At 47.1% G+C, this 70,438-nt stretch overlaps 2 protein-coding genes and 1 long non-coding RNA gene across 4 annotated transcripts in view; 2 read left to right on the top strand and 1 right to left on the bottom strand.

Annotated features, from left to right (window-relative positions):
• The window catches only part of LASP1 (LIM and SH3 protein 1), a 40,153-nt gene extending 16,125 nt beyond the window's left edge, over nt 1-24,028 (top strand). Inside the window, exons 3-8 of one of the 2 annotated variants that reach the window (XR_014591705.1) lie at nt 12,569-12,653; nt 16,879-16,986; nt 20,648-20,807; nt 21,519-21,619; nt 22,496-22,947; nt 23,123-24,028. Coding sequence is in view for 1 of the 2 variants with exons in the window: in XM_083877585.1 (XP_083733711.1) it covers nt 12,569-12,653; nt 16,879-16,986; nt 20,648-20,807; nt 21,519-21,619; nt 22,496-22,669 (628 nt within the window). In the remaining variant the exon portion in view is untranslated. Of the gene's footprint in view, nt 1-12,568; nt 12,654-16,878; nt 16,987-20,647; nt 20,808-21,518; nt 21,620-22,495; nt 22,974-23,122 lie in introns of those variants that run through there. The other variant, XM_083877585.1, reaches the window with a different exon arrangement.
• A 176-nt stretch (nt 24,029-24,204) lies between these two features.
• Nucleotides 24,205-24,695, top strand: LOC310918656. The gene is made up of 3 exons (XR_014591706.1): nt 24,205-24,414; nt 24,452-24,488; nt 24,605-24,695. It is a non-coding gene; the product is annotated as an uncharacterized lncRNA (long non-coding RNA).
• A 13,095-nt stretch (nt 24,696-37,790) lies between these two features.
• Nucleotides 37,791-65,090, bottom strand: FBXO47 (F-box protein 47; the record flags this gene model as incomplete). Its single annotated transcript, XM_083877820.1, has 10 exons — nt 37,791-37,906; nt 40,609-40,768; nt 41,272-41,414; nt 41,785-41,931; nt 43,227-43,403; nt 47,709-47,817; nt 49,590-49,667; nt 53,029-53,105; nt 62,267-62,428; nt 64,898-65,090. The coding sequence occupies 10 exons, from the start codon at nt 65,088-65,090 to the stop codon at nt 37,791-37,793; spliced, it is 1,362 nt and encodes a 453-aa protein (XP_083733946.1).
• Nucleotides 65,091-70,438: the final 5,348 nt, after the last annotated feature.

The raw sequence follows: 70,438 nt of genomic DNA, 5'->3' as shown, positions 1-70,438 counted from the left end.
GGCAAAAAACTGAAAATAAATTGAGGTTTTTGGGGGAAAACAGCAAATAATTTTTAAAAATTGGGAAATTTTTTTTAGGGGGAAAGCAGCAAAAACCTGAAAGTAAATCAGGTTTTTGGCAGGAAAACAGCAAATAATTGAAAAAAAATCATGTTTTTTGGGTGGGGGGAACCGGCACCATCAGAGCTGCAGCTTTTGGGGGAACAACAGGAAATTTGGGGTTTGGGGGGGATTTTTTTCCCAAATTTGGGGGTTTTAGGGACATTTTAGCTCCAAATTCAAGGGTTTTAGGGAGTTTTACTCCAAATTTGATGGTTTTGGGGACATTTTGACTCCAAAATTGGGGGGTTTGGTGTTTGGGGGGATTTTCCCCCAAATTTGGGGGTTTGGGGACATTTTAGCTGCAAATTTGGGGGTTTTAGGGAGGTTTTGGGGACATTTTAACTCAAAATTTTGGGGTGTTTTGGTGTTATTTGGGGGGATTTTTCCCCAAATTTGGGGATTTTAGGGAGGTTTTGGGGTGTTTCATCCCGAATTTGGGGATTTTGGGGGCGTTTTAGCTCCAAAATTGGGGGTTTGGTTTTGTTTGGGGGGATTTTCCCCAAAATTTGGGGGTTTTAGGGACATTTAAACCCCAAATTCAGGGGTTTTAGGGAGTTTCACTCCAAAATTGATGGTTTTGGGGACATTTTGACTCCAAAATTGGGGGGGTTGATGTTGTTTGGGGGGATTTTCCCCAAAATTTGGGGGTTTGGGAACATTTTAGCTGCAAATTTGGGGATTTTAGGGAGGTTTTGGGGCATTTCACCCCAAATTTGGGGGTTTTGATGTTTGGGGGGGATTTTACCCCAAATTTGGGGGTTTTAGGGAGGTTTTGGGGTGTTTCACCCCAAATTTGGTGGTTTTGGGGGCATTTTAACTCCAATTTTGGGGGTTTTGATGTTTGGGGAGGATTTTTCTCCAGATTTGGGGATTTCAGGGAGTTTCATCCCAAATATGGGGGGTTGGGGGACATTTTTACTGCAAAATTTGGAGTTTTAGGGACGTTTTGGGCAATTTCATCCCAAATTTTGGGGGTTTTATGGAGGTTTTGGGCAGTTTCACCCCAAATTTCAGGGGTTTAGGGAGGTTTTGGGGACATTTTAACCCCAAATTTGGGGGTTTGGGGAGATTTTGGGGACATTTTAACTCCAATTTTTGGGGTTTTGATGTTTGGGGAGGATTTTACCCCAGATTTGGGGATTTCATGGAGTTTCATCCCAAATTTGGGGGTTTGGGGAACATTATAATCCCAAATTTTGGGGGTTTTATGGAGGTTTTGGAGAGTTTCACCCCAAATTTCAGGGTTTTAGGGAGAGTTTGGGGCATTTTAACCCCAAGTTTGAGGCTTTTAGGGACATTTTAGCCCCAAATTTGAGGGTGTTGCTGGAGGGGAAGGTGAATGTGCTGAGGCAGCTTTTGGGGATGATGATTTTGGGGTTTTCAGGGACCTCACCCTGGCAGAACCCACAGCCCTGATCCCAATTCCTGAGGATGGGAAATTCCTGAGGATGGGAAATTCCTGACATTCCTCAGAGTCTGCTCAGCCTCTCCCGGGGCTCCCTTTGATGCTGCTGCTGCTTTAACCCTTCCCAACCCAAAAAACTCCCCAAAATCCTTTTCTCCTTTGCCTTAAAGCCCAGGGAAAAATTTAAAGGATTTTTTTTTCCAGGGGAAAACTCCATCATTTGAATTTTTGAGGTTTTTTTCCTTCCCAGCTGCTCCCAGCAAACCAAAAAAACTCCAAGACACCCCTTGGGAAAAACCCAAATTCCCAAATTTTCTGGAATTGGAGTGGAGAAAGGAGAGAAAAAAAAAAAAGGAGGGTGGAAAAGCAACGTTTATCCTGGCAGGGAAAAATCTGCTTTTCCAGCACAGGCTCCTCTCTGTTCCCAGCGTGGCCTCCTGCCAAATTCCTGAGTTTTCTTTTTTCCTTGGGGAGAGGAGGAGGAGGAGGAGGAGGAAGAGGGCTGGGCTTCCTCCAGCCCTGACATTCCCCATTCCTGCCCAGAAATCCAGATTTGGGGTGGCTGGGCTTGATCCCGGTGTGGGAATGGTTTGGTGGCAGGTGGGGACAGTCCCCAACCCTGTCCCTGGACACTGGGAGGGACATTTGGGGCTGGAATTTGGACTAAAAGGGGAAAAATCCAGGGAAATCTGAGATTTTTTTTTCCAATGAAAAGTGGGGAAATCTGGATAAAAGGCTGGAGTTCTGGGCTCCAGCTGCTCCCAGACAGGTTTATAGGGGATTTGGGATTGGGGTTGTTTCCAGGCTGGATCACAGGGATCTGCTATTCCTGGAGCTGGGATTGGGATCAAGGGGATCTGTTGCTGTTCCCAGATTTGGGATTGGGGTTGTTTCCAGGCTGGATCACGGGGATCTGCTGTTCCTGCCATCAGAGCTGGGATTGGGATTCCTTCTGTGCTCATCAGAGGGATCTGTTGCTCTTCCCAGATTTGGGGTCGGGGCTGTTTCCTTGTGGCTGTTCCCAGATTTGGGGTCGGGGCTGTTTCCCTGTGGCTGTTCCCAGATTCGGGGTCGGGGTTGTTTCCCTGTGGCTGTTCCCAGATTTGGGGTCGGGGCTGTTTCCCTGTGGCTGTTCCCAGATTTGGGGTCGGGGCTGTTTCCCTGTGGCTGTTCCCAGATTTGGGGTCGGGGCTGTTTCCCTGCTGCAATTCCCAGATTTGGGATTGGGGCTGTTTCCCTGTGGCTGTTCCCAGATTTGGGGTCGGGGCTGTTTCCCTGTGGCTGTTCCTGGATTTGGGGTCGGGGTTGTTTCCCTGTGGCTGTTCCCAGATTTGGGATCGGGGCTGTTTCCCTGTGGCTGTTCCCAGATTTGGGGTCGGGGCTGTTTCCCTGTGGCTGTTCCTGGATTTGGGGTCGGGGTTGTTTCCCTGTGGCTGTTCCCAGATTTGGGATCGGGGCTGTTTCCCTGTGGCTGTTCCCAGATTTGGGATCGGGGCTGTTTCCCTGTGGCTGTTCCCAGATTTGGGGTCGGGGCTGTTTCCCTGCTGCAATTCCCAGATTTGGGATCGGGGCTGTTTCCCTGCTGCAATTCCCAGATTTGGGATTGGGGCTGTTTCCCTGTGGCTGTTCCCAGATTTGGGGTCGGGGTTGTTTCCCTGTGGCTGTTCCCAGATTTGGGGTCGGGGCTGTTTCCCTGTGGCTGTTCCCAGATTTGGGGTCGGGGCTGTTTCCCTGTGGCTGTTCCCACATTTGGGATCGGGGCTGTTTCCCTGCTGCAATTCCCAGATTTGGGGTCGGGGCTGTTTCCCTGCTGCAATTCCCAGATTTGGGATCGGGGCTGTTTCCCTGCTGCAATTCCCAGATTTGGGATCGGGGCTGTTTCCCTGCTGCAATTCCCAGATTTGGGGTCGGGGCTGTTTCCCTGCTGCAATTCCCAGATTTGGGATCGGGGCTGTTTCCCTGTGGCTGTTCCTGGATTTGGGATGGGGGCTGTTTCCCTGCTGCAATTCCCAGATTTGGGATCAGAGGAACCAGCAGAAGCTGCAGCAGTTCCTCTGGAGCAGAGGCAGCCTGGGCTGACACCTCCTCCTCTGCTGGGATGTGCTGCCCACCCAAAATCCCTGGAGCCACATCCCAGAGCCCTGGGAAAGAAATCCCCAAAAATTCAGTTTTTTCCCCCAAAAAAAAGGGGCTGAAAAGCTGCCAAAAATCCCTCTGGAGGGGCGTGTCAGCAGCTCCCTGTGCTCCCTCTGCCCCGAGTTCAGCTTTCCCTCCTGGAGCTGCTTCCCAACAGGGAAACCACACCTGGAATGTCCTGGGAAATGCAGATTTGGGGCTGGGGTTTGGGGTTTACCTGACACCAAACCTTCAATCCTCAAAAAAAACCCTCCCTGGCTGTGAAAATCCTGGGATCCAGGAGCTCCAGGCCAACTCCTTGCTTGGAAAAACAGAATAAATCCATGGCACCTGATTAGCTGCAGGTAAAATAAGTGACAGCCCAGCTCTGAGTGCTCCCGCTCCTGAGTCCAGACCAGTCACCCCCAGCTGCAGGAAGGCATTTCCCACATTTCTGTGCCAGGGGAAAAGTTCCAACCTGATCCCTCCCCATGGGATGGGCCTGGCCCTGGGGTTGGCTTCTCCTGCCCCCTCCAGCCCTGGCACTGGGACGCTGGGACAAATCCCATCCCAAACCCTGTCCCAGTCCTGTCCCATCCCAGTCTCCATCCTGTCCCAATCCTGTCCCAGTCCTCGTTCCAATCCCCAGTCCCAGCCCCATCCCCTGTCCCAGTCCTGTCCCAATCTTATCCCAGTCCCTGTTCCAATCCCGTCCTTGTCCCAGTCTTGTCCCCAGCCCCATCCCAATCTTGTCCCATCCCAATCCTGTCCTGCCCCAATCCCCATCCCAATCCCATCTCTGTACTGCCCCATCCCCATCTTGCCCCAATCCTGTCCCTATCCCAGTCCCATCCCAATCCCATCCCGCCCCAATCCTATCCCAGTCCCATCCCCACCCTGTCCCAGATCCAATCCCATCCAATCCCAATCCCCATCCCAGTCCTGTCCCAGTCTTATCCTATCCCAATCCTATCCGTCTCCATTCCCGTCCCAGCCCCGTTGCAGTCCCCATCCCAATCCTGTCCCATCTCAGTCCCATCCCAATCCTGTCCTGTCCCAATCCATGTCCCAATCCCATTTTACCTCTGTCCAATCCCTGTCCCTGTCCCATCCCAGCCCCACCCCACAGAGCCGTGCAGGTCTCAGGGTTGGGTTCCCTGGGCTGGGAGCAGCTGCTCAAGTGCCCAGACACGGTGACAGCTTTGCCCTGGAAACCCTGGGAGGGTCCAAACCCCTCCCTGTGCCATTCCCTGTGGGATCCAAACCCTTCCCTGCCCCCTGCACCATTCCCGGTGGGATCCAAACCCCTCCCTGCTCCATTCCTTGTGGGATTTTTGTGGGATCCAAACCCTTCTCTGCTCCATTCCCTGTGGAATCTCTATGGGATCCAAACCCTTCCCTGCTCCCTGCACCATTCCCTGTAGGATTTCTGTGGGATCCAAACCCTTCCCTGCTCCATTCCCTGTTGGATCTAAACCCTTCCCTGCCCCCTGCACCATTCCCTATGGGATTTTTGTGGGATCCAAACCCTTCCCTGTCCCTGCACCATTCCCAGTGGGATCCAAACCCTTCCCTGCTCCCTGCACTGTTCCCAGTGGGATCCAAACCCTTCCCTGCTCCCTGCACCATTCCCTGTGGGATTTTTGTGGGATCCAAACCCTTCCCTGCTCCCTGCACCATTCCCAGTGGGATCCAAACCCTTCCCTGCTCTATTCCCAGTGGGATTTCTATGGGATCCAAACCCTTCCCTGCTCCATCCCCAGTGGGATCCAAACCCTTCCCTGTCCCTGCACCATTCCCAGTGGGATCCAAACCCTTCCCTGCTCCCTGCACCATTCCCTGTGGGATTCCTGTAGGATCCAAACCCTTCCCTGCACCATTCCCTGTGGGATTTTTGTGGGATCCAAACCCTTCCCTGCTCCATTCCCTGTGGAATTTTGTGGGATCCAAACCCTTCCTTGCTCCCTGCACCATTCCCAGTGGGATCCAAACCCTTCCCTGCTCTATTCCCAGTGGGATTTCTATGGGATCCAAACCCTTCCCTGCTCCATCCCCAGTGGGATCCAAACCCTTCCCTACCCCATTCCCTGTGGGATTTTTTGTGGGATCCAAACCCTTCCCTGCTCCATCCCCTGTGGGATCCCTGTGGCTTGGGGCTGCTCTGGGCTCTGACAAAGGCTCCGTTTATTTTTTGAGCTCAGACAGGCAGGATGTGACCTCGGAGCCTCCTGGCAGAGCACAGCCCGATTGCTTCCTTTCTTTAACTCTTCCCTGCCCGATCTTTCCCAGATTTTTTTCCCTAAAATCCCCAACTGTGAGCCCTGGGAGCTGCAGGGACAGGGAAAGTTTTGCATCCAGGAAAAGCAGAATTTCCTTTCAGGAAAGGGAATGAAATGTATTTTCAATGAGGATTAATTGGCCAAGTTTTTGTCCCTTTCTCTGCACTTCTTGTCATCCCATTCACTTCTCTTGGTTTCTTTTGGTTTCAGAATTTCTCCTTTTTTTAATCTTTAAGATTTCATTCCTGTAGTTTCTCCTCCTCTCGCTTTCTTTACATTTCTTCCCTGATTCAGAATTTTTCCTCTTTTTCATCTTTAATATTTACTTTCTGTAGTTTCTTCTCCTCCTCTCCCTTTCTTTACATTTCTTCCCTGATTTCCTGATTTAATTGGAGTCACTTTGGGGCAAGTTTTGGGTCTTTTTCCTGATTTCATCTCAGTCCATTTGGTTGCAATCCCCCCATTTCCAAATCTTCTTGTTTTTTTTTTTACAGTTTCACTGTTTTTCCCCCATCTCCTTCCCCAGAGCCTTTGTTAGACTTTGATTTCAAGATTTCCTTCCCCCTCCAGATGGATCAATCTGCCAAATCCCCTGGGTTTAAATCCTCAACATAAGCAACACTTGGGGCTCCAGAGGTTTTTTTTTGTTTTTTTTCCAAACACTGGCAGCTCTCACATCGTCCCTGGGGATTTTTTTGATCAGATTTGGGGTTTGGGTCGTGCTAAGGGTGGTCCTGAATTCCCAAATTCCATCAGTTGTCTCTGGGGAGCAGCTGGGCTGTTCCAGGCTCTGCTCACAGGAGGTTTTTTTTTGGTTGTTGTTCCAGAATTTATCCTCATTTCCAGCTCTGGAAAAGCTCCAAAGGCAGCAGCTTGGGGAGGGAGGATTTTTGGGGAAAAGCTGCTGTTAGGGCTGGGATGGGATGTAAGTGTTTGGGGATTCACCTCAGTCTGGGGTTGGGGTTGTTCCAAACTCTTCTCCTGTGTGTTTTTGGGGGAAATGCTGCTTTTAGGGCTGGGATGGGATGTGAGTGTTTGGGGATTCACCTCAATCTGAAGGTGGGATTGCTCCAAACCCCTCTCCTGTGTGTTTTTTGGGGGAAATGCTGCTTCTAGGGCAGGACAGGACTGGGATAGAATGGGATTTGGGGATTCACCTCAGTCTGGAATTGGGATCACTCCACACCCCTCTGCTGCTGCATTTTTTGGGGAAAATGCTGCTGCTTTTAGGACTAGAATGGGGTGTGAGTGCTCAGGGATTCACCTTGATCTGGAACTGGTATCACTCCAAACCCCTCTCCTGCTGCGTTTTTGGGGGAAATGTTGCTTTTAGGGCAGGATTGGGATAGAATGGGGTTTGGGGATTCATCTTGGTCTGGAATTGGGATCACTCCAAACCCCTCTGCTGCTGTGTTTTTTGGGGAAAATGCTGCTGCTTTTAGTACTGGAATGGGATGTGGGTGTTTGAGGATTCACCTCAATCTGGAATTGGGATCACTCCAAACCCCTCTCCTGCTGTGGGGCTGGGAAGATGGGAGACGTGTATCCCGTGGGAAATGTGGATCCCATGGAAACCACGGCGCTGCTGTGCGAGGGAGGCTCTGGATTTGCTTCCCTCCATCCCTGTGGAAATCTCCTGCCTGGGGACGTGCAGGAATTGCTGCTGGGCCCCAAAACAAACCCTTGTTCCTGGGGGAATCCCGGCTGGATGAGCTCTGATCCTCCCAGGAATTGGGATCCTTGTCCTGGGGAGGGGGGAATCATGGTGAGATGAGCTCTGATCCACCCGGGAATTGTGGAGCAGCCTCACCCTTGTCCTGGGATGGGGAATCCCGGCTGGATGAGCTCTGATCCTCCTGGGAATTGGGATCCTTGTCCCAGGGGAGGAATCCTGGCAGAATCAGCTCTGATCCACCTGGGAATTGCTTGGGAATTGTGGGGCAGCCTCATCCTTGTCCCAAGGGAGGATTCCCGACTGGATGAGCTCTGATCCTTCAGGGAATTGGGATCCTTGTCCCAGGAGGGATTCCCAGTGGGATGAGCTCTGATCCACCTGGGAATTGTGGAGCATCCTCATCCTGGCCTCTCAGAGGGAATCCCGGTAGGATGAGCTCTGATCCGCCCGGGAATTGCCCAGCTCAGCCCTCTCCTAATGCCGCAGCCAGACCAGACGGGGCCGTGGCCGGGGGAGGCTCCGCTGACCTGATTTTGCAGCGCCACAAAAGCCCCGTCTGGGCCCCCCGGGAATCCTCTGCTGGGAGAATCCTCTGCTGGGAGAATCCTCTGCCAGCAGCGCCAGCCGAGCTTCTGTGGGATTGGGAGGGGGGAAAAGGGGCCCTGCCCAGAAAAGGGGCTCTGGGGGTTGTGTTTGGGGTCCTCTGTGCTGTTCTGTGTGGGATCCTGGAATATTCTGAGTTTGGAGGGACCCCGAGGATCGTGAGGACAAGCCCAGGCACCCCAAAATCCCACCTTGTCCTTGAGAGAGGTGTCAGAACATTCCTGGAGCTCCAGGATTCATCAATCCAACCCCAGACACTGCAACACTCCCAGCCTGTCCTTGAGAGTGTTTTCCAAATGCTCCTGGAGCTTCAGGACCCACAGGGATCATTAATCCAACCCCAGACACCCCAAAATCCCACCCTGTCACTGAGAGCATTGTCCAAACATTCCTGGAGCTCTGGGACCCATCAATCCAACTCCAGGCCTTGAACAGACACCCCAAAATCCCTGGGAGTGTTGTCCAAACGCTCCTGGAGCTCTGGGACCCACAGGGATCATCAGGCCAACCCCAGGCCTTGCACAAACACCCCAAAATCCCTGGGAGTGTTGTCCAAACCCTCCTGGAGCTCTGAGAGCCTCCAGAGCTGTGCCCATTCCTTGGGGAGCTGTTCCAGGGCCCGACACCCTCTGGGGAGAAAAACCTTTCCCAAAATCCGGCCTAAACCTCCCCAGCCCTTCCCTTGCCCTGTCCTTGTCCCAGGTCAGAGCTGCCCCTCCACTTCCCCCTCTGAGGAGTCTCCCCTCACTTTTCCAGCTGGATCCACAGATGGATTTTCCTTGATTTTCTTCACTCACTCAGGATCCTGCAGAGCTCAGGGAGGGATTTTCCTGCCCCATCCCCTGCAGGGAGCACAGGGAGACTTCACTCCTCCATCCCTGGGAATTCCACAGGGATTCTGTGTGAGGGATGGAGAGATGGATAAAGGGATGGAGGGGTCCATGGAAAGAGGAGTGGATGGAATCCATGGAGGGATGGATGGATGGATGGAAGAATGGATAAAGGATGGAGGCGTCCATGGACAGAGGAGTGGATGGAATCCATGGAGGGATGGATGGATGGATGGAAGAATGGATAAAGGATGGAGGCGTCCATGGACAGAGGAGTGGATGGAATCCATGGAGGGAGGGATGGATGATGGATGGATGGATCCATTCTGAGAGATCCCAAATCCCTGCCATTCATCCCACTGTGGATGGATCCCCCCCTTGTTAACTCAAGGCTGCCTCAAATCCTTGCCAGATTTCCTCAAAATCCAAAAGAAACTTCATTCCAGCCTCATCCCTGTTTTTTTCCAGCTCCCTCTGGATGCACACGGAGGGAGCAGCTCCCTCCGAGGAAAATGAGTTGTGGGGCTCATTTTAATTCATTAAATTATTCTCATTGTCGTGGGGATGTTGCCAGGTGGTTTTGTAGGGCTGAATTCCAAGGGTGAAAGACCAAAAAAGATGGGGCATGGTGGGATTTAGGGGAAAAAAAATTGGGGATTTATCAGAGGATCTGCCCACCCATCTGGGATTGGCTCAGTGATTCCTTGTCCCCTGCCCTGGAGCAGGACACAGCGCTGTGCTCAATCCAGCTGTTGTTTTCCAGGTTATTTTTAATTCCCTCCTCCTCCTGCTGCGGTTTCCCGGTTCTCCTGAGCTCCTCAGGGATGGATTTGTGCATTTCCCAGCCCTGGCCGTGGCTGCGGTGCCCGGGGCAGGGACAGGGATGCGGTTGTCATGGCAATGGGAGGATCTGCTGGAGATGCTCCGGCTCCAGAGGAGCCTCTGCCCTTCCTTAGAGCCGTGTCCTGCTCTCCCTGCCCTTCCCGGGGCCGTGTCCTGCTCTCCCTGCCCTTCCCTGGGCCGTGTCCTGCTCTCCCTGCCCTTCCCTGGGCCGTGTCCTGCTCTCCCTGCCCTTCCCTGGGCCGTGTCCTGCTCTCCCTGCCCTTCCCTGGGCCGTGTCCTGCTCTCCCTGCCCTTCCCTGGGCCGTGTCCTGCTCTCCCTGCCCTTCCCTGGGCCGTGTCCTGCTCTCCCTGCCTTTCCTGGGGTTGTTCACAAAGGGAATGTCTGTGAAAAAGGCGCTGCTGGGCCGCAGGGAAAACCCTCTGGGTTTGTAACAGCCCTGGGATGAGGTGGTGGGAGTCAGGTCACAAGGATGAGAATTTGTGATTTGGGGTCTCCCAGAATTCCAGGAATGGTTAGGGATGGTTCTCCTCATGGCACTGGGAATGCTCTGGGATTCCCAAGGGGAATTTGTGATTTGGGGACTTCCAAAATCCCAGGAATGGTTTGAGTTGTTTCTTCTCACAGGGTTGGGATTTCCCAGGGGGATTCATGGTCTGGGATTTCCCAGAATCTCAGGAATGGTTAGGGATGGTTCTCCTCACAGGGCTGGGAATGCTCTGTGCCTTACCAGGAGGAATTTGTGATTTCCAAATCCAATACCAGGGAGAATTCATGGTCTGGGATCTCCCAGAATCCCAGGAATGGTTTGGGATGGTTCTCCTCATGGGGCTGGGAATGCTCTGGGATTCCCAGAAGGAATTCATGTGGGGATCTCCTGAAAACCAACAAGACCCCTCTGTTCTCTGAGTTCTGTCCTCAGGGGGCTCAGCCCTGCTCACCTGCAGGGAGGGGACACTGGGATGGCTTTCCAAGGGAAATTATCCCAGTTTTTGCCTGGATTTGGGAGTGGAACAGCACCAGGCGTGGTCACCATGAACAGGATGGGGACAGGGCTGTCCCTGTGCCCCCTGCACTGGGGATTTCCTGTCCCTGCTGTGGGTTTGGAGGATCCAGTTTGGGAATTCTGCACTGAGGCTGTGAAAGAGGAGCCCGTGACCCCTTTCCCAAAGGCATTTTCCCCTCCGTGCCCTCGCCCATCTGTGGCACAGCCCTGAGCTGTCAGTGCCAGCCCACAGCCACCATCTGCTCCAGCTCGGGTTTCCTCCCGGGGCTTTTCCTGGGAATTGTGGGTGGGGAGGCCTCTGCCTCCATGGCAGCCAGGCTGGAAATCTCTAGGCAGAGCTGTGAGACTGGGATCGACTCTTTCCCTTCCTGGTAGCTGAGAGACCCCAAACCCAGCAGCCCTTTGGGGTTGAACACTCCCTGTTATCCCGGGATTCCATCCATGCTCTGGGGTGGAAATGACCACGGGAATTTTGGGCAGGGCTGAGAGCAGCCTCCAAGGATATTTCCTTGCTCCCAGAACTCTCCCTGAGTCTCTTCCCCAGTTCCTGAGTGTTGTCCCCGTTATCCTGGTGTGGTTTGTGCTGTTCTGCAGCTCCAGGAAACACCAGCCTGAGGCTGCTGGGGCTGAAACCTCACTCAGGGAGAGCTCAGGCCATGCCTGGGACCCCACAGAGCCACTGGGAGCAGAGCCAGCAGCTTTTCCTGGGGTAACGGGGCCCTGGGGGCTGTTTGGGGACAGGGAAAGGTCTGTCCTGAAATCCTGCCCAGGCCTGGAATGGCTTTGTCCCCCAGGGGAAAGCGCTGCTGTTGCTCTATTGTGATAAATGTGACACTGGGAGAGAGCCCAGGGAGGAAAGAGTTGGCTGGGGGAGAGTGCACAGGGAGAAATCCCATTGTCTGAGAAATCCCACTGTGGGGGCACTCCCATTGTCTGGGCAATCCCACATCCCACAGGGCAGCTGCCAACCCCTCTGTGCCTGTGTCCCCAGCTCTGGCTCCTCTGGAGAGGGACAAAACCCCTGGAATGTTCACAGCACTGGGGTGTGGCCCCTGGGGACGCGGGTTTGGGGTGGCACGGCCGTGCTGGTTGGGCTGGGTGATCCTGGGGGCGGGTTTTCCAGCCTGAATGATTCCATAGCTCCAGGATTCCAGAATTCCATGATTCTGTGGTTTCATGGCTCCATGGTTCCAGGATTCCATGGTTCCATGATTTCAGGATTCCATGAGATTTCATGCTTCCATGGTTCCATGATTCTGTAGTTCCATGATTCCATGGTTCCATCGTTCTGTGGTTCCAGAATTCCATAGCTCCAGGATTCCATGGTTCTGTGATTTTGTAGTTCCATGACTCCATGGTTCTGTGATTCTATGGTTCCGTGATTTCAGGATTCCATGATTTCAGGATTCCATAATTCTGTGATTCCATGGTTCCATGATTTCATGCTTCCATGGTTCCATGATTTCATGCTTCCATGGTTCCATGCATGACTCCGTGGTTCCATCATTCCAGGATTCCAGAATTCCATGATTCCATGGTTCCATGACTGCGTGATTCCACAGTTCCATGCATGACTCCGTGGTTCCACAATTCCAGGATTCCATGGTTCCAGGGTTCCACGTTGGGAATCGCTCTGCCCAGAGCACCCAGGCAGGAGGGGACAGGGGACAGTGGCCAGGGGCCAGTGACATTAACGTGTCCTTCCCCCGCAGACACTACCCGAAGCAATCCTTCACCATGGTGGCAGACACGCCCGAGAACCTGCGCCTAAAGCAGCAGAGTGAGCTCCAGAGCCAGGTGAGCCCCTGGAATCCCCCAATTCCCACGGGAAAAACCCACTCTGACCTTTCCCGTGGCGTTTTTCTCTCTGAGAGTTCCTTCTTTGGGAGTTTTCTGTGTGTGTGACTTGTGGAGGTTCCTGTATTAACTCTTGGCAGGGGGAGTTCCTTCCAGCCCTGACAATTCCATGATTCTCTGGGTGCCTCTGGAATTCCCAAATTCCCATAGAAAAGCCCCACACTGACCTTTCCCGTGGTGTTTTTCTCTCTGAGGGTTCCATGTTTTGGGAGTTCTCCGAGTATCTGACTTGTGGAGGTTCCTGAATTAACCTGATTCCATGGATCCACGATTCCATGATAGAGGAGAGTTGGGATACAGGAGAGGGGGGATGCAGGTTTGGGATGCAGGAGACAGGGGGATACAGGAAGTTTGGGATGCAGGTTTGGGATACAAAATATATGAGATGCAGGAGGTTTGGGATACAGGATATATGGGATACAGGAAAGGGGGGATGCAGGTTTGGGATGCAGATTTGGGACACAGGAGAGTTGGGATGCGAGAGAGGGGGGATACAGGATATATAGGATATAGGAAGTTTGGGATGCAGGAGGTTTGGGATACAGAAGAGGCGGGGATGGATATTTGGGATACAGGATATATGGGATATAGGAGGTTTGGGATACAGGAAATATGGGATACAGATGCAGCCATGACAATTCCACGTTTTCCTGGGCTCTGCCTCTGTGTGAGGCTGTGCTGGAGCAGCCCCTGGGCCGTGCTGAGCTGGGCTGTCACAGCCCTGCTCCCGTGTGCTCCGAGCTTGCTGTGCCGGAACAAATCCACATCCAGAGGCGATCCCGGCTGGAGCCAGCGTCTGCCAGCAGAGCTCAGCCTGCCCTGGGAGCCACTGAATTCCCTTTTTTCCTTGGAAAAGGGGCAGTAGGACAGCCTTGGGGTGCTGTCAGCAAGGCTTGATAACCCTCCTGGGCAGAGGAAGGGCGGCCTGGGATTTTCCAGGCTGTTTCCAATTGGATTTTTTGGATCAATGTCAGGGTTTTTTTGGGATCAGATCCCTCCCTGCCGTGCTCTGAAGGATGCCGTGACCTTCCTTCCTCCTCTTCCCATTAGCCTGAGAGTGCCAGGAGCTGGAGAGCTGATTGATTCCTTGGGAATACATCCAGGAGGAGGAGGAGGAGGGGGAGCCTCACCTGCAGCAGAGCTGGCAGGGACAGGGCCACCGTGGGGTCCCCAGAGCTCAGCTTGTGTCCCCAGAGCTCAGCTTGTGTCCCCAAAGCTCAGCTTTTCTCCCCACCCTTCCCTCTGGGAGTGGCTCAGCAGATCCCTGGCTCAGGCTCAGAGTTGAGCCCAGCCTGGGGCTGGATTTGTGTCCATGCAGGGATGACAGGGACACAGGGATGACAGGGACACAGGGATGACAGGGACACCGTGGCTTTTCCATGGCAACCACAGGGATGCTGCTGCTCCTGCGCTGGAGTCTCCAGGCTTTTCCTGGGTTGTTGTTTGTTAGAGGAGAGCCAGGGGAGGGATCTGTGCTCTGCCCAGGCTCTCCCGAGGCCAGCAGGGATTCACAGCCCTGCAGGGATGGGGGAGCTCTTTTGGGGACTGTTTTTCCACAAGTTGGTCACCACAGCTTAGCTCATGTCCTCTGTCTGTCCCAGCCATGCCTGGCTGACAGCATTTCCCAGGCTTTGGGGGATGGAGCTGGGAATGCTCAGGGATGAAAGAGCCTCCTGCAGGTCAGGGCAGGGGCTCCTCAGGGCTGGATTCCCAGCAGGATTCCAGCAGGATTCTGAGCAGAGGGGATTTCTGTGAGTGCTGGATGATGGTGATTTCTGTGAGCACCTTTGGGTGATGGGAGAGACCCTGCAGAGGGGCTGGGGGGGGATGTGGGAGGGGAGGGATGCAGGAGAGGGGGGATATCAGCTTGGGATGCAGGTTTGGGATGCAGGTTTGGGATGCAGGAGAGGGAGGACACAGAAAGGATGGGGGATATCAGAGGTTTGGGATGCAGGAGAGGTGGGATATCAGCTTGGGATGCAGGAGAGGGGGAATGCAGCTGGCAGGGGCGTGGCAGAGCTGATGCAGGTGGAATCTGATCCAGGTGGAAGCTGCCAGACTGGATCCCCCGCAGCAGCCTGGGGCTGGGTGGATCCCAAACACGCTCCAGATTAGGATCTTAATTCCTCTCTGCCTTTGTTCTGCCCACCAAGGGAGGCTCCTGTTTCCCAAGCTCCAAACGTTTGTGTTTCCTGGAGCTCTCCAGGAGTAGCTGCTGCTGTGGTTTATGGACAATCCACTCTGCTGGTGGCCAGGGATCAGCTCTGGGAATGGAATCAGAGATCCGGGCATGGAATTAGAGATATGGGCAGGGTGACAGGAATGGGGTGCTGGACACCCACAGGGATGAGATGACAAGGATAAAAAACTGGGATCCTGCAGGGATGGGATGACAGGGACGGGGTGCTGGACACCCACAGGGATGAGATGACAATAATGGGATGCTGGGCACCTTCAAGGAGAGGGTAGCAGGGACAGGGTGGCAGGGATGGAACACTGGGATCCTGCAGGGACAGGGTGGCAGGGATGGGACACTGGGATCCTGCAGGGACAGGATGGCAGGGATGGGACACTGGGATCCTGCAGGGACAGGATGGCAAGGACAGGACATGGGACACCTGCAGGGACAGGGTGACAGGCTAGGCCAAACCACAGCAGTTCCGTGTCCCTCCCCTGTCCCCTCTATTTGTGTCCCAAGGAGGCGCCTCCCGTCCTGCTCACGGGAAGCTGCTGGATAATGATGTCCTGGGGAGGCCAAAAGTGTCCCCAAAGTGCCACCTCGGTGCCCACAGGCTGCTTGTCCCAGCCCACGTGTGGCAGGGAAATTGCAGGCTCCCATCCTGAGGCTCCTTTTCTGAGCCTTTCCTGAGGGGAATTTGGGCACAGCCCTTCCTGGTGGAGGAGGTGGCAGCTGCCACTCCTGTCCCTGCTGTGCCAGCTCCTCTGTGTCACCTCTTCTGGTGACAGCACAGGGAGGGTTTGATGTGCTGGGCTGTGATGTGTGAAGGGTTTTTTCACCTTCCTTTGGATGCACATGGAGGGAGCAGCTCCCTCTGAGGAAAATGAGTTGTGGGGCTCATTTTAATTTATTAAATTGTTCTCATCATCATTGTAGTGGGGATGGTGGTTTTGTGGAGCTGAATTCCTGTGTCCTGAATGCCAGCAGGGTGGAAAACCAAGGAAGATGGAGCAGGGTGAGATTTAGGGGGAGAATTTGGGATTTATCAGAGGATCTGCCCCCCCATCTGGGATTGGCTCAGTGATTCCTTGTCTCTCCAGCCTGGAATTCTCCCAGCTCAGCAGCTCTGTGTGCTGCCCTGTCTCCTCTGTTGGGGACAGCATCCTGCTCTCCAGAGGGAAATATCCCTCCTGGAAAACCAGGATGGAGGGCAAACCACAGCCCTGGCACCGGGCAGACTGGGGCTGGCTGGTGGTCCCAGTGTCACCAGCTCTGTGTCACCCTCCCAGAGGCCCTGGAGGGCTGCAGGTCCCTGAATTCGTGGGGATTGGGAATGGTGCCCCACAGGACACTGAAATCAAACCCCAGTGACCCCAAAGAGAGAGAGAGGAGACCCTTCCTGCCCAGAGAGAAATGGGAGCTGTGGGCTCAGGGAGTGGTTTGGGTGTTGGAGCTCCTGGAAAAAAACCTTTTTGCCATCACTGATGAGGCTCAGGGGTGTTCTGGGATGTTCAGGAAGGATCTGGGATGTTCAGGGGTGTGCAGGGATTTTCAAGGATGTTCAGGGATTTTTGGGGATGCTCAGGAAGACTGATGAATGTTCAGGGATTTTTCAGGGATGCTCAGAGATGTTCAGGGATTTTTCAGGGACACTCAAGGATGTTCAGGGATGTGCGGGAATGTTCAGGGATGTTCAGAGAGGCTCAAGGATGCTCAGGGACATTCAGGGATGCTCAGGGAGGCTATGGAATGCTCAGGGTTAGTCAGGGATGCTCAGGGATTTTCAAGCATGCTCAGGAATGTTCCAGGACGTTCAGGGATGTTCAGGAATGCTCAGGGATGCACTGGGAATTCTCAGAGATTTTCAGGGACGCACTGGGATCCCGCCTGAGTGAGGCAGGAGCCCTGTCAGGAGCTGCTGTCCCTGGTGAGGCCGTGGGTCTCAGTCAGGGGTTGCTCCAATCCCGTTTTCCTGCCGTGCCCCAGATCCGCTACAAGGAGGAGTTTGAGAAGAACAAGGGGAAGGGTTTCAGCGTGGTGGCCGACACCCCCGAGCTGCAGAGGATCAAGAAGACTCAGGATCAGATCAGCAACGTGAGTGGCTCCTCATCCCCGCTGTGACACTGCTGTGACACTGCTGTGGCATTGACATTGCTGTGACATTGCTGTGACCTCCCTGGGGCTGGGCTGGGCTGGGAGGGCACAGCTGGTGACAGATGGCCTGGAAACACAAATCCCTGGAAACACAAATCCCCTGGAGTCACAGATTCCTGGAATGACAAATTCCTGGAATCCTGGGCTGGAATGACAAATGCCCAGAATCATAAATTCCCCCAGAGTCACAAATGCCTGGGATCTCAAACTCCAGGAATCCTGGGCTGGAATGACAAATTCCTGGATTCACAAATGCCCAGAATGACAAATTCCAGGAATGACAAATCCCTGGAGTCACAAATGCCCAGAATCCTAGATTCACAAATACCACAAATTCCTAGAATTACAAATCCGTGGAATCCTGAGCTGGAATCATTCTCCAGCCTGGCTGCCTGGGCATCTCCTGCCCTTCTCCTGGCTCCTCTGTGGTGCCACAAGGCCAGGAAGGGGTTTGGGATGGGGGAGATGGTGCTATAGGACTAATTTGGGATGCAGCCACAGCAGGAATTCACGCAAAACCCCAGGAAGCCCCAGCAGGGCAGGTGAAGGGAGGATTTTCATTCCCTCTTTTTCCGCTCCCATTGTGCAGTTCCTGGCATCCCCCGGGATGGGATGGAAACACCAAAGCCTGGGCAGGGAATGGGATCCGGGCTGGAAGATTTTCCCTGGGGCAGCTCTGAGCTGGGAACTCCCCGAGAGTGGGGCTGGGGGCTGGGTTTGGGGACATGGGGTGACAGCAGAGAGCTGAGCCGGGTCCCCCTCAAGGCTCTGCCTGGCCCCCACCCCAGAGCACTCGGGGATATCTAGGGGTGTCTGTCCCAAATCCTGGGGGCTCCTTCCTTCACCCCAGAGCACACAGGGACATCTGGGGGTGTCCCCCCAAATCCTGGGGCAGCCCAGGTCCTCTCAGGCTCTGCCCGACCCTGGTAACACTGTCCCGGCCTCGGTGGTTCTTCCCGGTCCCCTCAGGCTCTGCCAGGCCCGGTGAATCTGCTCGGGTCCCTCTCAGGTTCTGCTGGGTCCCCTCAGGCTCTGCCTGGCCTGAATGACTCCATGGTTCCATGGTTCCATGGTTCCATCATTCCATGATTCCCATTGCTCTGCCCGGGTCTCCCCTCAGGCTCTGTCCAGCCCTGGTGGCTCTGCCTGGCTTCCCTCAGGCTCTGTCCGGGTTCCTCTTCAGGCTCTGCCCGGCCCTTCGGGCTCTGGCTGGGTCTCCTGTGGCTCTACCCGAGTCCCCCTCAAGGCTCTGCCCGGGTCCCCTCGTGTTCTGTCCCGGTCCCTTCAGGCTCTACCCGAGTCTCCCTCAGGCTCTGCCGGGCTCTGGTGACTCTGTCCCGGCCCCGATGGTTCTACCCAGGTCCTCTCAGGCTCTGCCGGGTCCCCTCAGGCTTTTCCTGCCCCTCAGGCTCTGCCCAGGTCCCCCTCAGGCTCTGCCGGGCCCTGGTGACTCTGCCTGGCTTCCCTCAGGCTCTGTCCTGGGTCCCCTTCAGGCTCTGTCCCGGCCCTGGTGACTCTGCCTGGCTTCCCTCAGGCTCTGTCCTGGGTCCCCTTCAGGCTCTGTCCCGGCCCCGGTGGCTCTGCTGGGCTCTGGTGACTCTGCCTGGTCCCCAGTGGTTCTACCCGGGTCCCCCTTCAGGCTCTGCCCGGGTCCCCTCAGGCTCTGCCTGGCCTGGTGAGTCTCCCGGCCCCCTCATGCTCTGCCACCCCGGTGACCCTGTCCTGGCCCCCTCGGGCTCTGCCGAGTCCCCTCAGGCTCTGCCTGGCCCCGGTGACTCTCCCCAGGCCCCTCAGGCTCTGTCCCGGGCCCCTCAGGCTCTGTCTGGCTTCCCTCAGGCTCTGTCCTGGGTCCCCTTCAGGCTCTGTCCCAGTCCTGGTGGCTCTGCCCGGTCCCCAGTGGTTCTACCCGGGTCCCCCTTCAGGCTCTGCCTGGGTTCCCTCAGGCTTTTCCTGCCCCTCAGGCTCTGCCTTGGTCCCCCTCAGGCTCTGCCCGCCCCGGTGGTTCTGCCGGGTCCCCCTCAGGCTCTGTCTGGATCCCCCTCAGGCTCTGTCCGGCCCCGGTGGTTCTGCCCAGCCCCGGTGACTTTTCTCAGCCCCCTCAGGCTCTGTCCCGGCCCCGGTGGCTCTGCCCGGTCCCCTCAGGCTCTGTCCCGGCCCCGGTGACTCTCCCCAGTCCCCTCAGGCTCTGGCAGGCGGTTGCAGTGTCTGGCTGTCAGCCCGGGCTGGCCGTGACCCACTTTAGCAGGGACACGGACCCCGGGGCTGTCCCCGACGACGTTCCCGATCCGGGGACAGGGACAGTGGGGACAGTGTTCCCAATCTGGGGACAGGGACGGTGGGGCCAGCCCAGCCCGGCCCCAAAACGGCCTCGGTGCTTGGGGCAGGTGGGGAAATCCCCCCTGGGAATGGGGCTGGGCACGGCCTGAGCCCGTCCTGGGGCTGGTCCTGAGACTGTTCCTTCTCCTGAGCCCGTCCTGGGGCTGATCCCAGAGCTGTCCCTGTCTCTGCCTCTGGTGCTGTTTCAGAGGCTTTCTCTGTCCCTGTCCCTGGGGCTGTTCCCAAGGCTGTCCCTGCTCCTGAACCTTCCTGGAGGCTGTTCTTGGGGCTGTTCATGTTTCTGAGGCTATTCTTGGGGCTGTCCCTGCTCCTGGGGCTGATCCCGAGGCTGTTCCCAGGGCTGTCCCTGTCACTCTGACTGTTCCTGAGGCTGTCCCTGCTCCTGAACCTTCCTGGAGGCTGATCCCGAGCCTGTCCCTGTCCCTGGGGCTGTCCCCATCCCTGTTCCCATTCCCGGGGCTGTTCCCGGGGTTGTTTCCCATTCCCAGGCTGTTCCCAGGGCAGGGGCTGCTGCCCCCGGGCTCTCTCTGCTCCCGGTGCCCTCCAGCCCGTCACTGTGTCACTGTTTAACCAGGGGACATTCCCAGGCTCCAGGTGCTTCCCGGAGGGAATGTACTCATTAACAGCAGCGGTTTAATTGGTCATTTTTCACCCTCACTGCCCCCGTGGTTGGGTTAACCCTTCCCTTCCTGCCCGCCCTGGGGTGCCCTCCGTCCCCCTGGCACTGGGGCTTGCACTCCAAAAATTCCTGAAGGGGATTTTTTGCTGCGTGTTCCCGTGGTTTGGGAGGTGAATCTCATCCCAAAAAAATTCCTCATCCCACCCACAGGCCACCGAAATCTCCTGCCTGTGCCTCAGACTGCTCTGGGGTGGGGGAAGAAGCCCCCAGGATTTGGGACAGACACCCCCAGATGTCCCTGTGTGCTCTGGGGTGGGAAAAGGAGCCCCCAGGATTTTCTGGGGTGTCCAACAGAGCTGAGCTGGGATGAGGTGAAGGATCCTGGAATCCTGCAGGCTGGAAAAGCCCTTGAGCCCAGCAGTGCCCTCAGCACCAGCCCAGGCCCCAAGTGCCACATCCAGGAGGGTTTTTAACCCTTCCAGGGCCATGATATGACAGTGGTGACTCCTCTGGGCAGCCCTGACTCCCTTTCCCGCAGGAATTCCCATGAATTCCCAATCCAAACCTCTCCTGGGGCCATTTCCTTGTCCCAGCCCTGGGAAAAGCTGCTCCAGGCCGAGCTGTGACCTGTCCCCTGCCCTGCAGATCAAATACCACGAGGAGTTTGAGCGGAGCCGGATGGGCCCCAGCCCCAGCGAGGGCTCGGAGCCGGAGCGCCGCAGTTCCCCGGAGAGCGGCGGCTACCGCAGAGCTGAGCAGCCCCACCAGCAGCACCAGCCACACCACGGCCAGCCCGCAGCCAATGGTGAGGATCCTCTGCACCCCACAGCCCAGCCTGGGATACAGCCACATCCCAGTTCATGGATCCACCCAAATCCCAGTTCCTGAAACCATCCTTCCCTCCACATCCCAGCTTGGGATCTGGCCACATCCCAGTTCGTGGATCCACCTAAATCCCAGTTTGGAATGCACCCACATCCCAGTTCATGGATCCAGCCAAATCCCAGTTCATGAAATCATCCTTCCCTCCACATCGCAATTAATGGATCCACCCAAATCCCTGTTCTTGGATCCACCTCAGTCGCTGTTCAGGATCCACCTCAATCCCAGTTTGGAATGCACCCAAATACCAGTTCAGGATCCAGTCAGATCCCAGTTCATGGATCCATCCACATCCCAGTTTGGGATCCACCTAAAACCTAGTTCCTGAAACCATCCTTTCTTCCACATCCCAGTTCAGGATCCACCTTTCCCTCCACGTCCCAGTTCATGGGTCCACCCAAATCCCAGTTTGGGATCCACCCAAATCCCAGTTCAGGATCCAGCCAAATCCCAATTCCTGAAATCATCCTTCCCTCCACATCCCAGTTCATGCTTCTGCCTTTCCCTCCCCATCCCAGTTCAGGATCCAATGTTCCCTGCCCATCCCAGTTCAGGATCCCCCCTCTCCCTGCCCATCCCAGCTCACAGTTCCCCTCTCCCTGCCCATCCCAGCTCACAGTTCCTTTCCCCACAGTTTACCAGCAGCAGCAGCAGCCTCCTCCATCCCAATCCTACGGCTACAAGGAGCCGGCGGCCCCGGCCTCGTCCCAGCGCAACGCCCCGCCTGGAGGGGGGGTGAGTGCAGCCAGACCCCAAAATTCCCACCCTGGGGATCCCTCTGCTCCCTCAATCCCCGAATTCCCACCCCAGGGGTCCCTCTGCCTCCCCCAGCCCCTCAATTCCCACCCCAGGGGAATCCCTCTGCTCCCCCAGCCCCAGGAAAAGTCCTTTGGAAGGGGTTGGGGGCTTGGATTTGGCACTGAGAACTGCCCGGATCCAGCGTGCTCTGAGCTGGCCCTGGGGCGGGTGCCATGATCCCTGTGTCCCCTCGGCCTGTGTCTGTGACCCTTCTGTCCCACCCAGGCTGTGCCAGTGACCCTTCTGTCCCCAGGGAGGGGCCGTGACCCCTCTGTCCTTGGGGAGGGGATGTGACAGTGACTCCCATGTCTCCTGGGGCTGTCCCATGTCTCCTGAAGCTGTGACAGTGACCTGTGTCTCCTGGGACTGTCCCATGACCCCAGTGTCCTCTGGAGCTGTTCACTGTCCCTTGAAGCTGTGACAGTGACCCTGGTGTCCCCTGGGGTTGTTCAGTGTCCCCTGAGGCTGTGACAGTGACCCCCATGTCCTCTGGGGCTGTTCAGTGTCCCCTGTGCCAATGCCATGTCCCCCCGTGTCCCCTGGAGCTGTGACAGTGTCCCCTGTGCCAATGCCACGTCCCCCCATGTCCCCTGAGGCTGTTCAGTGTCCCCTGTGCTATGCCATGGCTCCCATGTCCTCTGGGGTTATTCAGTGTCCCCTGGCGCTGTTCAGTGTCCCCAGAGCTGTGACATTGTCCCCCCGTGTCCCCTGGGGCTGTTCAGTGTCCTCTGAGGCTGTGACAGTGACCCTGGTGTCCCCTGGGGCTGTTCAGTGTCCCCAGAGCTGTGACATTGTCCCCCCGTGTCCCCGCAGAAGCGTTTCCGCGCCGTCTACGACTACAACGCGGCGGACGAGGACGAGGTGTCGTTCCAGGACGGCGACACCATCATCAACGTGCAGCAGATCGACGACGGCTGGATGTACGGCACGGTGGAGCGCACGGGGGACACGGGCATGCTCCCCGCCAACTACGTGGAGGCCATCTGAGCCCTGGGACCCGCCTGTCCCCTCTGTGTGTGTGTCTGCGTGTCACTTGTCACCTCCCTGCCCTGGGAGCCGTGTCCTCTCCTCTGTCCTCTCTGTGTCACCGCTGTGTCACCTCCGGGTCTGGTTCTGCTCTGTGGGGGTTGTGGGGTGAAGATCAGACCTTGTTTCTGTCCCTCCTCAGAACTCCGGAGCCACTGGGATCCCAAAAAAGGGAGAGGGAGAGAATTCCCGCTGTGGGGTGCGGAGGGGACAGGGGGGCTCATCCCGAGGGGTTCAGGGTGGGCAGCTCCTCCTGCTCCAGCCCCAGCTCCTTGGGCAGCTCCTCCTGCTCTGGGCTGATCCCAAGGGGGTTCAGGGGTGGGTGGGCAGCTCCTCCTGCTCCAGCTCATCCCAAGGGGGTTCAGGGGTGGGTGGGCAGCTCCTCCTGCTCCAGCTCATCCCAAGGGGGTTCAGGGTGGGTGGGCAGCTCCTCCTGCTCCAGCCCGGGCTCCTGGAGCAACTCCCGGCTCTCCTGCTCAGCTTCCCTTCAGTCTCTGCTCCCTGCAGTCCTCAAAGCAGGAAAATGTTCAGTTAAAACCTCCATGAAAATCTGTTTCCTCAACATTCCGGCCTCTGGGCAGTCCCAGAGGAGGTTTTGGCTGTTCCTGCCCTGGGCACTGCTCTATCCCTGTCCCTGCAGCCCTGGGGCTGTTCCTGCGGGCTGCTGGGCTGGGCTGAACCCCCTGGAGCAGAGATGAGCCCCTCTCGAACTGGGATGAGCTCCCCAGACTGGAATCAGCCCCTCTGGAACTGGGCTGAGCTCTCCTGGACTGGGATGAGCCCCTCTGGAACTGGGATGAGCCCCCTCAGACTGGGATGAACCCCCTGGAATTGGGATGAGCCCCCCCGGGGGATCCTTTTCCTCCCTCCCAGAATTTTCCTGCTTTTCTGCTGCTGAGCGCTGTCCCCACCCTGGGCGTGTCCGGGTGATTGTCCCCGGGGTGATGTGACATCCCAGGCACCAGCGCTGGTGGCGGCTTTTTGGGACCACTTTGGGATGGCACCACGGACCAAAACCTCAAACCAAACAAAAGGCCATCCCTGTGCCCTCCTCCTCCCCCGGGGCGGGGACGGGTAAAACTGGAACTGGGCAGGGAGGGAGGAGCGGGAAACTCTGGGGGGTCCCTGAGTGGGGGGTTGTGTCCCTTGGGGCTGTGACAGTGTCCCCTGGGGCTGTGACAGTGACCCCAGTGTCCCCTGGGGCTGTGACAGTGACCCTGGGGTTGTGACAGTGACCCCAGTGTCCCCTGGGGCTCTCACAGTGTCCCCGGGGCTGTGACGGTGTCCCCTGGGGCTGTGACAGTGACCCCAGTGTCCCCTGGGGCTGTGACAGTGACCCTGGGGCTGTGACAGTGACCCCAGTGTCCCCTGGGGCTGTGACAGTGTCCCTGGGGCTGTGATAGTGTCCCCTGTGACCCTGGGGCTGTGATAGTGACCCCAGTGTCCCCTGGGGCTCTCACAGTGTCCCCGGGGCTGTGATAGTGTCCCCTGTGACCCTGGGGCTGTGATAGTGACCCCTGTGTCCCCTGGGGCTGTCACAGTGTCCCCGGGGCTGTGACGGTGTCCCCGGTGTCCCCTGGGGCTCTCACAGTGTCCCCAGGGCTGTGCCAGTGACCTCTGGGGCTGTGACAGTGACTGTTGAGCAGGAGCTGAGGACAGTGGGAGTGTCCTTGGAGACAATGAAGGTGTCCCTGGTGACACTGGGGGTGTCCCTGGGGACAGCAGGACCTGCAGGCAGTGGAGGTGTCCCCATGCCCAGCAGAGTCTGGGGACACTGGGGGTGTTTATGGGGACAGCAGGGGTGTCCTTGGGGACGCTGGGGGTGTCCCCATGCCCAGCAGAGCGTGGGGACACTGGGGATGTCCCTGGGGACAGTGAGGTTGTCCCCATGCCCAGTGGAGCCTGGGGACAGCAAGACATGGGGACAGTGGGTGACCCCTGGGACCATGGGAGTGTCCCCATGCTCAGCGGGGCTTGGGGACAGTGGGGGTGTCCCCGGGGACAGTGGAGGTGTTTATGGGGACAGCAGGGTGACCCTGGGGACAGCAGGAGTGTCCCCATGCCCAGCAGAGTCTGGGGACAGTGGAGGTGTTTATGGGGACAGCAGGACATGGGGACAGCAGGGGTGTCCCCAAGGACAGTGGGGTGTCCCCGTGGCTGCACTGTGGATGTTCCCAGGGGAAGCTCCACCTTTGTTATTCCCACAAGAAAACCAGGAATAAAGGGACCAAAGTGGCCTCGTGGGACATCCCAGGGCCCTGTTGGGGACACGTCCCTTCCCCCCGGCACAGAGGGGCAGAGCCAGCGGGAAAAGGGAATTTTGGGTGACACAGGGGGGGCTGTCCGGGCTGGGAATCCCAGCTGGTGCTAAAACAGGGAGCACAACACGGGCAGGGGGAGCCTCCCCTCCCTGCTGGATCCTCTCCATCACCTTCGTGTCTGGGAATTCGGGGGGTGGGAGGGAGGATCAATGTGAATAAACCCTTTTTTAATGGACCAAATAACACAGGAAATTCCCTTTTGGGATACAGACCTTTTTTTAATCCATTCTCCTTAAATTCTCCCCTTTCACCCTCCCCACTGTTGAAAACAAACTTCTTTAACTGCTTGATTTTTTTTTTTCTGCCTTTTTCTCTCAACTTTATGCACTTTTTTTGCCTTTTTTTTTTTTCATAGCTGGAAAAAAAGCACCTAAAACCTGTATTTAAAAATAAATAAATAAATAAACAAGTTTAAAAAAATAATGATAATTAAAAAAAAAACAACACAAGGAGGAAGAAGAACAATTTTTAAAAAGCTGAATAATTGCTTTTCTCATCATGTGTGAAATAGATCTTGTCCATCCCCAGCTTTCCTCAGTGCTGAGCTTTAGAACGTGGTTTTTTTTTTGCTTGATTGGGGGTTTTGTCCTTGTGTTCTCCTTCCTCGAGCACCCACCAGTTAAAAAAAAAAAAAATTAAAATATTATTTGGCCTTTTTATCCCAAAAAAAAAAAAAAAAAAAATCCACCACATGGGAATGGAACAACCCAACTCACCCAATTTTCTTCCTGGATTGAAAATAAAAGTTTAATTTTTACCTGCTGATTGTGCTGGAGTTGATTGCAGCCACTTTTCTGGCCGGATTTTGGATTTTTAGGGGTTTATTTCCTGTTTGTTTGGGACAAGAAGAGCCTTCCAGAGGTGGAATTTTCATCTCCCCTGAGCCTGGGACACTCTGAGGATCCACCTGGGGGATGCAGCTCCTTGGAGATGCTTTTGGAAAGAAAATAAAATAAAAGCTTTGGAGCCCTGAGAATTGAGCTGCTGCAGGTGGGATTTTTTAAAAAAATAATAAATTAAAAATCTGGCAGATGTGTAAGGGAAGGATGTTATTTATCAACAGCTCCAGTAAAAAAAAAAAAAAAAAAAAAAAAAAAAAAAAGAAAATAAATAATAATAAAAAAAATAAAAGCGGCGAGGAAAACAAAGCAGAAGTGGCAAGGAAGGAAAATAAAATAAAGGAGAAATGCCAGGGAAGGAAAATAAAATAAAGGAGAAAATGCCAGGGAAGGAAAAAAATAATAAAGAAGAAATGCCAGGGAAGGAAAAAAATAATAAAGGAGAAATGCCAGGGAAGGGAAATTAGGCAGAAGTGGCAGGGGAGGAAAATCAGAAATACCAGGGAAGGAAAACAAACACTGAAGCAGCGGTGCCAGGGCAGGTGGAGGGCGGTGCTGGGACACCCTAAGAGCAGCAGCCAAAGTGATTTTTGGGTGTCTCGCCCTCATTTTCTCGTTTTTCCCCGGGCTGTGCTGAGCCCGAGCTCGTCCCTTTCCTTCCTCCATCAGCTCCATCAGCTCCGGCATCGTCTGCGCGCCCTGAGCCCCGAGCCCGACGGGCGGGGAGGGGACGGAGGGAGGGAGGGGAGGAGGCGCTGCCCAGCAGCGCTGCCCGGAGTCCCTGAGCCCTCCCGGAGCCCCAAAATCCTGCCCGGAGCCCCAGAATCCTGTCCGGAGCCCCAGAATCCTGTCCGGAGCCCTCCCGGAGCCCCAAAATCCTGTCCGGAGCCCTCCCGGAGCCCCAAAATCCTCCCGGAGCCCTTTCCGGAGCCTTTCCCGGAGCCCCGGAGACCCAGAACCCGACCTGGAGCCTCGCAGCCCCTGCCCGGAGCCCGACCCGGAGCCTCAAGATCCTGCCCGGAGCGCCTGAGCCCCAAAATCCTGCCCGGAACCCCTCCTGGAGCCCCAAAATCCTGCCCAGAGCCCCAGAGCTCTCCCGGAGCCCCAAAATCCTTCTCGGAGCCCCAGAGCCCTTCCTGGAGCCCCAGAATCCTCCCAGGAGCCCCAAAATCCTGCCCGGAGCCCCTGAGCCCTTCGCAGAGCCCCAAAACCCTCCTCGGAGCCCCTCAGCCCCTGCCCAGAACCCTCCTCGGAGCCTCGGAGCCCCAGAACCCGTCCAGGAGCCCCAAAAATCGTCCCCGGAGCCCCAAAAATCCTCCTCGGAGCCCCCTCCGCAGTCCCGGCCCCGCCGTCTCCCCGCTCTCACCATGCTGGACATTTTCATCCTGATGTTTTTCGCCATCATCGGCCTGGTGATCCTGTCCTACATCATCTACATGCTCTGAGAGAGGAGGATGAGGGTGATCCTGTCCTGCATCATCTACATGCTCTGAGAGAGGAGGATGAGGGTGATCCTGTCCTGCATCATCTACATGCTCTGAGAGAGGAGGATGAGGGTGATCCTGTCCTGCATCATCTACATGCTCTGAGAGAGGAGAGAGGAGGATGATGGTGATCCTGTCCTGCATCATTTCCCCGCTCTGAGAGGAGGGTGAGGCCGAGGCCGGGCGGGCCCAGAGGCGGCAGGTGAGCCCCGGGCCCCCCCAGGGGCGGATTTGGGGGAGGAGGGGGCGGGACGGGGGACAGGGGACACTTTGGGGGTCGGTGCTCAAGGGGGGAGTGATTTTACAAACCAGGATGATTTTTTTTCCAAACCAGAATGATTTTACAAACAAGGATGATCTTACAAACCAGGATGAATCCACAAATCAGGATAATTTTTTTACAAACCAGGGTGATTTTGTTTATAAACCAGGATGATTTTACAAACCAGGATAATTTTTTTGCAAACCAGGATGATTTTACAAACCAGGATGATTTTTTTTACAAACCAGGATGATTTTACAAACCAGGAAAATTCTTTTACAAACCAAAGTGATTTTTTTTACATACCAGGATGATTTTACAAACCAGAGTGATTTGACAAAGCAGGATAATTTTTTACAAACCAGGATGATTTTTACAAGTCAGGGTAATTTTTTTACAAACCAGGGTGATTTTTTTACAAACCAGGGTGATTTTTTTTACAAACCAGGATATTTTTTTTACAAACCAGGACGATTTTACAGAGCAATGATTTTACAAACCAGGATGAATCCACAAATCAGGATAATTTTTTTACAAACCAGGGTGATTTTACAAACCAGGGTGAATCCACAAACCAAGGTGATTTTTTTACATACCAGGATGATTTTACAAACCAGGATGATTTTTTTTTTTACAAACCAGGATGATTTTTGTACAAACCAGGATAATTTTTTACAAACCAGGATGATTTTTGTACAAACCAGGATGATTTTTTTACAAACCAGGATATTTTTTGTACAAACCAGGCTGATTTTGCAGCCCAGGCCGCCCATCGCTCCCAGCGCGCAGCCGCCGGGCTCTCCCCGCCGGGAACAGCCGCTCTCGGCTCGGCTTTTGTTCTGAGAGGGGAAAACGGAACAGCTGCGGGGAAACCGGGCGGGATCCCGAGACTGAGACATCTGAGGAGGGAACTGGGGGTGGGGGCGGCTGCGGATCCGGCACGGGGCTGCTCCATCCTGAGTCCCCATCCCTGAATCCCTGACTCCCCATCCCTGAATCTCCATCCCCAATCCCCATCCCTGACTCCCCATCCCTGAATCCCCATCCCTGAATCCCCATCCCCAATCTCCATCCCTGCCTCCCCATCCCTGAATCTCCATCCCCAATCTCCATCCCTGAATCCCCATCCCTGAATCCCCATCCCTGAATCCCCATCCCTGTATCCCCATCCTTGAATCTCCATCCCCAATCCCCATCCCTGACTCCCCATCCCTGAATCCCCATCCCCAATCCCCATCCCCATCCCCATCCCCATCCCCAATCCCCATCCCCAATCCCCAATCCCCATCCCCATCCCCAATCCCCATCCCCAATCCCCATCCCCAATCCCCATCCCCATCCCCAATCCCCAATCCCCATCCCCATCCCCAATCCCCAATCCCCATCCCCAATCCCCATCCCCAATCCCCATCCCCATCCCCATCCCCATCCCCATCCCCATCCCCATCCCCATCCCCAATCCCCAATCCCCATCCCAATCCCCATCCCCATCCCCATCCCCAATCCCAATCCCAATCCCCATCCCCAATCCCCATCCCCATCCCCATCCCCATCCCCAATCCCAATCCCAATCCCCATCCCCAATCCCCATCCCCATCCCCATCCCCATCCCCAATCCCCAATCCCCATCCCAATCCCCATCCCCATCCCCATCCCCAATCCCCATCCCCATCCCCATCCCCATCCCCATCCCCAATCCCCAATCCCCATCCCCAATCCCCATCCCCATCCCCAATCCCCAATCCCCATCCCCAATCCCCATCCCCATCCCCAATCCCCAATCCCCATCCCCAATCCCCAATCCCCATCCCCAATCCCCATCCCCATCCCCATCCCCATCCCCATCCCCAATCCCCAATCCCCATCCCCATCCCCATCCCCATCCCAATCCCCATCCCCATCCCCATCCCCAATCCCCATCCCAATCCCCATCCCTGAATCCCCATCCCCAGTCCCCATCCCCAATCCCCATCCCCATCCCCATCCCCATCCCCAATCCCCATCCCCATCCCCAATCCCCATCCCAATCCCCATCCCTGAATCCCCATCCCCAGTCCCCATCCCCAATCCCCATCCCTGTATCCCCATCCTTGAATCTCCATCCCTGAATCCCCATCCCTGAATCTCCATCCCTGAATCCCCAATCCCCATCCCCAATCCCCATCCCCATCCCCATCCCAATCCCCATCCCCAATCCCCATCCCTGAATCCTCATCCCTGACTCCCCATCCCCAATCCCCATCCCTGAATCCCCATCCCCAATCCCCAGTCCCCATCCCCATCCCCATCCCCATCCCCATCCCCAATCCCCATCCCTGAATCCCCATCCTGGAGCTGCTCCATCCCCAATCCCATCCCGGCTCACAGCGGCCTCTCTTTTCTCTTTCTCTCCCGCAGCCTCCGCCCGGTCCGTGCCCGTGTCCGAGTCCCCGGAGCCTCCCGGAGCGGCGTTAACCCCTGCGGGCCCAGCGGGGCCGGGGCGGGAATGGGGGACACGGGAAGGGGCTACGAGAAGCTGCTGGGACCCGGTTAATCGCCCTGCCAGGACCTGTGTCCTTCGCCCTGTCAGGACCTGTGTCCTCCTTCCTGCTGCCAGGACTCGGCTAATCCCGCTACCAGGACCTGTTTTCTTCCCCCTATCAGGACCTGTGTCCTTCGCCCTGCCAGGGCCTGGCTAATCCCCCTGTCAGGACCTGTGTCCTTCGCCCTGCCAGGGCCTGGCTAATCCCCCTGTCAGGACCTGTGTCCTTCCCTGCCAGGATCTGTGTCCTTCACCCTATCAGGACCTGTGCCCTTCGTCCTGTCAGGAGCTGTGTCCTTCCCCCTGCCAGGACCAGGCTAATCCCCCTGCCAGGACCTGTGTCCCTTGCCTTGCCAGAACCTGTTTTCTTCCCCCTACCAGGGCCTGTATCCTTTCCCCTGCCAGGACCTCTGTCCTTCGCCCTTCCAGGACCCGGCTAATCCCCCTGCCAGGACCCGTGTCCCCCCCGCGGTGTCCCCAGGGGGTGTGAAGGGTCCTGTCCTGTCCAAGGCTCGGTTTTAGGAAATCGCTTTTATTTTTCGCTGAGCGGAATAAAGAGGAATAACCCGGGAGAGGGAAAACGCTGCCGGTGTCACCCGGGGCCGGGCCAGGGGACAAACCCCGGGAGAGAGTGGGGACCCAGGGATGGAGATCCCGGCTGGGACACCCCAGTGCCCCCCAGGAGCGGCTGGGACAGGGACAAACCCCGGGAACGGGGAGGATCCAGGGAATCCAGGGAATGGAGATCCCGGCTGGGACACCCCAGTGCCCCCAGGAGCGGCTGGGACAGGGACAAACCCCGGGAGAGAGTGGGGACCCAGGGATGGAGATCCCGGCTGGGACACCCCAGTGCCCCCCAGGAGCGGCTGCAGCCCCCGGGGGGTCCCCTGTAGGAGCATCCGTGACTTACAGGGACAAGGGACTCTGCAGAGCTGGGATATTCTGGAATATGTGAGTTTAGAAAGGGCTTTGCCTTCAGCCACCAGCCTGGGCTGGAGGGAAGCCCAAAGAGAGGGAGAGAGAGAGAGCAAGAGGGGATGGGATAAGGAGAGGGGAGTGAGAGCAAGGGCAGGGTCAGAGTGCAGGGGGAGAGCAGGGAAAAGGGAGAGGGAAAAGAGAGCGGGAAAAGAGAGAGGGGAAAAAAAAGAGTGGGAAAAGAGTGGGGGGAAAGAGAGAGGGAAAAGAGCAGGGAAAAGTGAGTGGGAAAAGAGAGCAGGGAAAAGAGAGAGGGAAAAGAGAGCAGGGAAAAGAGAGTGAGGTCCTGGTTCCAATCCATTCTATCTCCTTTTATGATGAATATTCTAATTTACAGCGACCAACCAGCACAAGACACAAAACCCTATAGAATCTCCATACAGCCTATAAGAACTGCCACATTACCATGTGTTATAATTTAAACTCTAAAAAACGACTCTTTAGACTTTTCTGTTTTGCTCCATTGACCTTTGGCTCCTTCAGAAGGGGATTGTTCAATCCAAAGGGATTCTCCTTCAGCTGCCCAGGCTGTTGTTTTCAGGTTATATAATAATTAAGACTCGATATCCTACAACTCAAATTAAGCTTCCATTTCTATTTCAATTACAGGTTTCATATTTTCAGAATTTTTTGCTAAGCAATCCTATTGATAAGGTTTCCCTGATTGATCTTCCCCAGTAGTTCCCACACCAGGTGTCCCCTTGGAGGGTCCCCAAGTGTCCCCAACCCTCACCCGGGTCCCTCTCTGGTGTCTGGGGAAGCTCCAGGAGGCTTTGGATGGGAAAAGAAACTTTTAACATGATGGAAAGAACTTTGTTTTCTCCCCTGTTTGGATTGGAGACGCCCAGGGAGGTGTTTGGGGCATCGGGAGGATTTTTCTTGGCCTTTTTTGAAGCCCTGCATCAATCCCTGCCCTCCTGAGTGAATGTTTCACACTCCTGAAAGGCAAAATTTTTAAATTCCTGGTGTCTCCCAGGGTTGGTTTTTGTTGTTGTCGTTGTTTTTTGGTGTTTTTTTGGTTTGTTTTGGGGTTTTTTTGGGGTTTTTTTGGTTGGTTGGTTGGTTGGTTTTTTGGGTTTGGTTATTTGTGGGGGGTTTTTTTGTTTGTTTTTGGGTTTTGGGGTTTGTTTTTTGTGTGTGTGTGTGTTTTTTTGGTTTGGTTTGGGTTGGGTTTTTTGTGGTTTTTGTTTGTTTGTTTGGTTGGTTGGTTTGTTTGTTTGTATTGTTTTTTTTTGTTTTTTGTGGTTTTTTTTTGTTTTGTTTTTTTTTTTATTATTATTTTTTTTTTTTTTTTTTAATTTTTTTAAGCAAAGAGCACCCAAAATATCCATAATGGGGAAAACTTCGTGCCCCTCCAGTTATTATGGAATTATTCACAGAACCCTGTGGGATGCAGGGAGAGCAGGGAAACGCTGGGATTTTCAACAGAGGATGTTCACAGGGGAAAAATGAGATATTTCAGAGGCTGGGAATGCTGGATGTGAATTCTTTGACGCTGCAATTTCCTGTCAGCAAAACTCCTGAGAGAAATTCCGAGCCGGGGATTTCACCCCGAGCTGGGTCTGGGTGATCCCCCCCGGAGGTGAGGAAATGTCTCTGCCTCGCTCCAGCACCAAATATAGCCGGGAAAAGAGCCTGGGATGTTCCGGGAGGAATTTCTGCACTTTCTCAATCCCCTCCCCTCCTGCAGGCCCGAGTGTGCTGGAGCCACGGGGGGAGAGGAGCGAGGAGAGGAATGTGAGGAATGGAAACTCAGCTGAGGGTGAGACCAGGAATGATCCTTTTCCCTCTGACTGCCGGGGCTGACAGAGCTGCCAGCTCTGCTGAGGAATCCCCTCCTGCTGCCCCAAACCCCCTCCTGCTGCCCCAAATCAATCCCCTGCTGCCGCCCCAAACCCCCTCCTGCTGCCCCAAACCCCCTCCTGCTGCCCCAAATCCCCTCCTGCCGCCCCAAACCCCCTCCTGCTGCCCCAAACCCCCTCCTGCTGCCCCAAATCAATCCCCTGCTGCCGCCCCAAACCCCCTCCTGCTGCCCCAAACCCCCTCCTGCTGCCCCAAATCCCCTCCTGCCGCCCCAAACCCCCTCCTGCTGCCCCAAACCCCCTCCTGCTGCCCCAAATCAATCCCCTGCTGCCGCCCCAAACCCCCTCCTGCTGCCCCAAACCCCCTCCTGCTGCCCCAAATCAATCCCCTGCTGCCGCCCCAAACCTCCTCCTGCTGCCCCAAACCCCCTCCTGCTGCCCCAAATCAATCCCCTGCTGCCGCCCCAAACCCCCTCCTGCTGCCCCAAACCCCCTCCTGCTGCCCCAAATCCCCTCCTGCCGCCCCAAACCCCCTCCTGCTGCCCCAAACCCCCTCCTGCTGCCCCAAATCAATCCCCTCCTGCTGCCCCAAACCCCCTCCTGCCGCCCCAAATCAATCCCCTCCTGCTGCCCCAAATCCCCTCCTGCTGCCCCAAATCCCCTCCTGCTGCCCCAAACCCCCTCCTGCCGCCCCAAATCAATCCCCTCCTGCTGCCCCAAATCCCCTCCTGCTGCCCCAAATCCCCTCCTGCTGCCCCAAACCCGGGATGGAAGGTGAGGAGGGCTGGGAAAAGGGGCCCAGAGCAAGAGAGGGGTGGGAAAAGGGATCCAGGGCAGAAAAGAGGTGGGAAAAGGGATCCAGGAGAGCAGAGAAGTGGGAAAAAGGGGTGCAGGAGAGCAGAGGGGTGGGAAAAGGGGCCCAGAGCAAGAGAGGGGTGGGAAAAGGGGTCCAGGACAGAATTGGGGTGGGAAAAGGGTTCCAGGGAAGAAAAGAGGTGGGAGAAGGGATCCAGGAGAGCAGAGGGATGGGTAAAGGGATCCAGGACAGAAGAGAGATGGGAAAAGAGATCCAGGAGAGCAGAGGAGTGGGAAAAGGGATCGCTGAGAGGTGGTAAAAGGGATCTGGGGCAGTAGAGGGGTGGGAAAAGGGATCCAGGAGGGCAAAAGAGGGCTGGGAAAAGGGATCCGGGAGAGCAGAGGGGTGGGGAAAGGGGTCCAGGGCACGAAAGAGGTGGGAGAAGGGATCCAGGAGAGCAGAGGAGTGGGAAAAGGGATCCAGGGCAGAATTGGGGTGGGAAAAGGGATCCAGGAGAGCAGAGAGGGGTGGGAAAAGGGATCCAGGGCAAAAGAGAGGTGGGAAAAGGGATCCAGAGCAAGAGAGGGGTGGGGAAAGGGATCCAGGGCAGCAGAGGGGTGGGAAAAGGGATCCAGGACAGAATTGGGGTGGGAAAAGGGATCCAGGAGAGCAGAGAGGGGTGGGGAAAGGGATCCAGGAGAGCAGAGGGGTGGGAAAAGGATTCAGGGCAGCAGAGGGGTGTAGCCCTGGTTCTGTCCCTGAGGTGTTTTGGTTTATTCTGAAATTCTTTTCCCAGGGAATTTTCTGCAAACAGGAGAAATGTTTTTGTAGCTGGAACTTTGTCATTCATTCCTTTCCCTGGGAGGGACTTCTCCTTGCTGTCCCTCTGCTCTGACCAATGGGAGTGAAGAGGTTTTGATTCTGTTTTCACCAATCAAACTGGTCTGTGTGAAATGGGATGAAAGGGAAACACATCCCAAAAAATCAAGGAGTCATTTTCAGCCTCCTGAAGCTCAGGGTTTGTGCTGTTGTGGTGTAAAACAGAGTCAGAGGGGTTTGCAGCCAGCCAAGCACCCCAGAGGACAGGGACAGTGTCCCCTGCAGCCAGGATCCAACCCTGCCACTCTGCCATGGAGGGATTTGCTCCTGACCTTGAGTTTTACCCACTCCCCACTGCAGCAGTTAAAATTTGGCATAAAAAAAAAAAAAAAAAAAAAAAAAAAAAAAAAATAAAAATAAAAAAAATCCCCTTTTCTCCAGCACCCCCATCCCAGCTCATCTGCACCTGGAGCCTGTTTGAGCTGATCCAAGGGGAATTTTTTTGGGAAAAAGAGGGTGCAGGGCTGGGATAATTTCCCATTTTGCTCCAGCCTGGAGTCTGCGAACAGCACAGAGAGCTCTGGTGCCTTTTATTGCCCTCGAGTGTCTTTTATTGCCCTCGAGTGCCTTTTATTGCCCTCGAGTGTCTTTTATTGCCCTCGAGTGCCTTTTATTGCCCTCGAGTGTCTTTTATTGCCCTCGAGTGTCTTTTTTTTTGCCCCCACAGGGGGGATTGGGGTTCCCTCCTTGGGGAAGGAAGGCCCTGATGATGGAAATGTGGCCAAAATGCCACCAGGGATGTCCCCAGCCGGCTGGGAGGTGTCCCCTGGCTGGGCTGGCACTGCCTGGCCTTTAATGCCCCTCCCCAGCCAAGCCAAGCGCTCCCCGAGGCGCCGGCAGTTAATGACAATTAATAAAGACACGGATAATTCACTCCAGCCCCGCCGGCTGCTGCAGGCAATCAAAGAACTCTCTTTTCTTTTCCCCTTGGCTGAGCTCTGAGAAATAAAAGGCTCCTCTTTGTGCCCGGGCTGGAATTTCTGGCGGCTGCGGGACACACAAAGGGCCGGGTTCTGTCCCTCCTCCTGCCCCATCCGGGATTATTGATCGGGAGCGATTCCTGGGGAAAAAGGGATGAAAAAACCTGGGCTGGAGATTCCTGGAGGCCTTTTCCCCTCGCTGTTCTCACACTGGGAGGGTTTTCTCCTCGAATTTCAGTCGGTTCCCTGAGTGGAAACCAGAGGAATTTCTGAATGAATTTCTGGATTAATTTTTGGAGGAATTTCTGGATGAATTTTTGGATTAATTTCTGGATGAATTTCTGGAAGAATTTCTGGATGAATTTCTGAATGAATTTCTGGATTAATTTCTGGAGGAATTTCTGGAGGAATTTCTGGATGAATTTCTGGAGGAATTTTCTGTCCCTTCAGAAATCACAACGCCCTTAAAACGTCACCTTCGAACAGCCAAAGGGAAAGGGGAAAAAATGGGATGTTTTGAGCGTTTTCCAGCTCAGAAAAGGTTTCACCTCTGCCATCTGCCGGCCCCTGCTCGGACCCGCCTTTGGAAAGGGAATATTCAGGGAGGGGAAAGTAAAACAGAAAATCAAACCCTTCTCGGAGCAGCAAACATTTATCCGTTTAATGAAGCAGCAGTTCGGATTTAATGTGTTTAATGGGGGTCTTCAACTTGGCTAAACCCTAAAACGCTTCAACAGTTGGTACCTGGGGCAGGGGGGGGGTTTGGAGTCTCTTTTGCTTCATAAAAACCTGGAGATGGAGAGGAAAGGGTGCTGGGAAAAGAATGCAGTGTGTGTTCCCAGGGGAGAGGCCCCAGCCTTGTTCTCTGCAGGAGCAGAGCTCAGGGAAGGGAATTCCACTCCTCAAACCCTCTGTGAGCTGGTCTGGGATGGGTGGGCTCAGCTTCTGCCGCTCCAGATCTCACTGGGGCAGAAATTTCAGACAAAATCAGAAAATTTTCTGTAAATGTTCAAATGAAAATAAAGAGAAATCCATCAGGAGCACAGGAGGAATTCATGGGCCCAACTTCTGCCACTCCAGCTCTCACTGGGGCAGGAATTTCAGACAGAATCAGAGAATTCTCTGTGAATGTTCAAAGGAAAATAGAGATAAATCCAGCAGGAACAGAGGAGACCTCTGTGGGCACAGGGTGGGCTCATGGAGCTCTCACTGGGATGGGAATTTCAGAGAGAATTTTTTTTTTTTCTCTGCAAATGTTCAGAGGAAAAGAAAGAGGAAATCCAGCAGGAACAGAGGCGGGCTCCATGGGCTCAGCTTCTGCCACTCCAGCTCTCACTGGGGCAGGAATTTCAGACAGAATCAGAGATTTCTCTGTAAATGTTCAAAGGAAAATAAATAAATCGATTGGGAACAGAGGAGAGCTCTGTGGGCTCAGCTTCTGCCACTCCAGATCTCACTGGGGCAGGAATTTCAGACAGAATCAGAGATTTCTCTGTAAATATTCAGAGGAAAATAAAGAGAAATCCAGCAGGAACAGAGGCGGGCTCCATGGGCTCAGCTTCTGCCACTCCAGCTCTTATTGGAACAGGAATTTCAGACAGAATCAGAGATTTCTCTGTAAATGTTCAAAGGAAAATAAATAAATCGATTGGGAACAGAGGAGAGCTCCATGGGCCCAGCTTCTGCCACTCCAGATCTCACTGGGACAGGAATTTCAGACAGAATCAAAAAAATTCTCTGCAAATGTTCAAAGGAAAATAAAGAGAAATCCAGCAGGAACAGAGGAGGACTCTGTGGGCACAGGGTGGGCTCATGAAGCTCTCACTGGGATGGGAATTTCAGAAAGAAATTATTTTTCTCTACAAATGCTCAAGGGAAAAGAAATAAATGCAACAGGAATAGAGGAGAGCTCCATGGGCCCAACTTCTGCCACTCCAGATCTCACTGGGACGGCAATTTCAGACAGAATCAGAGATTTCTCTGTAAATATTCAGAGGAAAATAAAGAGAAATCCAGCAGGAACACAGGAGGGCTCCATGGGCTCAGCTTCTGCCACCCCAGCTCTTATTGGAACAGGAATTTCAGACAAAATCAAAGATTTCTCTGTAAATGTTCAAAGGAAAATAAATAAATCAATCGGGAACAGAGGAGAGCTCTGTGGGCTCAGCTTCTGCCACTCCAGCTCTCACTGGGATGGGAATTTCAGACAAAATCAGAGATTTCTCTGTGAATGTTCAAAGAAAAGGAAACAAATCCTGGAGGAGCACAGGAGGGCTCTGGGGCTCAGGTGCTGCTGCTGCTGCCCATGGCCATGTAGAGGATTTCCTTGTGGAAGTTGGCCTGTGCATTCACCAGGTGGAACAGGTTCAGGAAGCTGCTGTCCTCCTCATCCCTCTCCCCTGGAGGGCACAGAAACCACGGGAAAGGAGCAATGAAGCCAAAAAATAATTCACACAGCTCAGCTCAGCTCAGGGGGGGAACATCCCTCAGCACAGGGAGCATGTGCTGGTGCTGGGTTTATCCTGCAGGAACAGCTGTGTGCCAGGACAAGGAGCTGGGCTGGGATGAGCTGGGCTGGGATGGGCTGGGCTGGGATGGGATGGGATGGGATGGGATGGGATGGGATGGGCTGGGATGGGATGGGATGGGATGGGATGGGATGGGATGGGCTGGGCTGGGATGGGATGGGATGGGATGGGATGGGATGGGATGGGCTGGGATGGGATGGGATGGGATGGGATGGGCTGGGATGGGATGGGATGGGATGGGATGGGCTGGGCTGGGATGAGCTGGGATGGGATGGGATGGGATGGGATGGGATGGGCTGGGATGGGATGGGATGGGATGGGATGGGCTGGGATGGGATGGGATGGGATGGGATGGGCTGGGATGGGATGGGATGGGATGGGATGGGATGGGATGGGATGGGCTGGAATGGGCTGGGATGGGATGGGATGGGATGGGATGGGATGGGATGGGATGGGATGGGATGGGATGGGCTGGAATGGGCTGGGATGGGATGGGATGGGATGGGATGGGATGGGATGGGCTGGGCTGGGATGAGCTGGGATGGGATGGGATGGGATGGGATGGGATGGGCTGGGATGGGATGGGATGGGATGGGATGGGCTGGGATGGGATGGGATGGGATGGGATGGGCTGGGATGGGATGGGATGGGATGGGATGGGATGGGATGGGCTGGAATGGGCTGGGATGGGATGGGATGGGATGGGATGGGATGGGATGGGATGGGATGGGATGGGCTGGAATGGGCTGGGATGGGATGGGATGGGATGGGATGGGATGGGATGGGCTGGGCTGGGATGAGCTGGGATGGGATGGGCTGGAATGGGCTGGGATGGGTTGGGATGGGATGGGATGGGATGGGATGGATGGGATGGGCTGGGATGGGATGGGATGGGATGGGCTGGGATGGAATGGGATGGGATGGGATGGGTGTTCCTCACTCCACCATCAGCCCTGAGGCTCCAGCAGAGCTGAACACAGGCAGCAGCTGCAGCTGGTGCAGCTTTAGGCTCAGCCCAAAGGGACTTTAGGCCCAGCTTTCTGGTGGGGACCAGAAAACCTTTTCTGGTTTTAAACCGCTGTTGGTTCCGCCAGGAATCCCTTAGCGAGAGAAGTAATTTAATTTTTTTTTTTTTTTTTTTTTTTTTTTTTTTTTTTTTTTTTTTTTTTTTTTTTTGCCAATTATGATGTTTGGTTGGTTATTTTTGTTGCCCAGAGCAGCTGTGGCTGCTCCAGGATCCATGGAAATGTCCCAGGCCAGGTTGGAGGGGTTTGGAGCCACCTGAGATGGTGGGAGGTGGCACTGGATGGGATTTAAGGTCCCTTCCCACCCAAACCATTCTGCAATTCTGGAAATGTGTGGGTTTATGTTCTCTGAGCCCTCAGGGCTCTGCAGGGCCGCCCTGCCTGGGGAGGGAGGGAAGGCCAGGCTGCTCTGGGTGCCAGAACTGCCCCAGAGCTGCCCCAGAGCTGCCCCAGAGCTGCCCCAGAACTGCCCCAGAACTGCCCCAGAGCTGCCCCAGAGCTGCCCCAGAACTGCCCCAGAGCTGCCCCAGAGCTGCCCCAGATCTGCCCCAGAGCTGCCCCAGAGCTGCCCCAGATCTGCCCCAGAGCTGCCCCAGAACTGCCCCAGAGCTGCCCCAGAGCTGGCCCAGAACTGCCCCAGAGCTGCCCCAGAGCTGCCCCAGATCTGCCCCAGAGCTGCCCCAGAGCTGCCCCAGATCTGCCCCAGAGCTGTCCCAGAGCTGCCCCAGAGCTGCCCCAGAACTGCCCCAGAGCTGCCCCAGAGCTGCCCCAGAACTGCCCCAGAACTGCCCCAGAGCTGTCCCAGAACTGCCCCAGAGCTGCCCCAGAGCTGGCCCAGAGCTGCCCCAGAGCTGCCCCAGAACTGCCCCAGAGCTGCCCCAGAGCTGGCCCAGAGCTGCCCCAGAGCTGCCCCAGAACTGCCCCAGAGCTGCCCCAGAGCTGGCCCAGAACTGCCCCAGAGCTGCCCCAGAACTGCCCCAGAGCTGCCCCAGAGCTGCCCCAGAGCTGGCCCAGAACTGCCCCAGAGCTGCCCCAGAGCTGCCCCAGAGCTGCCCCAGAACTGCCCCAGAGCTGCCCCAGAGCTGGCCCAGAGCTGCCCCAGAGCTGCCCCAGAACTGCCCCAGAACTGCCCCAGATCTGCCCCAGATCTGCCCCAGAGCTGCCCCAGAACTGCCCCAGAGCTGCCCCAGAGCTGCCCCAGAGCTGCCCCAGAGCTGCCCCAGAGCTGGCCCAGAACTGCCCCAGAGCTGCCCCAGAGCTGCCCCAGAGCTGCCCCAGAGCTGGCCCAGAGCTGCCCCAGAACTGCCCCAGAGCTGGCCCAGAGCTGCCCCAGAACTGCCCCAGAACTGCCCCAGAGCTGCCCCAGAGCTGCCCCAGAGCTGCCCCAGAACTGCCCCAGAACTGCCCCAGAGCTGGCCCAGAGCTGCCCCAGAACTGCCCCAGAACTGCCCCAGAGCTGCCCCAGAGCTGGCCCAGAGCTGCCCCAGAGCTGCCCCAGAGCTGCCCCAGAGCTGCCCCAGAGCTGCCCCAGAGCTGGCCCAGCCTTACCAGCCAGCACTGCCTGCAGCGTGTCCATCAGCAAGTGGGCAAAGGTGTTCTCCAGGCACTGCAGGAAGTTGCTCCTCTCCCAGGGAGTGCTGAAAACCTTGCAGACCTTCTGCATCATCTTCACTGCCCAGTCCATGCAGTACAGGTCCTTCTCACACACCTGGAGGGGCAAAGGAAGGATTAAAACCACAATTAAAGAAGATTAAATCTTAGAATTGATTCTTTGTTCTGGAGCAGTTGTGCCAAGGAAAAATCAGGGGCTGTGACAAGGACACAAGGGCATGAGAGCAGGAAAAGAAACTTTTCCAGCCTGAGGCAACAAATTTGGGGCAGAGAGCCCTGGTTCTGTCCCTGAGGTGTTTTGGTTTATTCTGAAATTCTTTTCCCAGGGAATTTTCCATAAAAAAGAGAAATATTTTTGTGGCTGTAACTTTGTTATTAATTCCTTTTCCTAGGAGGGATTTCTTGCTGTCCCTCTGCTCTGACCAATGGGAGTGAAGAGGTTTTGATTCTGTTTTCACCAATCAAACTGGTCTGTGTGAAATGGTATAAAAGGGAGACACAGCCCAAAACATCAAGGAGTCATTTTCAGCCTCCTGAGGCTCAGGTTTGTGTCATTGTGGTGTAAGCAGAGCCAGAGGGGCTGTGCTGGGCTGTACTCACCAGAGCCATGAAGACCATGAGCCTGGCCAGCTCCACAGCCCTGCCATTCACAGCTTTGCTGGCCAGGAAGGTGAAGCAGATGCTGTTCCCGCTGAGGAGGAGGAGCCGGGCGTTGTTCTCCATCAGCCACTCCTGGGGCACCACTTTGGGGCGAGGGGAGAGGATTTCAGTCACCTCTGAGCAGTGAAAATGCACAATAACCCCTGCCAGGGACAATCAGGGCTCTGCACACCAACCCTGTGACACAACCTCAGCCAAAACTCCCAGCTCAGCTGGGAAAAACTGTTCCAGAAGGATTTTGCCTGAGCAAACTCCAAAGTTTCCTGAATAATTCAAGGCAAGGTTTGTGTTTTAAAAAATTTCTCTACAGGGAAAGACAGCCGGGGTGTGTGAGGGACACTGGGTTTCCCACTGTGATGGCTTTTCCAGCTGCTGGGAGGAATTTGGCAGCACACAATCTGGGATTTGGAGGATCCACAATCCTGGGGATTAGTGAAAAAGGCAAAGACACACCTGAGAGCTCGTCCACAAGGCTGATCACATCATCTGCTGTCCACTCCCTGGCCTCTGTGCCGTAGAGCAGCTTGATGGCCTCAGCCAGACCCTTCAGGCTGGTCTCGTCTGTGGGCCCTTCGATCATTTTCTGCCACACCACGTGTCCTGAGTGACACATCAACCACAATTCCTGGTGAGTGACAGGTTTTTAACAGGGAAGTTGCTAAACTGAGCCCCACAGCAGAGGAGTTCAGGTGACAACATTGATGTTTTGTGATTATTTTCCATCTGTCCTTTCAGCAGGGACACTGAGTCAAACTTAAAGAAACCCAGGTTTAATAATTAAGGGAGAAAATGTGTTTTCCTTCAGGGAAATGGGTGTTTGTTTGAGATGGATTTAAGTCTACCCCAAGCAGGGGAGAATAGAGGAACAGAGGAGTCATTAAGTTTTTAATTGAATTGTAACTTATACATGTGTGTGTGTGTGTAGCCCTGTTTTTGTCCCTGAGGTGTTTTGGTTTTCTGAAATTCTTTTCCCAGGGAATTTTCTGTAAACAGGAGAAATGTTTGTGTGGCTGTAACTTTGTTATTCATTCCTTTCCCTGGGAGGGACTTCTCCTTGCTGTCCCTCTGCTCTGACCAATGGGAGTGAAGAGGTTTGTCTTTGTGTCACCAATCAAACTGGTCTGTGTGAAATGGGATAAAAGGGAAACACATCCCAAAAATAAAGGAGACATTTTAAACCTCCTGAATCTCAGAGTCTGTGTTGTTGTGGAGTAAAACAGAGTCATGTTTATGTATAATTTGTGTGTTTTCTGTATGTTAGTGAGGTCTGGGGGAGCAGAACAATTTTTTTTTTTCCCAGGCAAAGGAATGGCTCCAATGGCTTCAGGTGGACACAGGGCAGGTTTAGATTGGCTCTGGGAAGGAATTCCCTCTTTTCCTTTTCCTTTCTCCTTTCCTTTTTCCTTTTTCCTTTTTCCTTTTTCCTTTTTCCTTTTTCCTCTTTCCTTTTTCCCCTTTCCTTTCCTTTCCTTTCCTTTCCTTTCCTTTCCTTTCCTTTCCTTTCCTTTCCTTTCCTTTCCTTTCCTTTCCTTTCCTTTCCTTTCCTTTCCTTTCCTTTCCTTTCCTTTCCTTCCCTTCCCTTCCCTTCCCTTCCCTTCCCTTCCCTTCCCTTCCCTTCCCTTCCCTTCCCTTCCCTTCCCTTCCCATTTCCCATTTCCCATTTCCCATTTCCCATTTCCCATTTCCCATTTCCCATTTCCCATTTCCTTCTCTCTCTCTTTCTCCCTCACCTCCTCTCCTCACAGTGTGAGTGTGCTGAGGGTCTGGGATGTATTTCCCAGGTGTGTCCCAGTGTCCCCAGCCCACCCAGGGCCAGTGGAAGGTTTAATTTCTCTCCCTCCCACCCCGCAGCTCCACGACCCCAACACAATCCCATTTTTGTGTGTTTTTCTCACCATCCCGGGCGGAGACGGGCCCGAAGATGATGTAGAGCAGGCGGGCCTGGTTGACCATGGGCCAGGGCTTGAGGATGCGGGTGAGCCAGAAGGCGGAGCCGCTGCGGGGGCTGCCCGGGGACAGGAGAACCCCCCGGCAGAACAGGCGGATCCGCAGCTCCAGGCGCCGGGCGCTGCCTGGGGGAAAAACGGGGATGGGGGTGACCGAGAGGAGAGCCCTGCAAAGGGCTCCTTCTTCATGGGGAGGGGAAAAGGGGTTTGGGGGCTTTAGTTTGGGGTTTGGCTCTTGTTTCCTGGCTTTTTTGAATGGTTTGCTCTAGTTGAGGCTGTGGAATCTCCTCTAGGAGCTTCAATGGGAAGGGAAAAGGGGGATTTTTGGAATTTTAATTCGGTTTTTGTCTCTTGTTTCCTGAATTTTTGGATGCTTTGCCCCAGTTCAACTCTGGGAGCTTCTTCAAGGGGAAGGCAAAAAGGGGATTTGGGGAATTTTAATTCAGATTTCAGCTTTTTTTTTTTTCCTGAATTTTTGGATGGTTTGCCCCTAGTTCAGGGTGTGGAATCTCCTCTGGGAGCTTCTTCAACGGGAAGTGAAATTGGGGATTTTTGGAATTTTAATTCGGATTTCATCTCTTTCTTCCTGAATTTTTTGCCCCAGTTCAAGATGTGGAATCTCCTCTGGGAGCTTCAATGAGAAGGGAAAATAAGGATTTTTGGAATTTTAATTCGGTTTTGTTTCCTGCTTCCTGAAAATTTTGGATGTTTTGCCCCAGTTGAGGCTATGGAATGTCCAGTGGGAGCTTCAATGGGAAGGGAAAAAAGGGATTTTTTGAATTTTAATTCAGATTTCATCTCTTGTTTCCTGAATTTTTGGTGCTTTACCTAGTTTAGGGTGTGGAATCTGCTCTGGGAGCTTCAATGGGAAGGGAAAAAAGGGATTTGGGGAATTTTAATTCAGATTTCAGCTTTTTTTTTCCTGAAATTTTGGATGTTTTGCCCCTAGTTCAGGGTGTGAAATCTCCTCTGGGAGCTTCTTCAATAGGAAAGGAAAAGGGAGATTTGGGGGATTTTAATTTGGGTTTCGTCTGTTGTTTCCTGAATATTTTGGATGGTTTGCCCCAGTTCAGGCTGTGGAATGTCCAGTGGGAGCTTCAATGGGAAGGGAAAATAAGGATTTTTGGAATTTTAATTCAGATTTCATCTCTTGTTTCCTGAATTTTTGGGTGCTTTGCCCCAGCTGAGGGTGTGGAATCTCCTCTGGGAGCTTCAACGGGAAGGGAAATTGGGGATTTTGATATTTTTAATTCGGATTTCATCTCTTTCTTCCTGAATTTTTTGCCCCAGTTCAAGATGTGGAATCTCCTCTGGGAGCCTCTTCAATGGGAAGGGAAAATAAGGATTTTTTAAATTCGGTTTTTGTCTCTTGTTTCCTGAATTTTTGGATGCTTTGCCCCAGTTCAACTCTGGGAGCTTCTTCAATGGGAAGGGAAAAGGGGATTTTTGGAATTTTAATTCAGATTTCGTCTCTTGCTTTTTGAATATTTTTGGATGGATTGCCCCAGTTCAAGATGTGGAATGTCCTCTGGGAGCTTCTTCAATGGGAAGGGAAAATAAGGATTTATTAATTCGATTTTTGTCTCTTGTTTCCTGAATTTTTGGATGCTTTGCCCCAGTTCAACTTTGCCCTGATTCAAGAATCTCCTCTGGGAGCTTCTTCAATGGGAAGGGAAAATGGGGGATTTTGGGAATTTTAATTCGGATTTCGTCTCTTGCTTCCTGAATTTTTGGATGTTTTGCCCCTAGTTCGGGGTGTGGAATCTCCTCTGGGAGTTTCAATGGGAAGGGAAAAGAGGGATGTTTTAATTCAGTTTCTATCTCTTGTTTCCCGAATTTTTTGGTGCTTGCCCCAGTTCAGGGTGTGGAATCTCCTCTGGGAGCCTCCACGAGGGACTCGAGCTCTGGGGTTTGGTTTTTGGGGTTTGGGCAGTGGGAGGAAGGGGAATGTGGCTGTGGGTGGAGTGCTCCACAGAAATTCCCTGTTCAGAACTTTCAGGACTTTCCCTGTTTTGGGAAACGGGAGAATTCCCCGAGGGACATTTGTCCCATCAGAAATGTTCCACCTCACTTTTTTTCCTGCTTCACTTTATTTCTAAACTGGCTTTTCCCTCCCCATTGATTCCACCGGTCTGGAGCAGGAAAAACCCAAAGTTACTCCCCAAGATGAGACACCAGCGATGCTTTGGGTTGATAATGGGATGATTTAAAATCCCCTAAAGACAAATCTCTTGACTTCAGAGACAAAAGCACCTCTCTGAGCTCTTGGGGACGAGGGGAAGGGCCAGAATTGCTGTAGGATTTCCCCAAAAGAACCCCCAAAAGAACCAAACCACCCTCAATCTCCTTTGCAGCCAGCAGGAGCCATTTCCTGCCTGGCAATTTTGGGGTTTTTTTGGGATTTCTGGCCGGCAATTTTGGGTTTTTTTTGAGACTCCTGCCTGGTAATTTTGGGGTTTTTGGGGATTCCTGCCTGGCAATTTTGGGGGTTTTTGGCATTTCTGGCTGCTCTGGGTTACCTGACATTTCCTGGCTGACAAATTTTGGTGGTTTTTGGGGATTTCTGGCTGCTCTGGGTTACCTGGCATATTCTGGATGGCAATTTTAGGGTTTTTTGGGATTTCTGGTTGGGAATTTTGGTTGTTTTGGGGATTTCTGGGTTACCTGACATTCTGGCTGGCAATTTTGGAGTTTTTAGGATTGCTGGTTGTTTTTTTGGGATTTCTAACTGGCAGGTTTGGGGGTTTTTTGGATTTCTGGCTGCTCTGGGTTACCTGGCATATTCTGGATGACAATTTTAGGGTTTTTTGGGATTTCTGGTTGGCAGTTTTGGTTTTTTAGGGATTTCTGGGTTACCTGACATTTCCTGGCTGGCAATTTCGGGTTTTTTTTGGGATTTCTGGCTGGTAGTTTTGGGGTTTTTTTTGGGATTTCTGGGTTACCTGACATTCCTGGCTGGCAATTTTGGGGTATTTTTGGGATTTCTGGCTGCTCTGGGTTACCTGGCATATTCTGAATGGCAATTTGGGAGTTTTTTTTTTGCACTCCTGGTTGCCAGTTTTAGGGGTTTTTTTTGATTTCTGGCTGCTCTGAGTTACCTGACATTTCCTGGCTGAAAATTTTGGTTTTTTGGGATTCCTGCCTGGCAATTTTGGGTTTTTTGGAATTTCTGGTTGGCAATTTTGGTGGCTTTTGGGGATTTCTGGCTGCTCTGGGTTACCTGGCATATTCTGGCTGGCAATTTTAGGGGGTTTTGGGATTTCTGGTTGGCAATTTTGGTTTTTTTTGGGATTTCTGGCTGCTCTGGGTTACCTGGCATATTCTGGCTGGCAATTTTAGAGTTTTTTTGGGATTTCTGGCTGGAAATTTGGGGGTTTTTTTTGGGATTCCTGCCTGCTCTGGGTTACCTGGCATTTCCTGACTGGAAATTTAGGGTTTTTTGAGAGTCCTGGCTGGCAATTTTGTGGGGTTTTTTGGGATTTCTGCCTGCTCTGAGTTACCTGGCATTTCCTGGCTGGCAATTTTGGAGATTTTTTGGGATTCCTGCCTGGCAATTTTGTTTTTTGTGGGATTTCTGGTTGACAATTTTGGGTTCTTCTGGGGATTCCAGCTGGCAATTTTGGGTTTTTTTTGGGATTTCTGGCTGCTCTGGGTTACCCGGCATTTCTTGGCTGACAATTTTGGGGTTTTGGGGGGATTTCTGGCTTCTCTGGGTTACCTGGCATTTTGGGGTTGGCAATTTTAGGGGTTTTTGGGGATTCCTGCCTGGCAATTTTGGGGTTTTGGAGATTTCTGGCTGGCAATTTTGGGGTTTTTTGGCACTCCTGGCTGGCAATTTTGGGGTTTTGGGGGGATTTCTGGCTGCTCTGGGTTACCTGGCATATTCTGGATGGTAATTTTAGGGGTTTTTGGGATTTCTGGCTGGTAATTTGGGGGTTTTGGGGATTTCTGGGTTACCTGACATTTCCTGGCTGGCAATTTGGGGTTTTTTTTGGGATTTCTGGCTGCTCTGAGTTACCTGGCATATTCTGGCTGGCAAATTTAGGGGTTTTTTGGGTTTTCTGGTTGGCAATTTTGGGTTTTTTGGCACTCCTGGCTGGCAATTTTGGGGTTTTTGGGGATTCTTGCCTGGCAAGTTTAGGGGTTTTTTGGGGATTTCTGGCTGTTCTGAGTTACCTGGCATTTCCTGGCTGGTAACTTGGGGGTTGGTTTTTTTAGGGATTCCTGGCTGGCAATTTTGGGGTTTTTTGGGATTTCTGGGTTACCTGGCATTTCCTGGCTGACAATTTTGGGGTTTTTGGGGATTTCTGGTTGGCAGTTTTGGTTTTTTGGGGGATTTCTGGGTCACCTGGCATTTTCTGGCTGGCAATTTCAGGGCTTTTTGGGATTCCTGGCTGGCAGTTTTGGGATTTTTTGGGATTCCTGGGTTACCTGGTTTGCTGCTGAGCACGGTCTGCACTTTCCTGGCCAGGTTGCCGAGCTCCCAGAGGAAATTGAAGACCCGGTGACACTCGAGCTCGTCCCAGCCCGCGGTCAGGATCTGCAGGGCAGTGAAAATGAAATTAAAATGAGCAAATTGAGAAGAAATTCTGATCCCAAATCCTGATAAAAACAATTTATCCTTTGGGAGAGAGAGGGAAAGGTGGTACCTGAGTGAAAGGCTTTGCCTCAGGTCTGAAATCGGCCAGAAAATAAATTTTTCTGACATGATTTTGTTAAAAATTCACATTATAAAGTTGGTTTTTTGGCAAATATTAAGGTGAATAATATATATAGAATTGTGCAGTGTTATGTTTTATTAATAGAGTTTAAAAGGTGATAAAATATATTTTTTTTTATTGTACCAGAAGTTTAATAGTAAAAAAAAAGTTGTTTTTTTTTCTTTGTAACATCTAAACTGACCAAGGCAGAAGTGTCATCACCTTCTAACTCTCTATAAAAACTGCTAATTTTCTGGTTTTTAATAAAAATTAAAATAACAAAAAAAAAAAAAAAATCAAGAAAAAGATTGATAAGACCCACATTAGAGACAGAGTGGAGCCACCCACAAATAAATCCACCAGATGAGATGATTGGGGAGACTGAAAATAAATAAAAGCTTGAAAATAATGTTTAAAAATTAAAATCTAAATTAAAATCTGTTGAAGATGTAAAACAGGAATCATTAAAACACAATAATTGAAAAGAGAAGAGTTTGATTTCTGGTTCCCAACTGGAATTTTTGCTTTTCTGCCTCCCAATTTTCTATTTTTATTTTTTTATTAAACTTCTAAATTTCTCTAAGAGAGTGGATCTCATTTTTCACAATTTGAAGCGTTAAAAAGCAGGAATTTATCAGCCTGATTCTTTCTTTTTTTTTTTTTTTTTCTCGCCTCAATTTTCTTTCTTATTTCTTTTTCTCACCTTAATTTTTCTTTATTTCTTTTCTTTGCCTTATTTTTTCTTTCTTATTCATTTTCTTGCCTTAATTTTTCTTTCTTGCCTTAATTTTTCTTCCTTATTTTTTTCCTCGCCTTAATTTTTCTTTCTTATTTCTTTTCCTTGTCTTAATTTTTCTTTCTTATTTCTTTTTCTCCCCTTAATTTTTCTTTCTTTTTTTTTTCTTGCCTTAATTTTTCTTTCTTAATTCTTTTTATTGCCTTAATTTTTCTTTTTTATTTCTTTTTCTTTGCCTTAATTTTTTCTCTTTTTTTTCTCCTCACCTTTATTTTTTCTTTTTTTTCTTATTTTTTCTCTTTTGTTTTTCCTCGCCTTAATTTTTCTTTCTTATTATTTTTCTTGTCTTAATTTTTATTTCTTGCCTTAACTTTTCTTTCTTACTTTTTTTCTTGCCTTAATTTTTCTTGCCTTAATTTTTTTTTCTAATTTCTTTTTCTTACCTTAATTTTTCTTTCTTATTTTTCTTTCTTATTTCTTTTCTTTGCCTTAACTTTTCTTTCTTATTTCTTTTTTCTCACCTTAATTTTTCTTTCTTATTTCTTTTTTTTTTGGCCTTAATTTTTCTTTCTTATTTTTCTTTCTTGCCTTATTTTTTCTTTAATATTTTTCTTTCATATTTCTTTTTTTTTGGCCTTAATTTTTCTTTCTTATTTCTTTTCCTTGCCTTAATTTTTCTTTCTTGCCTTAATTTTTCTTCCTTATTTTTTTCCTCGCCTTAATTTTTCTTTCTAATTTCTTTTTCTCACCTTAGTTTTTCTTTTAATTTTATTTTTCTTGCCTTAATTTTTCTTTCTTAATTTTTTCTTCGCCTTAATTTTTCTTTCTAATTTCTTTTTCTCACCTTAATTTTTCTTTTTATTTTATTTTACTTGCCTGTAAGAAAACCCCGTAGCACTGCAGGCCCAGGCAGTGCAGGGGGCTGGAACAGCCGCTCAGCTTGAAACAGGAAACCTGAGAGTGGGAAAAGAAATGGTTTATCCTTAATTAACCCAGAGTTAATTGATTTAATTGGGGAATTCTCTGTGAGTTACGGGCAGCTGATTTAGGGTAGATAAAAGGTTCATTAAAGATATATAAAAGGAATATAAAAGGAATATTAGAGATAGATAAAAGGTAGATAAAAGGTCTATTAAAATCTATTAAAGGTATATAAAAGGTAAAGAAAAGGAATATAAAAGGTATGTGAAAAGTGTATTAAAGGTAAATAAAAGAAATCTAAAAGGAATATTAGAGGTAGATAAAAGGAATACAAAAGGTATATTAAAGGTCTATTAAAATCTAATAAAGGTATGTAAAAGATAAAGAAAAGGAATATAAAAGGTATGTAAAAGGTGTATTAAAGGTAAATAAAAGACATATAAAAGGAATATTAGAGGTATTCAAAGGTATATAAAAGGTAAATAAAAGGTGTATAAAAAGTAAATAAAAAGAATATAAAATGTAGATAAGAGGTGTGTAAAAGGTATATTAAAGGCATATAAAACTTATATAAAAGGAATATAAAAGGTATATTAAAAGTATATAACAGGGATTTAAAAGGTATATTAAAGGTATATAACAGGAATATAAAAGATATATTAAAGGTATGTAAGAGGAATATAAAAGGTGTATTAAAATCTATTAAAAGTATATTAAAGGTATATAAAAGGAATATAAAAGGTCTATTAAAGGTATAGAAAAAGTATATAAAAGGTCTATTAAAGGTGTATAAAAGGAATATAAAAGGTAAATAAAAGGTATATTAAAGGTATAGAAAAATATATAAAAGGAATATTAGAGGTATGTAAAAGGTGTATTAAAGGTAAATAAAATGTCAATAAAAGATATATAAAAAGTATATTAAAGGTATAGAAAAAGTATATAAAAGGTTATATATAAATATATAAAAGTATATATATTTATATATATATTTACTTTATGTATAAAAGTATATTAAAGTATATTAAAGGTGTATAAAAGGAATATAAAAGGTATATAAAAGGTATATTAGAAGTATATTATAGGTATATAAAAGGTATAGAAAGGTATATAAAAGAGATAAAAAAAGGAATATTAGAGGTATATTAAAGGTAAATAAAAGGTATATAAAAGGTATTAAAAAAGGAATATTAGAGGTATATTAAAGGTATATAAAAGATATATATAGATATATAAAAGGAATATAAAAGGAATATAAAATATATATGAAAGGTATATAACAGGAATATAACAGGACTATCAAAGGTAGCTAAAAGGTCTATTAAAGGTCTATTAAATGTCTATGAAAGGTGTATAAAAGGAATATAAAAGGTATATTAGAGGTATAGAAAAATATATAAAAGGAATATTAGAGGTATATAAAAGGCATATAAAAGGAATATAAAAGGCCTTTTAAAAGTCTATTAAAGGTATATAAAAGGTATATTAGAAGTATATTATAGGTATATAAAAGGTATAGAAAGGTATATAAAAGATATAAAAAAAGGAATGTTAGAGGTATATTAAAGGTATATAAAAGGAATATAAAAGATATATATAGTTATATAAAAGGAATATAAAATATATATATATAGATATATAAAAGGAATATAAAAGATATATAAATGGTATATAAAAGGAATATAAAAGGAATATAAAATATATATGAAAGGTATATAACAGGAATATAACAGGACTATCAAAGGTAGATAAAAGGTCTATTAAAGGTCTATTAAAGGTGTATAACAGGAATATAAAAGGCATATTAAAGATATAGAAAAAGTATATAAAAGGAATATAAAAGATATATATAGATATATAAAAGGAATATAAAAGGTCTATTAAAAGTCTATTAAAGGTATATAAAAGGTATATTAGAAGTATATTATAGGTATATTATAGGTATATTAAAGATATATAAAAGATATATAAAAGATATATATAGATATATAAAAGGAATATAAAAGATATATAAATGGTATATAAAAGGAATATGAAATGTATATGAAAGGTATATAACAGGAATATAATAAGAGTATTAAAGGTAGATAAAAGGTGTATAAAGGTGTATAAAAGGTGTATAAAGGTGTATAAAAGGTGTATAAAAGGTGTATAACAGGTGTATAAAAGGTGTATAACAGGTGTATAAAGGTGTATAAAAGGTGTATAACAGGTGTATAAAAGGCATATAAAAGGCGTATAAAAGGTGTATAAAAGGTGTATAAAAGGTGTATAAAAGGTGTATAACAGGTGTATAACAGGTGTATAACAGGTGTATAAAAGGTGTATAACAGGTGTATAACAGGTGTATAACAGGTGTATAAAAGGTGTATAACAGGTGTATAACAGGTGTATAAAAGGTGTATAACAGGTGTATAAAGGTGTATAACAGGTGTATAACAGGTGTATAACAGGTGTATAACAGGTGTATAAAGGTGTATAACAGGTGTATAAAGGTGTATAACAGGTGTATAAAGGTGTATAAAAGGTGTATAACAGGTGTATAAAAGGTGTATAAAAGGTGTATAACAGGTGTATAACAGGTGTATAAAAGGCATATAAAAGGCATATAAAAGGTGTATAAAGGCGTATAACAGGTGTATAAAAGGCATATAAAAGGCGTATAACAGGTGTATAAAAGGTGTATAAAAGGTGTATAACAGGTGTATAAAAGGTGTATAACAGGTGTATAAAAGGCGTATAACAGGTGTATAAAAGGTGTATAACAGGTGTATAAAAGGTGTATAAAAGGCGTATAACAGGTGTATAAAAGGTGTATAAAAGGTGTATAACAGGTGTATAAAGGTGTATAACAGGTGTATAAAAGGTGTATAACAGGTGTATAACAGGTGTATAACAGGTGTATAACAGGTGTATAAAAGGTGTATAACAGGTGTATAAAAGGTGTATAGAAGGTGTATAACAGGTGTATAAAAGGTGTATAAAAGGTGTATAAAAGGTGTATAAAAGGTGTATAGAAGGTGTATAACAGGTGTATAACAGGTGTATAAAAGGTGTATAACAGGTGTATAAAAGGTGTATAGAAGGTGTATAACAGGTGTATAAAAGGTGTATAAAAGCTGTATAAAATGCATATAAAAGGTGTATAGAAGGTGTATAAAATGCATATAAAAGGTGTATAACAGGTGTATAACAGGTGTATAAAAGGTCTATAGAAGGTGTATAAGAGCTGTATAAAAGGTGTATAAAGGTGTATAAAATGCATATAAAAGGTATATAAGAGCTGTATAACAGGTGTATAACAGGTGTATAAAGGTGTATAAAATGCATATAAAAGCCGTATAACAGGTGTATAGCAGAGCAGGCCGCAGCCCCATGGCGGTCCCAGACTCACCCCCGAGATGAGGCCGTGCACACACTTGAGGCGGTCGCGGGTGGGCAGCAGGAGCGTGCAGCGCTTCAGCAGCAGCCCTGGGACACACACACAGGGCTGGGGTCACACAGGGCTGGGGCCTCGGGGTACAGCAAAAGAACAAAACACAAAAATCCCAAACAAACAAAACAAAGCAAACCCAAAAACCAACCAAACAAAACCCCCCCAAAACAAACAAACCAACAAGCCAACAAAAAAAAAAAAAAACACCACAAAAAAAAACCAACTCCAAAAAACCCTGAAAAAGCCCAAAATAAAAATACCCAACCAACCAACCAACCAACCAAAAAAACCATACAAAAAAACCCCTCAACAACAACAACAACAAAAAAAAGAAACAAAAAAAAACCAAAGCAAACCCAAAAACCAACCAAACAAAATCCCCCCAAAAACAAACAAACCAACAACAACAACAAAAAAAATCACAAAAAAAACCAAACCAAAACAAACCCCAAAAAAGCCCCCCAAAAGGTCAAAATAAAAAAACCCAACCAACCAACTAACCAAAAAAAACCCATACAAAAAAAACCCCAACAACAACAAAAAAACAAAAAAAAACCCAAAGCAAACCCGAAAACCAACCAAACAAAACCCCCAAAACAAACAAACAAACAACAACAAAAAAACCCACACAAAACAAAACAAAACAAAACTCAAACAACCCCCCCGAAAAAGCCCAAAATAAAAAACCCAACCAACCAACCAACCAAAAAAAACCCATACAAAAAAAACCCCAACAACAACAAAAAAACCAAAAAAACCCCAAAGCAAACCCAAAAACCAACCAAACAAAACCCCCCAAAACAAACAAACAAACAAGCCAACAAAAAAACCACCACAAAACAAAACAAAACAAAAAAACCCTCCAAAAAACCCTGAAAAAGCCCAAAATAAAAATACCCAACCAACAAACAAAAAAAACCCCATAAAAAACCCCTCAACAACAACAAAAAAACCCAAAAAAAACCCCCCAAAACAAAGCAAACCCAAAAACCAACCAAACAAAATTCCCCAAAGACAAACAAACCAAAAAAAAAAAACCCCCCCCCCCAAAAAAAACCCCAAAAAAACCCCGAAAAAGGCCAAAACAAAATAAAACCAACCAATCAACCAACCAACAAAAACCAAAACAACAAAACCCCCAAAAAAACCAAAAACAAAACAAAAAAAAATAAACCAAGAAACAAAAACCAAACAAAAAAAAAAAAAAAAAAAAAACAAACTAAAAAACAAAGAGACCCCCAAAAACAAAAAGCAAAAAAACCCCTACAAACAAAACCAAAAAACACCCCCAAACCCCCAAAACCAAAAAACCAAACAAAAAAAAATTCCCTACAAACAAATAAAACCCAAAAAAACCAAAACAAACCAGAAAAACCAAAAAACCAAAACAAACCAAAGAACCCAAACCAAACCAAAACCAAAAAAACCCTAAAAAAGCAAAAACGAAAAAAACAAAAAAACCCAAAAAAACCCCAACAAAACCCAAGAAAAAAAAAAAAGAACCAACAAAAAAAATACCAAACCCCCCCCGAAAAAAAAAAAAAAAAACCCAAACCCAATAAAACCCAACAAAAAACTCCCTCACAAAAACCCCTCAAAAATAATAAAAAACCCCCAAAAAAACTCCCCCCCAAAAATCCCAAAAAACCCAAAAAACCAAAAAATAAAACCACAAAAAACCCTCTAAAACCGCACAAAAACCTCCCCCCCCCCAAAAAAAATACACCCAAAAAAAAAAATCCAATCACTGATAAAAATCCGCTGCTCCAAGGTGGAATTTGCAGTGGTTTTATATTTGGAATTAAAATTATCAGGGTAAAATATTTCCCCAGGAATATTCTCAGGGAGTTCCCAGCCCCTGAAATGCTGGAAATTGATTTTTGTGTTGTTTAAACTCCCACTTGGAGATGGATTTAAATTCCTGCCTCGCTTTGGGAATTCCAGCTGTGCGAAGTATTGGACAGAAATGGGAATTTGTTGCAAATCTTACATCATCCCAGGATTTTTTTTTTTTCCAGGAGAGCCAGATGCTTAAAAATCAAATATTCTGGAATTCCTTCATGGCAAACACAGCAGAGAGGGGAATTTATTTTTATATTTATTTTTATATTTATTTTTATATTTTTATATTTATATTTTCTAGTTATATTTATATTTATACATCAATATTTGTATTTATATTTATATTTTTCTAGTTATATTTCTGTTTAAATCTCTGTATTTATTTTTATTTACTTATAGTTATATTTTTCTATTTCTATTTTTTGTTTTATATATTTATTTTAGATTTCATCTATTTATTTTTATTTTATATATACTTAAAATCTTCTATTTCTATATTTATTTTTATATATTTATATTTATATATCCATAATTGTGCTTATATTTATATTTTTCTATTTTATTTTTATTTACTTATATTAATATTCTTCTATTTTTATATTTATTTTTTGGTTTAAATATTTATTTTAAATTTTATATATTTATTTTTATTTTATATATACTTACAATTTTCTATTTCTATATTTGTTTTTATTTTTATATACTTATATTTACATTTTTCTATTTATACTAATTTCTATTGATATTTTATTTTTAGATATTTATATTTATATATCCATAATTGTTTTTATATTTATATTTTTCTAGTTCGATTTCTATTACTATTTTTATTATATTTTAATTTTTTAATATTTATATATCCATAATTGTATTTATATTTATAATTTTCTATTTTTATTTTTATTTTATTTCTATTTTACTTTTATTTTTATTTTTATTTACTTACATTTATATTTTTCTATTTCTATTTTTATTTTTAATTTTATATATTTATTTTTATATAATTATATTTTTCTATTTCTATTTTTACATTTATTTATTATTTTTATATATTTACATTTATATTTATATATCCATATTTGTATTTATATTTATATTTTCCTATTCTATTTCTATTTCTATCTTTCTATGTCTACTTATATTTCTATTTATTTTTATTTTAATATTTATTTTAATATTAATATTAATGGTTATAGTTCTAGTTCTATACATTGTTTGTTGATTAATCAAGGAATCCAAAAAAAGCTGGAGTTTCCCAGGGGAAAGAAAACAACACAAAAAAAGAAGAAATTTTTCTCCAGAAAAAAATCCTAAAAATCCTTTTTGTTCCCAAGGTCAGAACTAAAAAAATCCTTTTTTTTTTCTTTTTTTCTTTTTTTCTCCAAGTTCAGAAGGTGCTTTGTGGATTTTTTGTGGATTTTCCGGAGTGACTCAGAGTGTGTCAGCATTCCTGACAAAAATAAAAATAAAAATAAAAATAAAAACTAAACTAAACTAAAAATAAAAATAAAAATAAAAATAAAAATAAAAATAAAAACACAAATAAAAATAAAAATAAAAATAAAAATAAAAATAAAAATAAAATAAAAATAAAAACACAAATAAAAATAAAAATAAAAATAAAAATAAAAACACAAATAAAAATAAAAATAAAAATAAAAATAAAAATAAAAATAAAAATAAAAAGTTGAGCAAAAGGTGCTCTTGGACTGCAGTTTGTTCCTGCTGAAATGTAAAATATCGATTTTTGCAATCAATAGTCTCCCCTGAGCCTCTCACTGTGACACAGCCAAAGATCTGATTTTATTTTATTTTATTTTATTTTATTTTATTTTATTTCATTTCATTTCATTTCATTTTATTTTATTCTACTTTATTTTATTTCATTTCATTCCATTCCATTGCATTTTAAATATGTGGTTTGTGTTTTACTCCTCCAGCTCCTACCTGCAGGTGTGATAATCATTAATTTAATTAATAATTAATTTAATAATAATAATAGGATATAATAATGTACTAGTATAATGTATACTCGTGTAATATTATAATATATAATATTGTATTTGATATTTTATATTATTTTATACTATATTATATAAATATATACTATATTGTATATATAAAAATATATTATATTGTATATATATATAGTATATATATACTATATTATATAAAAATATATTATATTGTATATATATAATATATAAATATATTATATTGTGTATATATATATACACAATATATTATATTGCATATATATACAATATATTATATTGTATATATATTGTATATATATGTATATATATGTGTATATATATAATATATAGTATTTCATATGTGATATAGTATATGTGATAATCATATATTATATATGTTATATCATAGATATTCTATTTATCATATAATATAATATAATTAATATAATTAATATAATTAATATTATATTATATTATATTATATTATATTATATTATATTATACTATACTATATTATATTATATTATATTATATTATATTATATTATATTATATATAAACTTGATAATTACTAAATTACTTAATAATTTAATTATTTTAAATTCTTAAAATACTTTAATTTTAATTTAAATAACAAGGTGCCATTTTAGGTGAAATTACTCCAAAGGCCAAACCAATTCTGATTTCTTGTAAAGAATTCCAAGGTTTCAGCCTTTGTTTTGAAGAGGAAACAGATAAATTTTAAAAGGTATTTTAAGATACTTCAAAACCTCCATGGTTTGCTTACAATTGGTTTTTATTCTAAATTATTTGTACAGGTTTCCTTGGCCTTGTGTGATTTAATGTCTTTAATGTCTTTATTTAATGTGTTTAATGTCTTTATTTAATGTATTTAGTGCCTTTATTTAAGGTATTTAATGCATTTAATGCATTTAATATATTTAATGTATTTAATTACTTTAATGACTTTATTTAATGTATTTTAAAACGTCCATTTAATATCTTCAATGCTTTTACTTAATGTATTTAATGTCTTTTTAAATGTATTTTAACACATTTATTTCATGCCTTCAGTGTTTTTACTTAATGTATTTTAACATGTTTATTTAATGTCTTTAGTGCTTTTATTTAATGTATTTAATGACTATTTAATGTATTTAATGATCTTTTTTAATGTCTTCAGTGTTTTTACTTAATGTATTTAACGGCTTTATTTAAGTATTTTAACACCTTTATTTAATGCCTTCACTGCTTTTATTTAATGCATTTAATGCCTTTATTTAATGTATTTTAACACGTTTATTTTATATCTTCAGTGCTTTTATTTGATGTATTTTAACATGTTTATTTAATGCCTTTAGTGCTTTTTGTAATAATTCCTTTATTTAATGTATTTTAGCACCTTTTTTACTGTCTTCAGTTTTTTTACTTAATGTATTTAATGCCTTTATTTCATGTATTTTAACACCTTTATTTATTGTCTTTAGTGCTTTTATTTAATGTATTTAATGCCTTTATTTAATGTATTTTAACACCTTTATTTAATGCCTTCAATGACTTTATTTAATGTATTTTAACACATTTATATACATTCATGTAATGTCTTCAATGCTTTTATTGAATGTCTTTTAACACCTTTATTTAACGTCTTTAGTGCTTTTATTTAATGCATTTAATGCATTTAATGTATTTAATTACCTTAATGACTTTATTTAATGTATTTTAACACATTTAATGTCTTCACTGCTTTTATTTAATGCATTTAATGCCTTTATTTAATGTATTTTAACACGTTTATTTTATATCTTCAGTGCTTTTATTTATTGTATTTTAACATGTTTATTTAATGCCTTTAGTGCTTTTTGTAATAATTCCTTTATTTAATATATTTTAGCACCTTTTTTATTGTCTTCAGTTTTTTTACTTAATGCATTTAATGCCTTTATTTAATGTATTTTAACACCTTTATTTAATGTATTTAATGCCTTTATTTCATGTATTTTAACACCTTTATTTATTGTCTTTAGTGCTTTTATTTAATGTATTTAATGCCTTTATTTAATGTATTTTAACACCTTTATTTAATGCCTTCAATGACTTTATTTAATGTATTTTAACACATTTATATACATTCATGTAATGTCTTCAATGCTTTTATTGAATGTCTTTTAACACCTTTATTTAACGTCTTTAGTGCTTTTATTTAATGTATTTAATGCATTTAATGTAATTACTTTAGTGACTTTATTTAATGTATTCTAACACATTCATTTAATGCCTTAGATGCTTTTACTTAATGTATTTAATGCCTTTATTTAATGCATTTTAACAGGTTTATTTAATGCCTTCAATGCTTTTATTTAATGTATTTTAACCTGTTCATTTAATGTCTTTAGTGCTTTTATTTAGAATTCCTTTATTTAATGTATTTTAATACCTTTATTTATTGACTTGAGTGCTTGTATTTAATGTATTTAATGCCTTTATTTAATGTATTTTAACACCTTTATTTAACATCTTTAGTGCTTTTATTTAATGTATTTAATGCCTTTATTTAATGATCTTTAATGCCTTTACTTAATGTATTTAATGGCTCTATTTAACATTGTCAGTGCCTCTATTTAGTACCTTTAATGCCTTTATTTAATGTCTTTAATACCTTTATTTAATGTCTTTAATACCTTTATTTAATGTCTTCAATACCTTTATTTAATGTCTTCAATACCTTTATTTAATGTCTTCACTCAATATCTGCAGTTCAACCCACATTTACAATCCTCCATCTAACCCTGACATTCATTTCTCTGTCAAATCCACATTTTTTTCCGCGTATTTGACAGAGAAATTCCGTGTACATATAAATATTCCGTGTATATTTCACACAGGGAACAGAAAACACGGCGCCAAGGATGATTTAATTTCATTTTTTCCTGGGAAGAAGCAAATCAGAGGCCGGGCTTAAAGTTAGTTTGTTTGTTTGTTTGTTTAATTATTATTATTGGGGGTTTTTGGGGGGTTTTTTGGGGTTTTTTTTGTTGGTTTGGGGGGGTGGGGTTTGTTGATTTTTTTTGTTATTGTTTGGTTGGTTTGGGGTGTTTTTTTTTTTTTTGGGGGGGGGGGTTGTTGTTTTGGATGTTTTTTTCCATAAGCCAGAGGTTTGGGGATGCCCCAAAGGAGGTGGGACATGCTGGGTTTGGAGATTTTTTACCATAATTCAGGGATTTGGGGACACCAGGAGGAGGAGGAGGGACATCCAGGATTTTTGGGGTTTGTTTACTGTTTTGTTTTTTGGTTTTTTTTTCCATAATTCAGAGGGTTTGGGACACCCAGAGGAGGAGGGATACACGGGTTTTGGGTGGGGTTTGTTTTTTTTGTTTGTTTGTTTTGGGGTTTTTTTCCCATAATTCAGAGGTTTTGGAGATGCCTGAGGGAGGTGGGACACACAGGTTTTGGGGTTTTTTTCCCATAACTCAGAGATTTTTGGACACTTGGAGGAGGCGAAACACGCAGGGAGAGATTTTTGGTTTGCTTGGTTTGGGGTGGGGTTTTTTTTTGTTGTTGTTTTTGGGTTTTTTTCCCATAAGGCAGAGGTTTGGAATTTTTTTTCCATAATTTAGGGATTTTGGGACTCCTGGAGGAGGAGGGATGCCCAGAGTTTTTGGTTTTTGAGGTTTTTTTCCATAATTCAGAGGTTTTGGGATACCCTGGAGGAGGAGGGACATGCAGGGCTGGTTTTTTCGGGTTTTTTGGTTGGTTGGTTGGTGGTTTTTTTTAAATTTTTTTCCATAATTGAGAGGTTTTGGGATACCTGGAGGAAACTAGACAGGTTCTTTGTTGGGTTTTGGGATTTTTTTTCCATAATTCAGAGATTTTGGGACTCCCAGAGGAGGTGGGACACGCAGGGTTTCTGGGTTTTGGGGATTTATTTTTACCATAATTCAGAGATTTGGGGATGCCTGGAGGAGGAGAGACATGCAGGGATGGTTTGGTTTTATGTTTGGATTATTTTGGGGGATTTTTTGGGGGGTTTTGTTGATGTTGGTTGGTTGGTTGGTTGGTTGGTTTTTTTGGTTTTGGGTTGGTTTGGTTTTGTTTGTTTGTTTGTTTTTGGAGGTTTTTTCCCATAAGTCAGAGGTTTGGGGATGCCCAAGGGAGTCGGGACATGCTGGGTTTGGGGGTTTTTTTCCATAACTCAGAGATTTTGGGACACCAGGAGGAGGAGAGACGTCCAGATTTTTGTTTTTTGGGTATTTTTTCCCATAATTCAGAGATTTTGGGACACCCAGAAGAGGCGAGACATGCAGGGGTGGATTTTATTTGGGGGGTGTTTTTTTTGGTTTGGGTTGTGGGGTTTTTATCCATAATTCAGAGGTTTTGGGACATCTGGAGGAGGCAGGACACACAGTTTTGGTGGGTGTTTTTTTTCATATCTCAGAGATTTTGAGACTTGAGATTTGAGGTTGGGTTTTTTTTGGTTTTTTTTCCATAACTCAGAGATTTTGGGATGCTCAGAGGAGGAGGGACATGCAGTGTTGGTTTTTTTGGTGGTTTTTTTTTCCCTAATTCAGAAATTTTGGGACATCCGGAGGAGGTGGGACATGCAAGGTTTTGTTTTGGTTTGGTCTTTTTTCCATAATTCTGAGATTTTGGGACACCTGGAGGAAGAGGGACATGGAGGTTTTTTGGGTTTCTTTTTTCCGTAAGTCAGAGATTTTGGGATGTCTGGAAGAGATGGGATATGCAGGGTTTTCTCCCATAAATCAGAGATTTTGGGATACCCTGAAGGAGGTGGAACACGCAAATTTTTGGGGTTTTTTTCCCATAATTCAGAGATTTTGGGACACCCTGGAGGAGGAAGGACACACAGGGTTTGGTGGGGTTCTTTTTTCCATAATTCAGAGATTTTTGGGACACCCAAAGGAGGCAGGACATGCAGGGGTGGGTTTTATTTGAGGTGGGGGTTTTGTTGGGGTGGGGGTTTTTTTGGTATTAGGGTTTTTTTTCCATATTTCAGAGGTTTTGGGACACCTGGAGGAGGCAGGCCACACAGTTTTGGTGGGTTTTTTTTTCCATAACTCAGAGATTTTGGGACGGGGTTTTTTGGTTTTATTCCCTAACTCAGAGGTTTTGGGACACCCAGAGGAGGCAGGACACACAGAGTTTTTGGGGATTTTTGGGGGTTTTTTTCCCTAACTCATAACTTTTGGGATGCCCAGAGGAAGTGGGACACACAGGTTATAGTTTGTTTTTTCCCCCATAACTCACTCCATTAAGATCCCATCCAATCCCTCAGCACCGCATGTTCTTATTTCCTCCCTATTTCTTTCCCCTATAAATTCCCACCCCAGGAGGAAGATCTGGGCTGAGTTTTGCTCTCACCTAGAGCTTTGTAGTGCTCCAGGATGGAGGTTCCCTCTCTCCTGGCGGGCAGGTGGAAATCCTGCAGCAGCAGGCGGCGGCTCCCTGACGAGGTGCAGATGTAACTGATGAGGCGGCCGCTGATGGTTTTGGACACCAGGCTCAGCAGGCTGATGTCCTTCACTGCAAAAGGAAAGCCCAGGACACTCCTAAATCCCCTAAAAATTCTGATCACCCGTCAATGAATTGTTGTGGTTTCAGAAATAAGGCTGAGAAATAAGATTTTTGTAAATAAAATAGAAATTGATTGTTGTTGATTTGCTTTGCCAGTGAATGGGGGTAATTACAATGAAGTGTTTTGGTTTTCTGAAGTTCTTTTTCCCAGAGGAATTTTCTGTAAACAGGAGAAATGGTTTTGTAACTTTGTTGTCACCCTGATTTTTTCAGCCTTCTGATGTTTTACATTTTGGACTGGAGTTTTCTCACATAAACAAAGAGTGATGTTTGTAAATTGAGCATTCCTTTCCAGGGGGAAGGACAAATGGATGGAATTCTGGTTTGACTAGAGAGATGTTAACCTCACCCCCCAATTCCTGATCAAATTTCATAGATTGTATAAATCAAGATCCCAAAAATAAACCTGTTTCTTCCTCATTTCACAACTTGATGGGTGAGTGTGGTTTTTCTCATGTCCATCTAGTGACAGTTGATTTGCTTTGCCAGTGAACAGGGGGAATTAGAATGGGGTGTTTTGGTTTGCTGAAATGCTTTTTCCCAGAGGAATTTTCTGTAAACAGGAGAAATGTTTTTGGAACTGTAACTTTGTTGTCACCCTGATTTTTTTCAGCCTTCTGATGTTTTACATTTTGGACTGGACTTTTCTCACATAAATAAACATTACTATGTTTGTAAATTGAGCATTCCTTCCAAGGGAAAGGACAAATTGATGGAATTCTGGTTTGACCAGAGAGGTGTTAACCTTGTCCCCCAGTCCCTGATCAAATTCCATAGACTATGGAATAAGTCAAGATCCCAAAAATAAACCTCTTTCTTTCTCATCTCACAACCTGATGGGTGAGTGTGGTTTTCTCATGTCCATCTAGTGACAGTTGATTTGCTTTGCCAGTGAACAGGGGGAATTAGAATGGGGTGTTTTGGTTTGCTGAAATGCTTTTTCCCAGAGGAATTTTCTGTAAATGGGAAAAATGTTTTTGGAACTGTAACTTTGTTGTCCTGGTTTTTCAGCCTTCTGATGTTTTACATTTTGTACTGGAGTTTTCTCACATAAATAAACATTACTATGTTTGTAAATTGAGCATTCCTTCCAGAGGGAAGGACAAATTGATGGAATTCTGGTTTGACCAGAGAAGTGTTAACCTCACCCCCCAATTCCTGATCAAATTTCATAGATTGTATAAATCAAGATCCCAAAAATAAACCTCTTTCTTTCTCATCTCACAACCTGATGGGTGAGTGTGGTTTTCTCATGTCCATCTAGTGACAGTTGATTTGCTTTGCCAGTGAACAGGGGGAATTAGAATGGGGTGTTTTGGTTTGCTGAAATGCTTTTTCCCACAGGAATTTTCTGTAAACAGGAGAAATGGTTTTGTAACTGTAACTTTGTTGTCATCCTGTTTTTCCAGCCTTCTGATATTTTCATTCTTGGACTTGAGTTTCTCACACATTGTGTGAAGAACATAAAGAGGGATGTTTGTAAATTGAGCATTCCTTTCCAGGGGGAAGGACAAATTGATGGAATTCTGGTTTGACCAGTGGGGTCAGAGAGGTGTCAACTTCATCTCCCAATCCCTGATCTCAAAAATAAACCTTTTTCTTTCTCATTCTCACAACCTGATGGGTGAGTGTGCTTTTTTCATGCCTGTCTAGTGACACTTTGTTATTCATTCCTTTTCTTAGGAGGGATTTCTTCTTGAAATGTGGTTGAAGAGGTTTTGCTTTAGTTTCACCGATGAGATTGGTCTGTGTGAAATAGTATAAAAAGGGAGACACATCCCAAAAATCGAGGAGGCATTTTCAGCCTCCTGAATCTCGGAGTCTGTGTCGTTGTGGTGTAAAACAGCATCAACTGACGGGATCTAAGGAATAATTTTCACATTTAAGCAAAAACCAACTTCAAATAGATTGTGGCTGTCATTGAAATTTTGGCCAGTTGTTTTTTCATACTTTAAAAGCTGAAATATCAGAGTTAAAATCACATAAAATTACTTTAACTGCTTAAAAGCAACAACATTTTCAATAATAACGCTTTGTAAATGAAAACAAAACCCAACAAAAACTACGGCAAATTTCAGATTGTGATCAAGGCCTTGTCGTCCCTGCATTTCTTGCTTTCAAGTGTTTGAGTCTTTGCAGCAGCTTCTCACGCTGCTTCATGTAAACAATATTGTATTCTTAGAATTTATCGGTATGTTTTGCATTCTTGTTCTCTGAGAGAGAATTTGACTGATGGTCATAGTGACCAATGGAGTCAGGAGGTTGTAACCTCTTTGGGCCAATCTGTACAAAATGTATATAAGCCTTTGGAGTCAGATAATAAAGAGCTTTCCATGTTTCACCAAGCTGCTGCTGCTGTCCTCTGTGAAGGTTCGCTCCGTGTTGCCCCTCTAAAGGAGTAGAGTAACAGGGCCTCACCTGAGAGATAATTCAGCACCATCTGGAAGATCTCCAAGGGCAGGGTTTGGAAATGCCCCAGGGCAGACACGGCCGGGGAATCCCTGCCCGGGGAATCCCTGCCCGGGGAGTCCCTGCCCGGGAAATCCCTGCCCGGGGCGCGGCCGGGGCGGCGGCGGCTCCGCCTTTGCCTCCTGCCCGGGCTGGAGGTCATCCTTCTTCCTGCGGGCCCATGCACCGAGACTGGGGAAAAAACAAAGAATATAAATGTTAAAGTCTGATTTTCCGGAGGGCCCATGCACTCAGCCTGGGGAAAAAACAAATAATATAAATATTGGTCTGATTTTCATGTGGTCCCATACACTGAGCCTGGGGAAAAAAAAAAAAAAAAACAAAAAATAAATATTTAAGTGTGATTTTCCTGTGGTTCCCTATACTTAACCTGGAGAAAATACCAAGAATAAGTATTAAAGTCTGATTTTCATGTGGTTCCATACACTGAGCCTGGAGAAAAAACCCCAAATAATTAAATATTAGTCTGATTTTCATGTGGTCCCATACACTGAGCCTGGAGAAAATACCAAAAAAAAAAAGTATTAAAATCTGTTTTTTCTATGTTCCCATACATTTAACCTGGAGAAAATACAAAAAAAAAAAAAAAAAAAAAATTAAAGTCTGATTTTCCTGTGTTCCCATACATTGAGCCTGGAGAAAGAAAAAAAAAAATTAAAAAAAAAAAAAATTAAAGTATGATTTTCCTCTGTGCCCATACACTGAGCCTGGAGAGGGAAAAAAAAAAAAAAAAAAAAAAAAAAAAAAAAAAAAAAAAAAAAAAGATTTTCCTGTGTTCCCATGCATTTAACCTGGAGAAAAAAAAATTAAAAAATTGAAAACATAAATATTAAAGTCTGATTTTCCTCTGTGCCCATGCACTGAGCCTGGGGAAAAAAAAACCAAATAATTAAATATTGGTCTGATTTTCATGTGGTCTCATACACTTAACCTGGAGAAAAAAAAAATTAAAATCTGATTTTCATGTGGTCTCATACACTGAACCTGGAGAAAAAAAAAATTAAAGTGTGATTTTCCTGTGTTCTCATACACTTAACCTGCAGAAAAACAACAAAAAATTAAAGTCTGATTTTACTGCGTTCCCATATACTTAACCTGGAGAAAAAAAAATAAAAAAATATATATATATATATATTAAAGTGTGATTTTCCTGTGGTCCCATGCACTTAACCTGGAGAAAACAAAAAATCGAAAAAAATAAATATTAAAGTGTGATTTTCTAAGGAGGAAAAAGCTCCCAGAATGAGGAGGAGAGGAAATGACTCCCTTGGAGACACAGAGAGAGAAAATCTTGTCTCTGTGTGGGATGAACTTCTTGGATTCACTGTGGTGAAAACAATTCACCAAATAACTTTTAGTACATAAAGAATAAAAGCTGTTCTAGCTAAAAATCCAGCGTGTTGAAATATGTAAATAATGTCTGGAGGAATGGAGGATTCAGAGAGCAAAAATCTCATTTGTGTGTGGGATGAACTTCTTGGGTCAGTGCTGGGAAGGCAACTCACCAAATAATTTTCAGTACTTGAGGAATAAAATGTGTCTTGAAATATGTAAATAATGTCTGGAGGAATGGAGGGTTCACAGAGTGAAAATCTCATCTCTGTGTGGGATGAACTTCTTGGATTCACTGTAGTGAAAACAATTCACCAAATAATTTTCAGCACTTGAGGAATAAAATGTGTTCTAGAGAATAATTTAGTGTGTTGAAATATGTAAATAATGTCAGGGGGGAATGGAGGGTTCAGAGAGTGAAAATCTCATCTCTGTGGGGGATGAACTTCTTGGAAGTGAAAGAATTCACCAAATAACTTTTGGTACATAAAGAATAAAATGTGTTCTAGATAATAATTTAGTGTTTTGAATTATGTAAATAATGTCTGGGGGAATGGAGGGTTACAGCTGATTTTGGAGGAACAAGAGACAAAAGCACTGAGGGCACAAAAAGTGAGGAAAACTGGAAGGGAATTCTCGGGGAAATACAAGCTCCAGTAATTAACAACATCCCTTTAATTTGTCACGCTAATTATTCAACAGGACACCAAAGTTGTAGGGCTGTTATTGAAAGGATCATCATTTTACATTTCATTATTTCGAGTGATAATTACTGATTGTGTAGGGCCAAAGCAAAGATTCAAAGCACCAAAGTGATGATTTTTCCTGAGTTAGTGCAAGGGTTTATTTAATATTTTAATATTAATTATATTTATTAATTATTTAATTTAAAAATATATTTTTTAAATAAATGACACAGCATTACCCCGCGGAAATGTCACTGCCGAGGGCTTTTCCAAACCCAGGAGAGGCTGAAAACGAGCTGTGAAAGAATCAATAAATTGGATTATTTGATTCACTTTTCGTGTTCTGGAGTGTGTGGAACAGCCCCAGTCCACAATGTCAGGCAACAACTGACCGGCTGTGTGTTAAATTCATGTTCTAACTGAGATTTTTCACACCATTCCAGCAGCTGAGGCCGCCAAGAAATTGCAGGATTGATTCCAGGAATTGGCAGGAACATCCCTGGAGCCGCTCCAAGCAACATCCCAACCACCAGCACCGGGAAATCCTCCCCAGCGTTGTTATTTAAAAAAAAAAAAATAATAAAAAAATTAAAAATTACAAACAACGAGCTCTAAACATCCTCTCTGTTTATTAGCAAATTGCCCAGGATTTCTAATATTCTAATTCTAATATTCCATGGAAAGGAAATGGAATTTTAGACCCCGACCACAATGAGGGCTCTGTTTGTGCTGAGAAATCGAGGGGTTTTGAGGAAAAGTGAAATACAAGGGGCTGGGGATGGGACATTTAAGGAATTTTTGATGTCATTAGGAGCATTATAAAAATATATTTAGCTGTGGGATATTTCTGGCTTGTTAAAGCAGCTGAAAAACTTTCACAGGGTTTGGGAGAAAATGTGACTGCTGCTAAAATTAGTGGGGTTTAGGAGGGAAAAATTTACCAAATGCTTGAGAAAAATCACCTATAAAATAAAAAAAATCACCTATAGATAAAAAATTATATTAAAAATGCTTGTCTTCTGAAAGCAAGGATTTTTACACACAGAATTGTGGATTCCATATAAATTCCTTGTGGGCCACATTAAAAATCAGCCCATTCCCCTGTTTATGACCAGGCATCACTAAACTTGGCTAAATTTGGTGCATATTTCTGAGTCAGGCTTTAGAAATAAAGTTGCAATCCTGTGATACTTTCTTCTCTAACAACTTTCTGTCTGGAGCTGTGGGATCTTTCAGTGTTTTAAAAAAAATCTTACCTCGGCTCTCCAGTTGTGGAAGGAAAAAAAAACAACTTTACGAGGTTTTTGGGAAGGATTTGTCTGATATTTGCTGGGTTTTGTCCAATCTGGTCAAAGTTAAATTGATTATCGCTGGTTTAACGCAGAGCAGAGCTGGATAAAATTAACGTGAATAAAAAAAGAGGGCAAACAGCCAGTTTTAAAGATCCCATTTCCTTCCTCTTTGACTTAACGCGTGTTTTTTTTAAATTTTATTTATTTCTTAGTGAATCGAGTCAGAGCTGGGCAATGAGCTGTGCATCTCAGTGTTTGGAGAACTGCTTAATCCACGCTGGAAATTGAAAAGTAAATATTAAATATTTAACAAGCTAAACTCATAACATCAGCTAAGGAGGCTCATCCCATTTGTTCCCCATAAACTAATTTGTTTACAAGGCAGAAAAGCAGCGACTTCCACCCGAGCTGCCCTTAAGCAGTCGCTAAACTCCTGCTAATGGAAGCACTTTAGTCCTGACATTTCTCTGTTGGCGTTTGGCAAATATTTATTGCGAAAAGGGTGTTTGTTCTGGAGATTGGTTTGGGATGTTTCCCTTTCCCTTCCTCATCACCGAGAGCTAAACCCGAATGGTTTTGAATAGGGGGTTTAATTTGGTGGTGGTTTTCTTTTTTTTTTTTTTTTTTTTCTCCGGTTTTCTCTTGTCTTGTGTGGTGTAAAAATAAAATAAAATAGATTGGAAGAAAATATGAGAAAATAAAATAATAGTTTTCAAGTACAGAACAAAATTATGGATGACAAACCTCAGAGCACTGAGTTTTACCTTCATACTCGTTACCCCTAACCTGAACTGAACATTTTTGTTTTTTAAAAAAAGTGGTTTTATTTATAATAAAGGCTCCATGTAAGATTGATGGTGTAAATCAATCCCCAAACCACCTAAATTGCTGAATAAAGTGATATAAAACTGAGCTGAGGGTTCCTGGCCCTGCTGTTGATGGTGGCCAGGCTGTGAGGGGCTGGCTCCCAACAGAGGGGGAAAAACACTAAAAATTGCCCCTTTTCCCCTCACTCCAGTCTGGATTTGCCCCTCAAGCTTCAATATTTGATAAAACCGGTTATTTTTGGCCTTTTGCCTGTGGTTTTTGGGTCAGATTTGGACAGGCTGTGACCTTTAGGCCAAAGGATGGGCCAGGCTGTGTTGTCTGCCACAGCTCCTCTCCCAAACTACCAAAATCTGTGTCTAAAGAGCTGAAATGGGGGAGCTGCACCCCAAAATCCATATAAAATTAATAGAGGATGCCTCACAGCTGATGGTACTCACATAAAACACTTTATGAGCAGTTTTTTCCCTCAGGGAAACACGCTCTGCACAAACACGCCCGGCCGGCGCCCTCAGGGAGCTCTGAGGGAGCAGCAGGGGCTGGGGCTGTGGGGTCACCAAACCCCAATTCCCTGAGGGGAAAAAACCACCAAACACCCATTTAAAAATTATTATTATTTCAATTCGGCTCTTTAATGCCTTATTTCAGTCGAATGTTGCTACCTGTTGGGGTTATAAGGGTTTTAGGAGCAGAGGCGGGTGTGTGTACAGGCAGCACAGCTGTGTTTGGGAGCCTCAGCCGGGAGCAGAAATGTTTGGCAAATATTAAAAACAAACACAGTAAGTTTCGGTTTGGAAGCTGTCGATGTGGCCACGGACGTGTTGGAGGGAAGAAATTATAAAAGACAACAACAACGTGTCCTTTCAGTGGTGTTTCGTTGGTGTTATTGGCAATTCCGCCTCTTTTTTTAGGTGATTTTATGTGAATTTGGGGTTTAAACGATTTTTCCCGCCTTTTCTCCCGCGGGCCCTTTCGGCGCGAGGGGGGCGGGGCGCGAGCGGCTCGCGGCGGCTTTTCCCGCCCATGATGACCACGCCCACTTCATGCATATTCAAATTTAACCACGCCCCCTCCGCCATAGCGGCAAACGCGGCCTGCCTGTTACGCGCCCGTGTGGCCACGCCCCCCTCATGAATAATCAATGAGGGATCTGGTTTCTGTGGCGGGGAGAGGGGACATGGCGGGGCCCAGGGGCGGGTTGGTCAGGGCAGGACTGGCTGGACCCCGAGGGCGGGTGTGTGGGGCGGGGCAGGTGTGGGGCCGTCCTGGGGTGGGGAGGCTCAGGTGTGTGGGATGCTACAGGTGTGAGGTACCATGGGTGTGGGGTAGGGCAGGGATGGGGTGCTACAGGTGTG

Source organism: Zosterops lateralis (genome assembly GCF_965231275.1).
Source record: "Zosterops lateralis genome assembly, chromosome: 24".
In the NCBI taxonomy this organism is placed as follows: domain Eukaryota; kingdom Metazoa; phylum Chordata; class Aves; order Passeriformes; family Zosteropidae; genus Zosterops; species Zosterops lateralis.
This window is presented reverse-complemented; position numbering and strand designations above follow the sequence as displayed.